Consider the following 72,089-nt stretch of genomic DNA (forward strand, 5'->3'; position numbering starts at 1 on the left):
AGTTCACAAAAATCATATGTTTAAACATTTTTTATGGTTTATTAATGGTGGTTTTTAAAGCAATGGTTGAGGTTTTGAATGCATAATATTGAGTATTGTTTTCTCATGCCTTAAATTATGATTATACATGTTTTGATATTGGTTTTTCACATGTGGGTGCTTGAAAATTATGATTTAAACTAAGGAGTCATGATTAACCCTAACCTGATGGTTTTTAGCTAGAATAACGCTTTGACTATGGTATGCCCTCAATCTATTTGTGAAAATGTCAATGAGAAAAATTGTGTCACATATGAATTATGTTTTAAACTGTGGCATTGGCCTATGAATACTAATGATTGGTAAATGGTTTAAGAAAGTCTTGATGACCATAAATTGATTTCAATTATAACCTTGGGGGTTTAATTGACTAAATGGGTTCGAGTCCCTAAATATTAAGTTGAATTGAGGTCTTTACTTAGACAATGGGTTTGAGTCCCAAAGTAGACTAATAATGATTATGGCATGTTGTACGCTTGCAAGTGGGTTTGGTATTATGATACCAACGGGATGCCTTTGGTAAGTAAATAGATTAATGGTTGTGCATATGTGTAAAGAATGTTTTAAATTGGACTTTAAAGCAGGATATGTAGCTAGGTTGTGAAAGTGGAGTCCGAAGTACTAACATTTGAAATCGTTCTAGCTAGTGCAAGTCTCTATATGATCGGGAGGTTCGAGTCCCCCGAATGGATATATGAATATTAGGTTTGAGTCCCCCATATCGTAAACAGTGGTGCTTAAGTCACCTTTATTATTTCAGAAGGTTTTAGTCCCCCATAATGGCATATACTTCTATGGATATTCTCTGGTTCCTGTGGCTATATGCAGTAGGTCCCTTCCATCTAGGGGAGAGCTGGCTCCATATAGCTTATGTGTGCCATGTTATATGACGGTTAAGCTACACAGCCCGGGTTAATGTTTTGAAAGTTCATGCTAAGACTTGCTCTGTATCCTGGCACTATATACATATGTATGTATAGATGTGATTACATATGATGATATGACTATGTTCTGAATGATGGTATCATTTTATTCCTATATCCCTAAGTTACACAGATATATATATATATGTGTATATATATATATATGTATGTATGTATAGATATGATTACATATGATGATATTACTTCATTTTGAATAATGACATTATTTTATTCCTCTATCCCTGAGTTACATGCTAGCGTTCTAACCATCTCCAAACATTGTATCCTCATGCGATATAGGGACCAAAGCTTCTTCTACTTTATCTGCGCAGTGATCAAACATTCAAGTGGTTTGTGAGTTAACATTGAAGTGGTGAGATTCCATACTTTGGAAGGTTTCATTTCATAGTCTGTATATTCCATGTCTTAGAATTGTTCAAACTTTGGTTTTGGCTATTTTCGGGGGCATGTCCCGATATTTTATTGACTTTGAATTTGTTGAGGCTTTGTTGGATTACTATGCACTTTGATGGTCATAAGCACTATTTTCGCGACTAGGGGGTAGCCTCGGGTAATGAAAAAACTTGGTATCAGAGCCTAAGGTTTTAAAGTGTCCTAGAAATTCTGAAAACACATTGAGTAGAGTCTTGTGCGTTGGTGTGAAGAACTCCACATTTATGGACAAGAGTCTATGAGAAGTTTAACGAAAAATTTCTCTTCTTTCAGTGTTTATGTTGTGCAAAAAAGCACGAGATCTATTTAAACTCTCTTTCTAACTCATCTATTTATCTATTTTCAGACAATGCCTCAAAAAATAAACAATGAAAGAAGGAACAAGAATTATCCCGACCACTGCTTGTTTAAAAAGATCCCCTAAATGAACATGTCACTTATGTCGAATTCAGGGCCACTTTCAAGACTCTAGCCCATTCAGTAGAAGCTCAGAATAACCAGCGAGCTTTTACCCTAGCAAATCCAGTGGCAAATATAGCTACAACTAGGATTAGGGATTTTACTCGAATGAATCTCCCTCTATTTTTGGGATCCAAGTTTAAGGAGAATCCATAGAAGTTTTTGGATATAGTTTAGAAGGTGACTGATATCATGGGCATCACCTCTTGTGTGAGTGCAGAGTTGGCTGCATATCAGCTGCAGGATGTAGTGCATATTTGGTTTAAGAAGTAGAAGGAGGATAGAGGTGTTGAGGTAGGGCCTATAGAGTGGGAGGAATTTGCCATAACTTTCTTAGATAGGTTTTCCTCCTTAGGGTTGAGGAAAGCTACGGTATAGGATTTTATTAATTTGAAACAAGGTAATATGAGTATGAATGAGTACTTGCTTAAGTTCACCTAGTTAACGAGGTATGCTCATTTGATGGTGGCTGATAATAGGTGTAGAATGAGTAACTTTGTATATGGTGTATCTAATAGTGTGGTCAAGGAGTGTAGAACAACAATGTTGATTATGGATATGGACTTATCTATACTTATGGTTCAAGCTCGTTAGACTGTAGAAGAGAAGCTTAAAGAGAAAGAGAGACTGAATAAGAGGGCCAGGATAGGCAGTTTTAACTTTTCACAGTTAACGTTAAAGGGGGTAAACTTTCTCAGTTCTGTCAGAAATTTTTAGTCCTATCTCTGTATTCAGCTAGGATACCTGTGCCAAAGTTCATAAATGATAGTTGGGATAGAGCGCCAGGCTCTAAGTCCCAAGGTAGCGTGAACAGCGGTCGTACTAATCCACTTTGTTGGAAATATGGTAGGAATCATCATGGTAAATACAAGGTTGGCAGTGATGTGTGTTTTGGATGTGGTATGCCAGGACACAAGATGAGGGAGTGCCCTGTAGGTATATGGAAGGGTAGGAATGATCGCGATCAGGTCAGACTAACTCTTTAGTATCACCAGCAGGTCATCTGACCCATCAGGGCACTACTTTCAGTGCCACCAACGGGAAATGCCAAAATAAATTGAATGCACTCCAGTCCCAACATGATTAAGAAAGTTCTCCTGATGTGGTTACGCATACATTACAGGTCTTTCATCTTCATGTTTATGTTTTGTTAGATCCTGGAGCTTCATTTTCTTTTGTAACCCCTTACATAACTGTCAATTTATGTGCCAGACCCAAAATATTAGCAGAGCCTTTCTCAGTGTCTACCCCAGTGGGTAAATCTATTATAGATGGACGGGTATACCGAAATCGTTCGATTACAGTATCTCAGAAAATCACTTCAGTTGATCTTCTAGAATTAGAGATGACTAATTTTGATATCATTCTTGGCATGGATTGGATCCATTTATGCTATGCCTTAGTGGATTGCAGTAGGGTTTTTCATTTTCAATTTCCTAATGAACCAGTTGTTGAATGGAAGGGTAGTAGTTTAATACTTAGGGGTCAAATTATTTCATATCTTAGAGAATGAAAGATGATATCTAAGGGGTGTATTTACCATCTTGTTGAAGTCAAAGATTCTAGTTTTGAGACTCTAATACTTGAGTCAGTCTAAGTAGTAAGGGAATTTCTAGATGTCTTTCCCAAATTTCTTTCCGGAGTTCCTCTCGAGAGGGAAATTGACTTCAAAATAGATATCCTTCCAGATACCCAACCAAGTTCCTCTCGAGAGGGAAATTGACTTTAAAATAGATCTCCTTCTAGATGCCCAACCTATCTCTATTCTACCCTATAGAATGGCACCAGCTAAGATTAAGAAGTTGAAAGATCTTTTATACAAGGGATTCATCAGGCTTAGTATTTCCCCATGAGGCATCCAGATCTGTTGGTACGTAAGAAAGATGGTTCTCTCAGGATGTGCATTGATTACCATAATTTGAACTAAGTCACCAGGAAGAATATGTACCCACTCCCCATAATTAATGACTTGTTCGACCAACTTCAGGTGGCCAATTATTTCTGTAAGATAGACCTCAGATCCGGCAATCATTAGCTCAGAGTCGAGAATGTGACATTTTGAAGACAGCCTTCAAAACTTGACATGGTCACTTTGAATTTTTATTTATGTCTTTTAGACTAATTAATGCCCCTACAACTTTCATGGACTTGATGAATAGAGTGTTTAAGTAGTACTTGGACATGTTTGTCATAGTTTTCATTGACGATATTCTTGTCTACTCCCGTAGTGAAAATGGTCATTCAGACCATCTAAGAATTATATTGCAGACTCTTAGAGCTCACCAGTTGTTTACTAAATCCAGTAAGTGCAATTTTTCGCTAAGATTAGTAGCTTTCCTTGGCCATATTATTTCTGGTGATGACGTTAGAGTTGACCCTCAGAAGACTAAAGTTTTAAAAAACTGGACCAGACCTATCTCTCGATTGAATATCAGGAGTTTCTTGGGTTTGGCTGGCTATTACAAATGGTTTGTTAAAGGGTTTACTTCTATTGCATCCCTCATATTTTGATTGAATCGGAAGAAAGTCAAATTTAAGTGGTCAGATTCCTGGGAGAAGAGTTTTCAGAAGTTGAAGACTCAACTCACTTCAGCCCAGTCCTGACTTTGACAGATAGTTTAGATGGGTTCGTAATTTATTGTTATACGTCCAGAGTTGGCCTTGGTTGTGTATTGATGCAAAGAGGTAAGGTCATAGCCTACTCCTCTAGACAACTTAAACCTTATGAAAAGAATTATCCTACCCATGATCTTGAGTTGACAACTGTTGTTTTTGTCTTAAAAACTTGCAGGCATTATCTTTATGGGGTTTATGTTGATATGTTCACAAATCACAGACCATTGCAGTATATTGATGTTGGGTGTATTTATACGTCTAAGCACCATAACTTACCCATGTTTTAGCTAAGTTTTGAGGATAAAATACATAATTCTTGTACTTTGTCTATTTTTAGTTAAGTGAGCTGACCTATGTGATTAGCATGCTTTTCAGGTACTAAAGAAGAAGATTACGACACTTTGGGGACCTGTGGATAGCAAAAGAAACTTCATATAAAGGGAAAGCAGCTTTTGGATTGAATGTGATATATGGGAACTTTTTCCCGGGCAAACTCAATATTTTTAAATAGTTAAGGATGCAGTAGCAATTTATTAGAGAAGGATGTTATTAAAAGCCTAATGGCTGAATTTTTAGAGATTATTCATTATTCTGTATTATTTCAAAAAGGAGAAAAAGTGGCTTAGCTTGAGGATAAAGAGAGAAAAACGTTTTTCTCACTTATTTTTGCTATTCATCTTCTCTACCAAGATCGTTCTAAGTTTTGGTATGATGAATATTTCTATTGTGATTTCCATTTTATTCATGAGTAGCTAAGTTTATTTGTTAGGGTTATGGAAACCTTGTAGTATACTCTCTATTGTTATGGTTTTTGAATTTATGATGTGTTAATTCACTTATATCATTACTCTCTTCGTTATTGTTGAATTCTCGTGGTTGCAAACATTGGGAATGTGCCATTATAGCAATAACTTGTTCGATAGAAAAGTTACTATTTGGAAAAGAGAGTAGTGACAAGAAAATAGGGTTTCCAACCTCTATTTTACACGTTAATGCCTTAGCAAGATTAACTACTTAGAGAGTTCGTATGATTGGTTGTACACTTTGGATTCGAGAAAACTAAGTTGAATAAATCCTTGATGGTTGAGAAACACTTGGATTTAGAATTAGAATACATCTCTCTATAAGTGCATGCATGTATAAATCCTTATTACTCATAGTTAATAGAGAAGTAAAAGCTACAAGGTGGACATAACCCTAACTTGTCATTCTCTGTGATCAAATATTTATACACATATTGCTTCATTGTTATATTGTAACTATCATTTCAAATTTAAACCAAAACCTCCCATTCAGGAACCTCTGACCAACAGTCCAGTAACAACTACAATACTTAGTAACACAGTATTCCCTGTGGGATTCGACACCCAACCTGGTTGGGTTCTATATTTGACAGCGACCGCTTACTCTTTCATAAGAGAGGTGTAATTTAGGCGTATCATATATGTTATCATAGAAAGATTTAAATCTTTGTTAGAGAAGGTGGCTAGAGTTATTAAAAGATTATGATATGAGTGTGTTGTATCATCCAAGCAAGGCCAATGTTTTGGTAGATGCCCTTAGTAGATTGTCCATGGGTAGTATCGCTCATGTTGAGGAGGATAAGAAGAAGTTAGTATGGGAGGTTCACCAACTTACTAGATTAGGTGTTTGATTGGTTGATTCAGCTGAGGGGAGTATATGGGTTTAGAATAGTTCAAAATCTTCATTGGTTGCTGAAGTGAAGGAGTATCAAGACAAGGATCCCAGTCTATTTAAGTTGAACGAATCAGTTAGTGACCAAAAAGTAAAGGTTTTCTCCCAAGGGGAAATGTCGTGTTGCGTTGCTAGGGCAGTTATGTGTTTTATGTGTTGATGATTTGAGATAATGAATTCTTATAGAAAAGCATGGTGTGCATTACTCTATATACCCAAGAGCCACTAAGATGTATCAAGATTTGTGGAAAGTCTATTAGTGGAGTGGTATGAAGAGAGATATTGCGGAGTTTATAGCTAAGTGTTCTAATTGTCAGTAGGTTAAAGTTGAGCGCCAAAGCCCTAGTGGCACATTGAAGGAGTTCAGCATTCCCACTTGGAAGTGGGAAGTGATGATCATGAATTTGTGATGAGGTTACTGCGTATGCGTCTTTAGCATGATTCGATATGGGTCAATATGGGTCATTATGGACAAAATGACCAAATCAACTCATTTTTTTCTGGTTCATAATTCGTACTCAGCTGAGGATTATGCTAGGCTTTACCATAGGGAGTTTGTTAAGTTGCATAGAGTTCCATTGTCTATCATTTTAGATAGAGGTACTCAGTTTACCTCTCACTTTTGGAGAGCTTTTTAGAAGGGTCTTGGTACCAAGAAGATCTGATGTTCATACAAACTTTTCTGTCCCATCTAGGGATAATTTGGACGGAGTTCGTCCAACTTTTGGGGTCTAGACCTTGTCAAGGGTCACTGTATTAGACTAACCTCATGGGGTTCCACTTGTCCCCACTGATTCTACTTCTGAGGGTGGCACTCATACGCAGTCGCCTCCCGAGGAGGTTAGTAATACTGAGTTCCATTACTCCATTACCCTATTGACTTAGTTGGTGACATCTCAGTCACAACAGTCGAGTTCTGCTATTGCTGCTGTATGTTCATTTAAGGCTTCTAGAGTTGGCTAATTTATAAGGTTTCATCCTTCAATATTTACTGGAACAAAGGTTAAGGAGGATCCTCAAAGCTTCATTGATTAGATAGAGAAGATCTCCTGGGTTATGCATGCTTCAGGGGTTAAAGGTATAGAGTTTATGGCCTACCAATTGAAAGATGTGGGGTGCTGGTGGTACAAAAAGTAAGAACAGTCGAGAGGTGAGGATGTTGGTTCTGCCTTATGGGTTGATTTCTCTAGTGCATTTCTGGACCGCTTCTTTCCTTAGGATTTGAGGGAAGATAAGGTGGAAGAATTTGTTAACTTAAAGCAAATAAGGATGAAAGTCAATGAGTATGCATTGAAATTCCATTAGTTGTCTCGGTATTCTTTGAAATCGTTATCTAATATGAGTGCCCGGAAGAGAAAGTTCACTTTGGGATTATCTCGTTTGTTGATTCTTAAGAGTAAGGCTACCTTGGTGATCAAGGACATGGACATCTCTTTATTGGTTGTGTATATGCAATATGTTTAAGAGGAGAAAATGAGAAAGGTTGAGATTGGTTAGAGGTAGAATAAGAGGTCTCAGTTTTCAGAAAAAATAGAGGCCAACAACAGAGTGGGAAGTGACCTAAGAGGAAGAGTTTGTGAATACCCCATAAAAGTCTTAGCTCATTTCAGCTCTCAGTTGTATGCATAAGGGGCCTAAGACTTGAAATTCCACTAAGTGTTGAGGACTTAGTCACTTTCAATTCCACAAATTTCATGGACTTAATGAACAGAGTGTTCAAGTAGTACTTGGACATGTTTGTCATAGTTTTCATTAACGATATTTTTGTCTACTCCCCTAGTGAAAATGGTCATGCAGAATATCTAAGAATTATGTTGCAGACCCTTAGAGCTCACCAGTTGTTCGTCAAATTCAGTAAGTGCAATTTTTGGCTAAGATTAGTATTTTTTCTTGGCCATATTATTTTCGATGATAATGTAAGAGTTAACCCTCAGAATACCGAAGTAGTGAAAAACTAGCCCAGACCCATCTCTCCACCAGATATTAGGAGTTTCTTAGGTTCATCTGTCTATTACAGATGGTTTGTTAAAGGTTTTTCTTCTATTACATCTCCTATTTTTTGATTGAATCAAAAGAAAGTCAAATTTCAGTGGTCAAATTCTTGTGAGAAGAGTTTTCAAAAGTTGAAGACTCGACTCAGTTCAGCCCCAGTCCTGACTTTGCCAGATGGTTTAGATGGGTTTGTAGTTTATTGTGATGTGTTCAGAGTTGGTCTTGGTTGTGTATTGATGTAGAGACATAAGGTCATATCCTATGCCTCTAGATAGCTTAAACCCTATGAAAAGAATTATCCTACCCATGATCTTGAGTTTGCTATTGCTTCTTTTTCCTTAAAAATTTAGAGGCATTATCTTTATGGGGTTCATTTTGATGTGTTGACAAATCATAAATTTTTGTAGTATATGTTCTCACAGAATGATTTAAATTTTTGTCAGAGAAGGTGGCTGGAGTTATTAAAAGATTATGATATGAGTGTGCTGTATCATTCAAGCAAGGCCAATATTCTGGTAGATGACCTTAGTAGATTTTCCATAGGTAGTGTTTCTTATGTTGAGGAGGATAAGAAGAAGTTAGTAAGGGAGGTTCACCAACTTGCTAGATTAGGTGTTAGATTGGTTGATTCAGCTAAGGAGAGTATATGGGTTTAGAATGGTTTGGAATCTTCATTGATTGCCAAAGTAAAAGAGAATCAAGACAGGGATCCGAGTCCAATTAAGTTGAAGGAATTAGTTAGAGACCAGAAAGTAAAGGTTTTCTCCCAAGAGGGAGATGGTGTGTTGCGTTGCTAGGGCATTTATATGTTTTGTGTGTTGATGATTTGAGACAGCAAATTCTTGTAGAAAAGCATGGTGTGCGTTACTCTATACACCTAAAAGCTACTAAGATGTATCGCGATTTGTGGAAAGTCTATTGGTGGAGTGGTATAAAGAGAGATATTACAGAGTTTGATCTAAGTCTTCTAATTTTCAACAGGTTAAAGTTGAGCACCAAAGCCCTAGTGGCATATTCCAGGAGTTCAACAATTCCACTTGGAAGTGGGAAGTGGTGAACATGGATTTGTGATGGGGTTACTGCGTACGCATTTCTAACATGATTCAATGTGGGTCAACATGGGTCATTGTGGACAAAATAACCAAATCATCTCATTACTTGCCGGTTCATACTTTGTATCAACTGAGGATTATGCCTGGCTTTACCTTAGGGAGTTTGTTAAGTTGCATAGAGTTTTATTATCTATCATTTCAGATAGAGGTACTCAGTTTACCTCTCACCTTTAGAGAGCTTTTCAGAAGGGTCTTGGTACCCAAGTTCATCTCTATATAACTTTTCATCATCAAACATATGGTCAGGCAGAAGGGACCCTTAAGACCTTTGAGGACATATTGAGGGCTTGTGTCATTGACTTTAAAGGTAGTTGGGATGATCACATACCTTTGATTGAGTTTGCCTATAATTATAGTTATCACTCCTGTATTTAGATATCTCCATTTGAGGATCTCTATAGAAGGAGATATAGATCTTATTTTAGTTGGTTTTAAGTAGGTAAGACTATGGTGATAGGGAAAAATTTAGTATTTGAGGCGATGGAGAAGGTTTAGTTGATTCAAGAGAGGCTAAAGATAGCCTAAAGCCATCAGAAATCTTATGTAGATGTGAGAGGAAAAGATCTTGAGTTTGAGGTTGGTTATTTAGTCTATTTGAAAATTTTACCTATGAAAGAAGTAAAGAGATTTGGCAAGAAGGGAAAGCTCAGTCCCCGCTATGTTGTCCTTATAAGATCTTGAGTCATTTTTGAAAGGTAGTTTATGAACTTGAGTTGCCTGCAGATTTGGTGTCGGTATATTCGGTGTATTATGTTTCTTTGTTAAAGAATTGCATTGGTGATTCAGCTGTAGTTGTTCCTTTAGAAGATATGGATGTTAAGGATAGCCTTTCATATGAAGAGGTCCTAGTGGAGATCTTTGATCATCAGATTTGTAGACCAAGAAACAAAGAAGTTCCCTTAGTCAAAGTTCTATGGAAGAATTAGTCTGTTAGTGGAGCTACTTGAGAAGTGGAAGCAGAAGCAGATATGAATACCAAGTATCCTCATCTTTTCTCCGTAAACTCAGGTTCTGCTTAAGGTAATGATTTTCTTCAGATTGACTCTCTTCTGTTCTTAGTTTTAGCTATGTAATCCTTCTTATATCATTGCATAGTTTCAGTTCAGTTCATGTATCATGTTTCAGACTTAGTTATGTAATCATATTTCTAGTCATGCATGTTTAGTATATGATTTCTATTCCTTCATTACTCTCAGCTAAACAAATCTCATTCGAGGATGAATGTTTCCAAGAGGAAGATATTGTAATACCACGTAAAATTCTTAGCTCATTTCAGCTCTTAGTTTCATGCATAAGGGGTCCAAGACTTGAAATTTCACTAAGTGTTGAGGACTTAGTCACTTTTAATAATCCTGGACTTTTTAGATTTTTAAATCAACCTTCCCAACCCTAAAATGTTAGTTCTTAAGTCGATACATGTTTAGGGAGGTCAAAAGTACATATCGGGTGAGTTTTGGAAATTTTTAGACAAATGTAGAGGCATGTTAGGAAAATGAAAACACTAGCACCACCGGGATAGGCCTATGGCACACAGTCTAGTCTATCAGACTGGAGCCTGCGGTGCGAGACTTATCCCACTGGTCTAGAGCCTGCATCTCCTGGTCCCCCTTTTGTCCAGTTTTTACTCTTAAGAATTTAAGGGTATTTGGGTCATTTTCCCTTTACCCAATGCATCCATACTACGAATTTCAACTCCCAAAAGGGGGATTATATGCCCCTTTCACTCTAATTGGCTCTCAAGAAATCCTTCTTCTTCCCCAAGAACAAACCCAATCTTTCATCATAAGAATCAAGAGTTCAAGCTCTTAAGTTCAAGCAATCTTTAGGATTTTAGTCATCAAGATATGTGTGATGTTCATCCATGTGTATATTTCACCCAAGGAGTCCAAGAACACTTTTTGGTTTTTAAATTATGAGTCTTACATGTTTAAGTTGAATTATCTCCATGAATCTCTTGTTAATTCAATTTCAAGTGATGATTATAAGTGCTTTCAAGTGGAATGAGTCATATCAAGTTTTGAATGTTGCAATTCTCATGTCATATTTAATTGATTTTGGATAAATCCCTAAGTTGTTCATTTAACCATATAATCTTATTGTTTCCTTATGTCTAAAACATTCCTATGCTCAAGTTATGATTATTACATGTTTGGTGAAATGCCATGTTGGGTCTTTGAACCATGATCACATATTACAGTATTTCTAAGTTCAATACCGAATATTTATAATTCTTTGGTGTTGGTGATAATGTAATACCCCGTACTTCTACCTAGCTTAAAATTAACCCAAAAATGTTAAAGTCTTACTTTAAAAGATGAATCCACTTTTATACATATGGATTTTTCAAGATTTTGAATTTTTACTGTGTGGGAAATTGAATAAGCTTTCCATCAATACCAAATTCTCCCAAATCTGATACCCAGGCGAAGAGTTATAGCCATTTTAGTAAGACACTGTGCCACCTGACCCATCAACGCATCGCGGAGCATTCCAAAATGGCTATCATCAAATCCAGTGAGACTCCGTGATTATGGTGCATCGTGCCAAGGATCAAATTCAGAATTGTCCCTTTCCAGTGTCTCAACGCGATACCACCACATCGCGGTGAGCTTCCATGTCCCATCCAGTATTGCAACATTATTTCACCGCGTTACTCCATGATGAAATTTCTCAGTAATCATTTTCCATGCCAAGTTATGGCAGGTTCCCAAATCAAGTTTTCAATGATGAAAAATAAAACTTTGTAAGGGAAATTGGGCCTTTTTACATGACCCATATCAGCCTTTAACCACGAAATTATGCCCTAAAAACCCCATTATATCATTTTTCCTCACTTTCTCTCAAGAACAAAATCCTTCTCTCTCAAGAAGCAAAAACCCTATCTCAAGAAATCAAGGGCAATTCCAAGAATCTCTTCAAGAACCTCAAGAACTTAGATTTCCAGGTATGTCAAGTGTTCATTCATGGATTCCTTTTATCCATGAAGCCCAAGTATCCAATTTTAGATTTTGAATTGTGATATTTATGTTGTAGATTGATTATGTTCATGTAGTTATTGATGTATGATTCCCAAGTTGGAATCTTTTTATGTTGTTCATGCAACTATGCTAGTATGGGGTTGAAATTCATGAAATTGAATTGAATTATGGAATCATGTTGTATTAATTTGATATCATGCCTAAGCCCTAAGTTATGCATCCTAGGCGTTTGATAAAATTCCTAAGAGAATAATACTTATGCATTATGACTCAATAGAACCTTAATGATGAATTTATGTTACCCTTATGTTCAAATATGACCTCCATACGATTGTTGTGCATTGTAGTTGTTTGCTGGAATGTTAATATGGCATGTTTATAAGCATTCCTATCCATGTACAAAATCATGAATGATAAATGCTTCATGAAATCCCTCAATGGTAGTATTGTGAAATGTTGACAATAGTCATGTGTTCAAAAAGTGTCATGTCTTTTTTGTTTCATGTTATCGAGTCCTGGGGATAATTGTACCCAACAATTTAGCTATGTTCCTAGAGCCAGTGTTAGTTTTTAAGATAATCTCAGTCAAGCCATACTCAGTAGAATTCAATCAGACTCATGCCTCAGGAAAACTCAAAAATCCTAGTAATCTCAGAAATCTCAGTAACTCAGTAATCTCAGTAGTATTCCATCAGTCAATGGAACTCATTGAACATAATCCAGTTTAGTCTAGTTAATTATGTTTTAGTGTCTATTTAGATAGGAGTAGGAATTAGCACCAAGTGAACCCAAGGATGAGGGCACACACGGTCAGTTGAGGGTGTGATCCTTAGAAGCAATCCTTGCATTCCAGAACTATGTAGCCAGCATAGGTTGAGACATTAACACTAAAAATTGAGGGTTGATGAGATGGATTAACACTTCCAGATGAGGGTCCCACCATTCTCCTTTGGGGACACTGCCAGATAAGGGTCACTTATAACTTGTCTTTACCAGTGGTGCGATATTGATACCCTTTTAATTGGAATTATAGATTAGAGCCTAACGTAGCTATAATAGTTTATTAGGTTCATGTCAGTTAGATGAATACCACCCACAGTTATAGTCTCAGTCTCAGTCTCAGTAATAGAACTCAGATAGTTTTATAGATTTTATGACTGTCAAATACAGTCACTCTGCTCAGTATAAAACTCAAGTAGTTCAATCAGAATCAAGACTATCAGCAAAAATCACCTAGTATCAATTATATCAGTTATTAAAAATCCATGTTATCAGTATATTCAGTGTTCAGAATCCCTATGTTTCAGTTGCAATTATGTTTTCATGCATGTATACTCATGCAGTCATGTTCATGTTCATGTTATTAGTCAGTTATAGTTCATGCATATGGACCCCAGGCATTTAGCCTACCTCACTTGCGTACCAGTACATTCTCATGTATTGATGTATACTTTTGTTTTGTGCTATGGTGTTTTATACCATAGGTTTCGATGCTCAGGTCCCCGATCGCACTTAGGAGCTTAGGTTTCAGTCAGCAACAGTAGATTAGCAGTGAGTCCTCATCATTTGAGGATGTTTTATCATTTTAGTATTTTAGTACTAGGTTTATTTCAGCAGTTAGAGTTAGTTGGGGACATGTCTCATCAATTTCTTATTCAGAAAATTAGAGGCTTTTTTCAGACTATAGCATGTTCAGACAATTATTTTAGTTGTTTTGGTAGTGATGTACCATATCCCTAGATGTTATGTTTTATCAGATTTTTGAACCTTATGGCCTTTCAGCTTTCTTTTTTACATTTATACAGTATATTATGCAGTGAGTGCTCAATTACAGATATCAATCATGGGTTAGCTTGTGGTCCTTCGAGGTCATGAGCACCGTGTGGCATTCCGGGTACCAGATTTGGGGTATTACAGTTTTGAACACCTGATACCTAGTTGATTTACATTATTTCAGTATCTCAAAAATAATTTCAGCATAACCATTAGTATTATCATTCAGACAGTTGTTATAAACAGACCATGATAAGCAATGTCAGTTGTATGTTTAGTTGAACTTAATTCTATTCATTCCAGTATCAGTGTCATTCAATTGGAAGTAATACTTATCATTAAATTAACATAGGGATGACATCTCTCCCATCAGTTAGGCATGAGATGTTAGTAGCAGTCCCTAAGTTCCAGACTTATGGTGCCACCATAGATTAAGAGGGGTCTCCCATTAGTTAGGCATGACACCTTTGTCCTTTGGGACATCAGGCTTATGGATCCGCATTATCATCCAGTGTTTGTACCCTTGGAAAGGTACAAAAATCCTTCCAACTGGGGTTACATGTTAGGCCCTGATAGCAAATTTAGAGCATGTCAGTTATAGCTAGCTCACACAGTCTCAGTGCAGTACTCAGTGTGTGTTCAGTTCAGGTTTTCTTAACTAAGTGTATAGACTTTTAGATATTCAATTTTACAGCTTCCAATCTCTTAGATTACGTATTATCTCAATAACATAATCGATACACACTTAGTCTTGAGTTCTCAAATTTTACATATTTATTCATTCGTGCACAGTTACCCATGTATTTCATCCTGTCCTAATCTTATATACCAGTACATTCAGAGTATTGATTACATACTCTTCCTTACGCTATGATGTCTTATATCATAGGTTTGGATGCACAGTTTCCCGACCACATTTAGACAGCTCAGCGTAATCCAACAGTTGTAGTGGTGAGTCCTAATCCATTAAGGACATATTATGATTATTTAATTATTTTAGTATTTCATTTTATTTAGTCAGTCGGAGTTAGTTAGGGGTCTATCCCATCGATTCCTCAGTCAGTTTAGAGGCTTTCAGACATTCAGACAATCAGTTGGATAGTCAGTTTGTTGCTTCATTATTACTAGATGTTTTGATTAAATAGTTAGTTTATAGTATCTTATCAATTGGTCAGACATACTTTGATGCATTTTCCAGTATTTAGATTTTAGTACCATGTCAGTTTATTTTTTGCTTATGTATTTTATTACTATTTATTCAGTGCTTACAATAGGTATCAGTTCATGAGTTAGCTTGTGTCCCTCGTAGTTGTAACATAATTTTTTTGACTAGGGGGTAGCCTCTGGTTGTGACAGTGTTGGGGGAGTCCTAACTCCAATTCCACGACTAGTTCCCCTACTCAAAGTCGTTGGAAGATAGATGTTTATAGGGTGGTGATGCTTGGAGGGAGTAGGGTTCCCAATCTCAGTCTAGTGGGGACCAATCAGTATCATCCTACCCTTCTTGCAGATTCTGCGGTTAGCATCATCTTGGTCAGTGTGAGAAGGAGAGGAATCGATGTTTATTTATGGTTTGATTGGATATTTATAGTGGGATTTTTCCTCTAGAGTTGATTCTGGGGATAATAGGGTCCCTATTGCTACCTCATCAACTCTTGCACCGAAGGGTTCTATTTTTGCTTCTGCTTTTATTTCTGGCTCTGACACTGGACGAAATCATTTGTATGCACTTGCTACTCATCAGGAGTCTGAGGCATCTATGGATGTTGTTACTGGTATGTTGAAACTTTTTTCCCGTGATGTGTACTATTTACTTGATCTAGGGTCCTCTCTCTTATATGACACTATTTATGGTTGTGCATTTTGGTTTTTGTCCTGAGTGTCTCTTGGACCCTTTTTCTATTTCTACCCCAGTGGGAGATTATGTAGTTGTCAGAAAAGTTTATTGGAGGTGTGTGGTATCTGTTAGTAGTATGGAAACTCTAGTAGACTTGATAGAATTGTTGACTTTGATGTTATTTTGGAAATGGACTGGCTATACTCATACTATGCATCTTTAGACTATTAAACCTGTAAGGTTATGTTTAAATTCGCAAATGAGCCAGTTATCGAGTGGGAAGGTGGTTCCTTATCTCTTAAGGGAAATTTCATGTCATATGTTAGATCCCGAAAGTTGATCTCTAAAGGATGTCTTTATCATCTGGTCTAGGTTAAAGGTTCTAACTTGGAAGGTCCTTTTTTGCATTCTGTTCCTGTGGTAAATGAGTTCCTTGAGGTCTTCCCTAATGACCTTTCTGTTGTTCCTCCTGATAGGGGCATTGATTTTGGTAGAGATCCTATTTTTAGATACTCATCCTATTTCTATTCCCCTGTATAGAACAGCTCTAGCTGAGTTGAAATAGCTTAAAGAGCAACTAAAAGACCTCTTAGATAAGGGCTTCATCCATCCTAGTGTGTCCCCGTAGGGTGCATTAGTGTTATTTGTGCGTAAGAATGATGGGTCCTTTTTGATGTATATTGATTACCGACAATTAAATAAGCTAACAGTAAATAATAAGTACCCTCTTTTAAGAATTAATGATCACTTTGATCAGCTTCGGGGTGTCAAATTCTTCTCTAAGATTTATTTTTGATTTGGGTAACATTAGTTAAAGATTAGGGAGGTGGATATCCCTAAGACATCTTCTTGTTCGTGATATGGGCATTTTAAGTTCTTGGTGATGTCTTTTGGCTTGACCAATTCCCCCACAACATTCATGAATTCTATGAATAGGGTTTTCGATTAGTTTTTGGATCTATTTGTGATTGTCTTCGTTGATGACATTTTGGTGTACTCTAAGAGAAAGGAGGATCATGCCGATCACCTTCGTCTTATGTTGAAGACTTTAAAAGATCAGCAATTGTATGCTAAGTTCTCTAAATGTGAATTCTAGTTAAATGCCATAAAGTTTTTGGGTTATGTCATGTCTAGTGAAGAAATTATGATGGATCCTTTAAAATTTGTTGTAGTTAAGAAGTGGCCTAGACCCATGACTCCAACCAATATTTAAAGCTTTTTGGATTCAGTTGGGTATTATAGGAGATTTGTGGAGATCTTTTATTCTATTACTGCTCCATTGACTAAGCTGACTCATAAGAAGGTGAAGTTCTTGTGGTCAGATTCTTGCAAGGGTAGCTTTGAGAAGGTAAAATATAAGATAACTTCAGCTTTAGTCTTGACTCTACTTAAGGGTACAGAGGGATTTATGGTCTATTGTAATGCGTCCCGGGTTGGTTTAGGTTGTGTTTCAATAGAGCATGTTAAGGTTGTTGCTTATGCCTCTAGATAGTTAAAGGTTCATGAGAAGAACTATCTCACTTATTACTTGGAGTTGTTAGTCGTGGTATTCGCATTGAAAATTTGGAGTCACTATCTTTATGGGGTTTATGTTAATATCTTTTCTGATCATAAGAGCCTACAGTATGTATTCACTCAGAAAGAGCTTAATCTAAGGCAAAGGAGGTAGCTTGAGTTACTAAAGAGGATTATGATATGATCTTCATTGCTATCTAGGTAAGGGTAATGTGGTTGCTGATTGTCTTAAAAGGTTGTCCATGCGTAGATTATCATATATGGATGATGATAAATGAGAATTGGTGAAGGATATTCACTATTTAGCTAACCTTGGAGTCCATCTATTGGAATCTAACAATGGTGGTGTGTTTGTACAACAGGTAGTACAATCATCTCTTGGTTCAAAAATAAAAAAGAAATAGGTAATGGATCTTCTCTTGATAAAAATCAAGGATGATATGGGTAAGCAAAAGGTGATGACCTTCAAGATTGGAGATGATGGTATCTTGAGGTACCAAGGGAGGTTATTTGTTCCTGATGTTAATGGATTGCGAGCTAGGATTTTGGCTGAGGCCCATGAATTATGGCATACGGTTCATCCTGGTTCAACAAATATGTATCATGAACTTAAGCAGATAGATTAGTGGAACAGCATAAAATGGGATGTAGATGACTTTGAGGTGGAGCACATAAGTCCCAGTGGGATACTTTAAGAGATTGAAATACTAGTGTTAAAATGAGAGATAATTAATATGGATTTTGTTACCGACCTTCCGCGGTCGCAGAATTAGTGTGACTCTATTTGGGTCATCATGGATAGGATGACTAAGTCCGCTTATTTCATGCCAGTGAAAACTACTTATTCTGTCGAGGATTCTGCAAAGTTATTCCTTCAGAAAGTTGTAAAGTTGCAGAGTGCGCCTGTCTCAATTATTTTGCGTAGTGGTACTCAGTTCTCATCGAATTTCTAAAACTTTTTCAACATGGTCTGGGACTAAAGTGAGTCTTAGTATGGCTTTTTACTTGCAATCATATGGTCAAGCCAAAAGGACTATTCAAACTTTGAAAAATATGCTACGAGTCTGTGTGATTGACTATGGTGGCAGTTAGTTCGGCCACTTGCCTTTGATTGAATTTCTTATAATAATAGTTACCATTCTAGCAATAGTATGGCCCCGTTTGAGGTATTTTATGGTAAGAGGTGTAGGTCCCTTATTGGGTGGTTCGAAGTTAGTGAAGTAGAAATGTTTGGCCTGGATTTGGGTCACCAAGCTATGAAGAAGGTGAAGGTAATTTGGGATAGGCTTAAAATCACCCAAAGTCTCCAAAAGTCCTATACATACATAAGGAAAAGTGATTTGGAGTTTAAGGTTAGAGATTCGGTGTTCTTGAAGGTGTCTCCCATGAAGGGGTAATATGGTTTGGAAAGAAAGGGGAGCTTAGTCCCTGGTATGTTAGCCCATATGTGGTTTCTAGAAGGGTTGGTAATGTTGCATATGAATTGGAGTTGTCCTCTAGTATGAGTTCCATCCATCCGATATTCCATGTGTTTATGTTGCGGAAATGCATACGTGATCCTTCGTTGGTTTTTACCTTAGATAACATTAGCATTTTGGATTTATTGTCCTATAAGGAAGTCCCGGTGAGGGTCTTGGGTTGGTAAGTTCATTGGTTACAAACAAAAAATGTGGCTTCGGTGAAGGTCCTATGATGCAACCAAAAGTCTGAGGAAGCTACTTGGGAAGCCAAAGAGGACATGAAGTCCAAGTATCCGTTCCTATTTTTGATTCCAAAAAATGGTTCTTGAGGTATGTGTTATTCTTAATATCTTGTTTCCTATCTTTATTAGTGATAGATTTTGAATTCCTTGGTTTCCTTGGTCCTTTGTTTTTGTCTTAAAGGTAAGATTAGAGATGTTTGGGGTTAATCGTGCTTGTATTTACTCATCCCATTATTCAAGGATGAATAATCCGAGGGGGAGACTGAAATATCCCAAACTCTGTCCCTTAACAAATTTCTTGAGTCTTGAACCTTCAGGTCATTATACGACTTGCACCATGACTCGTATGGTGTGGATAATAGTATAGGACCCTAGTCATATATTGGTCAGTGTCATATTGGCCATGTTTTGTTCAAGGTATGAGAAGATTCCATATGAGTTGTATGTTCATAATACGAGAAGTATAGTGCCCAACCGTATATTGTCTAGTTCTAGCCTTGATGTTGTGCTTAGGGTATGACTTGGAGGGTACTAGTCATATGTTGATGGTACAAGTTAGGCTAAGAGTGTTATGAGGCTAAGAGTGGTATGTTGGACAGAATATGGTGTCCAACTTTCTGATCAAGTTACGAGTTGAGGGTACCACTCATATGATATAGAAATGATTTGTGGGGTCTAATCGTACCCTCCAACATTTTTTTACAGCTTTTAAGATGAGGGTATTTTGGATATTTTCCACCCCAAGCCCTTAATACCCCATGACTTATAAACTACTTGGTCCTTTGTTATACACTTTAGAAGCTTGAAACACCCTCCAAACACTCTTTAAAAAAACCTCTCTAGAAGATTTGGCTAGGGTTTCTTCAAGGTGGTCATCTAGAGGCTAAAGGATCGAAATCTCTCTGTGAATCTTTATAACTCAGGCATGCGACTCTTCCTTCATTGTCAGTTCACAAAAATCATGTGTTTTAAACATTGTTTATGGTTCATTAATGGTGCCTTTGAAAGTCGTGGATGAGGGTTTGAATGCATAATGTTGAGTATTGTTTTCTCATGCCTTAAATTATGATTATACATGTTTTGATAATGGTTTTGCACATGTAGGTTCTTGGAAATTATGATTTAAACTATGGAGTCATGGTTAACCCTAACTTGGAGGTTTTTAGCTTGAATAATGGTTTGATTATGGTATGCTCTCAACCTGTTTCTGAAAATGTCAATGAGAAGAATTTTTTCACATATGAATTATGTTTTGAACTGTGGCATTGGCATATGTATATTGATGATTATTAAATGGTTTATGAAGGTTTTGATGACCATAAATTGATTTAAATCATAATCTTGGGGGTTTAATTAACTAAATGGGTTCGAGTCCCTAAATGTTGAATATTGAGGTCTTTGTTTAGACAATGGATTCAAGTCCCAAAGTTTACTAATAATAATTGTGGCATGTTGTACACTTGCAAGTGGGGTTGATATGACGATATCAACAACATGCCTTTTATATGTAATTAGATTAATGGTTATGCATATGTGTAAAGAATGTTTTAAATTGGGTTTTAAAGTAGGATGTGTAGGTGGGCTGTGAAAGTGGAGTCCAAAGGACTAACACTAGAAACTGTACTAGCCGGTGCGGGTGTCTATATGACTAGGAGGTTCAAGTCCCCCAAATGGATATATGAATGGGAGGTTTAAGTCCCCCATATTGTATACATTGGTGCTTAAGTCACCTTGATTATGTTGGGAGGTTTGAGTCCCCCATAATGGCATATACAATATGGATATTCTCTGGTTAGTGCGGCTATATGCACTGTGGCTCTTCCAGCTAGAGGAGAGCTGGGCCCATATAGCCCGTGGGTGCCTTATTATTTGACGCTTATTCTGCACATTCCAGGTTAATGTTTTAAAAGTTCATGTTAAGCTTTGCTCCCTATCCTGACACTATATATATATATATAAATATATGTATGTATGTATATATATGTATACATGTATTTTATATGATGATATGGCTTGGTTTTGAATGATGGCATTATTTTATTCCTCCATATCTGAGTACATGCTAGCGTTCCAATCGCTAACTGTCTCTAGACACTGAATCCCCATGTGATACAGGGATCAGAGCTTCTTCTACTTTACCTGTGCAGTGATCAGGTGTTCGAGTGGTTTATGAGTTGACATTGAAGTGGTGAGCTTCTATACTTTAGAAGGCTTCATTTCATAGTCTTTATATTCCATGTCTTAGACTTGTTTAGCATTGGTTTTGATTATTTTCGGGGGCATGTCCCGATATTTTATTAACTTTGGATTTGTAGAGGCTTTGTTGGATTACTGTGGACTTGGGTGTGTTGTTTTGGTGATTTGGTTTAGACATTTCATAAGTTAAGATTATTCTTATTTTGCACTATATTGTTATATTCTTTGAGTTCATCCGACTCTGAGGTGTGTTGTGTTGGATTTATTGGATGAAGGAGGCAATCTTCGGTCCACATAGGACTTGGGATGCTCGTCACGGCCAGGACCTGATTTGGGTTGTGACACTAGGCTGAGTAAAAGCTAGCCATTTGCCCTATTGTGACCACTCAAGTAGCGTCTGTCCCGTAGTACCCAATAGAATAGTATCGGCTTCCTAGCGTGTCTGTCCTCTAGTAACTCTGTGAGTCACCCTATCTACAGCATCTCTAAGTCGTGCAATCGAGTACTCCTCCACCAAACTACTGGACTCGGGGGACTTATCCCATATCCACGATGTCTCATCCTTCTTCTTCTTAGCAGATTTTTGTGCCATGTATACCTGAAAAACTAGTCGTTAGTTTCCAACAAAAATGAGGGAAAGTTGAAGAAAAAATCAAAATTCAAAATGTTCGAATTTTTCCTCAATTTTCACACCCCTATAACTTATTTGGAGTCTCAACAAGTCCAATGTGCACACACAAATCAAGAATCATGATTTTTAATGTAAACAAACATGCTCAACCTGTGGTATTACTCTGCTCATTCAAGTTCAACTTCTAGTTGGGGCCTAACCTTAGAATTCAATTCAAATAAAGGCCCTACATCAAGATTGTAGGCTACTTCAAGGCTCCTACATACAATCATGATATATTCTATATATTTTGCATGGGAATACAAATAATAACTTGTTTATTCAACAAATAAATCAATACATAACCATTAGGAGCTTATTTTTATTGTGCTGGGACAAGTTGGTACCTCAAACAAGTTTCAATTTAGCTGTTTTTTTCATGCGGGATTAGCTTATGATTTAAGAGGGAAGTTTGAATTTAAAGAGAAAGTTGAAGTTCTGAGGATTTGAATGACTTAGAATAAGGCTAAATGTGTTTAAATAAGGATGGGGGCTGATTTAGACTGATGTAGGTCTTAAATATACCTTGGTGGGCCTAAAATTTTATTTAAAATTTGGGCCCACAAGTAAAGAAATTTTGGCTCCCACAAGTGCTAGCCACATGCGGCCAACCATGTGGTGTATGTGCCACATGCAACCCATATATGCAGGTCGCATGTGGGTCACATTTTTTTTAGCCCATGTTCCTACATTCGAGACTTGGTATTTTAATGGTTTCCCAACTACTTATGGTCCCGTAACTTATGTTTATAGTCCCAAAAGTATGGTTATCTTCCAAAGTCCACAACTTTTTATTCTAATCCTAAAAATTTCATCTTTGGAATTATTGCTCAACTTACTTGGCATATGTGGGACTTGTGACCATGATGGGTTGGTCACATGGTCCCCTTACCTGGAAATTGATGAATGTAGCAATTTTACCATATTCTGGGTAAGTCCATCATTTAAAAACCTAGAAAATAAAAACAACAAAAAAGTAAATGCTAAAATAGTGGGTTGCCTCCCACCCGATGCTTGATTTAACGACGTGGCTGTGTTGGTTACTCAGAATTCACAAACAATCCCATAGGTTCCCTCCCATGCAATACTTGATTTAACATCACGGAACGATTTGGGTACCTTGGTTACTCAAAATTTATCAAGATACCTATAAGAATTTCCTCCAGGGTCATCAATACAACCAATCACCGATACCACCGTTATTTTGGTTTTCTGGTTTATTGATTTTTGGAAGTTTAATATGGCCTTCTCACCGTTCACTCTTAATTTTAGCTCTGTTTTCTCCATGTCAACCATCGCTCTACTTGTGGCCATAAATAGTCTCCCCAATATGATGGGCATCTTGGTGTCAACCTCACAGTGCACAATGACAAGTTTAGTCGGATATATGAAGTTATCAACTCTCACAATCACATAGAAAAAATTCCCACTAGTTTTTCACCATCCATTTAGCCATCAATAGCCGCATTGAAGTCGGTTTAGGAGGGTTTAAGCCTAATTGCTAGAATACAACCAGCAAGATCAAGTTTTTGTTGCCTCCTAAGTCATATAAGGCTTTGGCAAATCAGGATGACTCAAGTGCATGGTATAGTAAATACTCCGGGATCACCCTTTTTCTTGGCCAGTGACCTAGTAGTGACTGCACTACAATGGTACAAACCATTAACATCCTCAATCGTAGCTCCTTTATTCTTTGTGACCAATTGCTTCATAACTTGGCATATCTAAGTATCTGCTTCAATGCCTCAAGAAGAGGAATACTCAAGCTCAACTCATTCAATATCTTAATGAATTTCTTGAATTTTCCTTCCTCCCTTTCTACTTCAGTCGCTAAGGAAAAGGTAGAGGTGGTCTTGGAATCTGTCTTATTTCCTGCTCAACAACCATACCCTTACATCTTTCCTTAATAACTGTATCATCAATACTTATTTTTTTTCTGAATCAACAAAAAAACGTATTATTGAAAATAGCCTTATTATGTCTTGCCACTTCTGCAGTAGGTAATGGGGGATCCATAGTAGTCATACCACTCCTTTTGGTAATGGAAAGAAAATGGAAATCATTTTTTGGATTTTGTACAGTGTTGCTTAAAAGGGTACCTGGTTGCCTCTGGTTCAGAGTTGCTGACATCTGCCTGGATTGTTATTCCAAATACTTGATAGCAGTGGCATACGATTCAACCTTCTGGGTCAATCTTGAAATGTCGGCCTTAATCTTCTTAAGGTTGATCTCTTGATTTTCTTGACCCATAACTAGCTTAGTCTGTATCTCTTCTATTCTTGATTCTGCATCTCTGCCAGGTGGAATGAATTGATCTCCCTTCTCTCTCTATAGTTATCCTTCTTCTTCTAGTCATCATCTCACTCCATACTATGGTCTTTATATCTGTCATAATATTTATGATCTTGGTTCCCTTTCCCTTGGTCCCGAAAACCCGCCAACTGACGGTCCAGATAGTTTGCTTCCTCCTCTAATTCCAACTCATAAGCTTTGAAAGCTAAACCCTGTGCTCCTACTGTCTTCACTTTCTCAAAACTTGTTACTGTAAACTACTTTACCAGTGGCCCAAGATCAGTTCTTAGCAATGTAATCTCTTGTGATATTGGATCATCAGCTACTTTTGGGTCACAGGAGGCACCAATGACATATGTGTTAGATCCCCTCTCAGTCTCTCGAGTTTTCCACCCTCAGTTAGTAAGCGAGATCTGATCTAGAAACTTTGAAGTTGCCTCCCAGTGTAGTGTCATAAAAGCTCCTCCAAAGATGGTGTCTGCCACGGATCTGGAACAGATGCTCAAGGCTCTGTAAAATGTCTCCAACAAGCTCATCCTTGATATCTGATGGTTGGTCACCATACTCAGCTTCTTCTTAAACCTGAACCATACCACATACATAGATTCTGACTGTAGCTACCTGAAATTATAGATCTCATCCTTAAGCTACAACATTCTAGATAGAGGAAAGAACTGATTCAAGGATTTCCTATGCAACTTATTTTATGTAGTGATAGATCCTCTTGGCAGTTCCCTTAACCATAAATATGTTTCCCCTATAAGTAAAAAGGGGAACAACCTCAGACTAAGCACTTTCTTATTCACCCCTATATTAGTATATGAACCGCAGATCCTAATTAAATTAGTAAGGTACATATTAGCTTTATCTATAGGAAAACTCACAAATACACCTTTCATATTTAAGAGCTAGATCATTGCGCTTGTTATGTCAAACTTAACGCCTGGAAGTAAAACATAAGGAATAATGGCACTAGTCTCTATCGGTTCAACGTATCCTATATCTTCATCATCATCTTTTTATAGTTGCACATACTGATATAATAGGATCACTTGAGGTTAGCCTCTTCTGACTCTATTCTGATTTTCATCGCATACTTCTCAGCGGTCTGCTTTCTGTATCTACTCAACTAACTCTGCCTCCTGATCTAGCTTCTTCTACTTCCCTCCTCCCATTTTTAGCTTGATCTAAAATCTCTCCAATCTGTGGATCAACAATGTTATATACTCCTTTGAGAGGAGGGGAGGCACACCATCACAAACTCCCTTAGGAATATCATCTCTTTTCTGTTCCATAATTCTACTAGGTGGTCATAGGATCCTCTATGGATTCGTAAGGTAAAGGATTTCCTCTACACTATATGCTAGGTATACACCAGTGTATACCCAACTATGAACAAAAACAAAAAACCCAAAAACTGCAACAACTTCAATTCACAAATCAATACTGTTTTCCCCGACAATGATGCCAAAATTTGATAATGCCCAAGATACACCTTCACTCTGAAGGTTATGCGGTCGTTGTCAAATTTAGTAACCCAACAATGGTTGGGTTCAAATCCTAAGGGAATACGTGGAATCATGGCTCTCAGTTGTTGTAATCAATGGGAAGAAATGGAAAAGTAAATAGGGATTTTGAGTAGCAATATCAAACAAGTGGTGAATATGAATTTCAGTTGTAATAAGTCATAAGTGAAAACTAGGATTATCGTTCTTTATTTAACCAACTCAACTCCTTAGTTTCTCAACTCCGTAGTCTTATCATGCTTTATTTAACCAACTCAATACCTTGCATGTAGAATCGATAAGTTAAGTACCATCTATATTCTTTTGGAAGAGCATACAGATTTCATCCTTTACCTTTTGAGTCTTAGGATGTCGTCTTACTAACCCCTATCCCGATCCCAGTTAACTATTACCTTTGAGTCTCTAGTCATTAGATTAAAGCTAACCATCTTACTTAGATAATGACTATAACATGGATCAACAACTAACTATCAAATTACTGTTGTCATTATGTTTTCCTAGTCACTACTCCTATTTTGGAGTAAGTAGCAATAATTTAGGTAGTATCATAACGTTTACAATCGCTAAGATAACTATTAAAGTGAAGATAATACAATGCATACATAGGTATTGGTTCATAACAACAATAGCACTTCCCCTTCTTCATTAATCTGCCAGGGTTTTCATATCCCTAGCTAAGGGTTTTTAGCTTCTAATGCTTGTGAGGTAATCAACAACATTTATGATTGAAAGCTTAATATGAAATCACGATAATCACAAGTAAAAACCCAAAATCGTAACTGAATTAATCAACCAAAATCAATACAAGAGAATTCCAAGACTAAAATTGAATCTCAAAATTAAAATATGTTTGTGAGTATCAAGAGCGCATAACTTCTACTAAAAACACAAAAGGGGTATTTATAGTACATGAGAAAGCCCTAAAACGAAAGCTCGAGTAAAAATGGATAAAAAAGGATTGATGGCTATATGTGGCCTCCACATGCGGCCTGGCCTTGGCTGCATGTGGTACGTGCAGCCTGAGTCTCGGCACATGTGGTGACCATATGAGCCCAGACCAAAAACTCCTATAGATTAGCTCTTAGGATTTTGGACTTCTGACATATTGTTTATCCACATGCGATCCATATGTTTTACATATGGTCCACATGTTGACTTAGCAAGTGCCAAAAGTTATATTTAAGCTCCTTCCACTCTCTAAATCTTTAATTCTCTACTTCAAGCACTTACCTTAGTCTTACAGACCACATATGCTACATGTGGTCCACATGTATACATAGGTAATGCAGTCCTTTCAACACTTGCAACCAAACTTTAATTCTTCAACTTCATCACATGCTTTGGTCACGAATAATCCAAAAAGTGTCATGAATATCCATAATTGATTAAATAAGTCACCAAAAACACCTTCTTTCATATTTTTCACGAACTTAGTATCCAAAACTTAGTTTCCTGCAAAACAACGCAAAATGCACATATCTAACAAAACAACATTAAAAAATTGCATATTTTCCTTATTTTAAGCGTTAAAAGTGCTATATTTATGTTAAATATCATGCAACAAGTGGAGGGTGCATAAATAAATTGGATATAGATGGGAGAGAGGTAGAATAAGAAGTTTAATAAATACAAAGTAGGGTGCAGGTCAGCAGAATAATAGAGTGATAGTAGGCAGTGATCTAAGAAGAAAGGGAAATTCATATTCGTCTGCTAGTGCTCCTTATCCTAAGTCTTCAGGAAATTATCATTTTCACGCTAGTAGTAGTCCTATGGAACAGGGTACCTAGTCTCCGATCAGTGTAGCTCAGTCTGCCTCAATTTATTCTCCTTTCCGCTTTTACGGACAACTTCACCATGGATATTGTGAAGAGGATATGAACTTGTGTTTTAATTGTGGTCAACCCAGTTATCTAAAGTGAAATTATCCTATAGATAAATTTTCCACTGTAGCTAATAAGGTCCAGATCGCAACTTCTTTGGCTCCGACCCCTAAGGGCCCCACCTTAGGTACCGATAATGGCTAAAATTGCCTCTATGCACTTGCTACTCATTAGGAATTTGAGTCATCCCTAGATGTTTTCACTGGTATATTATAGCTCATCTCTCGTGATGTTTATTATTTTCTTGATTCGGGTTCTACCCTATCTTACGTGACCCCTTATGTGGTTGTGCACTTTGGTTTTGGTCCTGAAAGTATTTTTGATACTATTTTTGTGTCTACTCTGGTGGGTGAGTCTATTGTTGCTCGAAAGATATTTAGGGGTTGTGTGGTGTCCATTCTTCTTAGGGAGACATTGCTGAATTTGATAGAACTTGATATGGTGAATTTTGATGTAATCTTAGGGATGTATTGGCTTCATTCATGTTATGCTTCTTTGGACTGTAGGACCCAAAAGGTCACTTTTTATTGTCCTAATGAATCATTTATTGAAGTGGAGGAGAGTTTTGTTGTAACTAAAGTGAAGTTTATCTCTTACCTTAAAGATCAGAAATTGATCTTCAAAGGGTGTTTGTATCATCTAGTTTGGGTTAAAGATTCAAACTCTGAGAGTCCCTCTTTGCAATCTATCCCTGTGGATAATAAGTTTCTTATAGTTTTTCCCGATGACTTTCCCTGAATTCTTCTCGATAAGGAAATAGACTTTGGGATTGACCTTCTACTGGATGCCCATCCCATTTTCATTCCTCCTAATAGGATGGCTCCGACTGAACTAATGGAACTAAATAATAAGTTGATGGATCTTATTAATAAGGGATGTATTCATCCCAGTGTTACCCCATGGGGTGCTCCTATGCTTTTTGTGTGCAATAAGGATGGGTCCCTTCATATATGTATAAATTATCATCAATTGAATAAGGTCACAATGAAAACTAAGTATCCCTCACCTATAATTGATGAACTTTTCGATCAGTTTCAGGGTGATAAGTATTTCTCTTAGATTGATTTCCATTCAGGCTATCACCAACTAAAAATTAGGGAGGTAGATATTCCCAAGACTGCCTTCGAAACTTGGTATGGTCACTATGAGTTTTTGGTTATGTCATTTGGATTGACTAATGCTCTGACTACTTTTATGGATCTTATGAATCAAGTGTTTAGGAAGTTTCTAGATTTTTTTTTGCTATAGTCTTCATCGATGATATCTTTGTGTACTCTAAAAGTAAGGAAGATCATGGTAATCACCTCTGAATTATGTTGCAGACTTGTAAGGACTAGAAACTATATGCAAAGTTTTATAAGTGTGAATTTGGCTTAGTGTTGTGACTTTTCTCGGGCATGGTGGATCCATAGAAAGTTGATCCAGTTAATAAGTGCCCTAAACCCATGACTCCAACAAATACTAGGAGATTCTTGGGCTTTGTAGGTTACTATAAGAGGTTTATGGAGAGTTTCTCATCTATTGTTTCTCCACTGATGAAGTTAACTCAGAAAAAAGGTTAAGTTTTTGTGGTTCGATGCTTGTGAGGGTAACTTTGAGAAGTTGAATGATAAGTTGAATTTTGTGCCTTTTTTAACCCTACTCAAGGGTACTGAAGGGTTTATTATGTATTTTGATACGTCCCATATAATACTGGGTTGTGTGTTGATGCATCATAATAAGGTTGTATCCTATGATTTCAGATAGCTTAAGGTTCATGAGAGAAATTACCTGAGTCATGATCTAGAGTTGGCGACTGTGGTTTTTCCCTTGAAAATTTAGCGCCATTACTTGTATGGGGTGCATATGGATATTTATTCAGATTATAAGAGTTTGCAGTATGTGTTTATACAGAAGGAACTGAATCTCAAGCAAAGGCAGTGGTTCAAACTGCTCAAGAATTATGACATGAGTTTGCACTACTATCCAGGCAAAGCTAATGTTATTGCTAATACTCTTATTAGGTTATCCATGGGGAGCTTATCTCATTTTAAGAAGGATAAAGGAGGATTGGTAAGGGATATTCATAGGCAGCTAACTTGGGAGTTTGCCTCTTGGACTCTAAGGATGAAAGGGTAATCATTCAGAAAGTGGTTAAGTTGTCTTTTGGTGATGAGGTCAAGGGTAAATAGGTTTTACATCCTCTACTTATGCAAATTAAAGATGATGTGGGTTAGCACAAGGTTATGACTTTCGGGATTGGGAAAGATGGCAACTTGAGGTATCAAGGAAGGTTGTGTGTTCCTAATATATATGGGATATGAGAAAGGATTTTGGCTGAGGCTTATAAGTCCATATATATATTTCATTCAAGTTTGACCAATCTTTATCAAAGACTTGAAGAAAATCTACTGGTGGAATAATATAAAGCGAGATATGACAGATTTTGTTACTAAGTGTATGGTTTGTCAGCAAGTCAAGGTATAACATTTGAGGCCTGGTGGCATGTCTCAAATGATTGAATTACCTATGTGGAAGTAGGTGATGATTAATATAAATTTCATAACTGGTCTTCTGTGGTCTAAAAGTCTGTATGATTCTATTTGTGTTATTGTGGATAGGATGACTAAATCTGCTCACTTCTTGCTTGTGAGGACTAACTACTCAAGAGAGGATTATGTTAAGTTGTTCATTCAAGAGATAGTTAAGTTGCATGGGGAATCAGTGTCCATCATTTTAGACCGAGGTATGTAGTTTTCTTCTCACTTCTGGCATTTTTTCACAAAGGTTTGGGTACTCAGGTGAACCTTAGCACTGCTTTCCACCCTCAAATAGATGGGAAAGATGAATGCACCATTCGTACTTTGGAGGATATGTTAAGGGCCTATGTGATTGAATTTAAGGGTAGTTGGGTTGATCATTTGCCTCTTATTCAGTTCGCTTAAAACAACAGTTATCATTCCAACATCCAGATAACTTCTTTTGAGGCTCTTTATGGGAAAAGGTGCAGGTCTCCTATTGAATGATTTGAGGTGGGAGATACCAGATTATTTATCCCTAACTTGATTCACCAACTCATAGAGAAGGTGAGAGTGATTAGAGAAAGACTTAATACTTCTCAAAGTCGCAAAAAGTCTTATGCAGATGTGATACAAAGGGAGTTCGAGTTTGAAGTTGGCTATTGGGTATTCTTAAATATTTCTCCTATGAAAGAAGTCATGAGATTTAGGAAGATGGAGAAGTTCAGTCCTTGTTATATTGGTTTGTATCATATTTTTAGGAGAATTGAGAATGTTTCTTATAAATTGAAACTACCAGCGAGTTTGGCTTTAATTTATTCCGTCCATGCTTAAGAAGTGTATGGGTGACCCTTCTTTCATAGTTCCTATTGAGGATATGGGTGTTAAGGATTCCTTGTGTTATAAGGAATTCTTGGTTGAGATATTAGATAGGCAAGTTCATAGATTGAGGACAAAGGATATATCTTCATTCAAGGTTCTTCGGAGAAATTAAAAGGTTGAAGAAGCAACTTGGGAATTTGAAGAAGATATGAAAGTCAAGTACCCGTTCTTGTTCACCGTGTAGTATGAAAATGCTTAAGGTATGAATTTTATTTCCCTCTTATCACATCTCGAATTTTTCCTTGGATTCTACTGTGTTCTTTCTAGTATTATGTTAAAAATATCCTAACTTCTCATTTGGGGATGAATAATCTAGGGGGGGATAATGTAAGATCCCATAAAATTTCAATCATTTTATTTCTGACCCTCCCACGTGCGTAATGTTAATTTTGAGTTGAATTGTGATAAGGGATGTTGAAGGGGTATTTTGGGAAATTTTTAGAATTTTTAGAAGGGGTTCGGGGCTATTTTAGGACCACGGGCTAGGGAGGGTCCGCAATAGTGGCGTGCTACGCCACTTAGCTTCCATGATAAGCGCATGACATATTGGCTAACCTCTGCAATTGTGGCATGCCACACTGCTATGTTAAATTGGTCCCCTTTTTTCACTTGGGGTGAAGTGATTTTGGTCCTTTTACCCTTAAACGACTTATAAACACCCAATTGGATTTTTTCCTTCACTTATCAAGATAAAAAAAACCACACTTTTCATCTTTAACTCTCAAACTAATAAAATTGAACGGTTTTACAAGTAATTCACTCTTTAGTCTCCAAACTTTGAATTCTCTTCAATTTCTTTAATATTCCAGGCATGTTTCTCTTTCCCTAACTTAAATTTTTCATTATGGCATTAATTTATTGGATAGTCATGTGATTTGAATTGATGGGTTTAAAATTGGGTTGATGGTTTTTGGTTTTTATTGTTGAATTACTTTTCCCATATTTTAAATGTGATATTCATGCTTGTATTTATGGGGTTTGGAACTAAATTATTACATTGATATAATGTTTTCAAATTGGTGATTTGGGTTACACAAACTGGATGAATTTTGGCTTGGTAATGGCATTAACATCACCCCACTTTGCAATCTTGATTTTCAATATGGATATTTGCATAGTTTAACTTACCTTTAAAGCCATTGCATTGCATTGAAGGATAAATGGATAAAATGGTTTTGGAATGCCCTTGGTGGCCAAGGTTTTTTTATTTTAAAAGAAACTTAAGAGTCTAATGGTTAAATGGACTGGTTTGGCATAACTGGAATATCTTGCAAGCATATTGGTATGAAAATACCAAGTTGGAAAATGCCTTAATAAAAAACTCCTTGGTTAATGGTTAGTTTATGTGCAAACTGTTTTAATTTGGGATAAAATGGAATTATGTAGCTCACCATGAAGGTGTAATGTAATACCCCATGTCTAAAAACTATTGTACAACATACGACTTATCTCATTAAGTCGTATAAACAATATACGAGTTGTATGTTCGAGTCGTACCTATGGCAGTGTAGAGCAGTTGAAGTCTGTTGTGGATACGAGTTGACCCTAGAAATATTCAAGGTATGGTACGAGTCATATGAAGGGAAGTCGTAAGGATAATAACCTAGGTTCCCTAAGTTTATGACCAGCTTACGAGTGGTGGCTACAAGTTGTATAACTTGTTACGAGTAGTAAGATACGACTCGTATCCTGACTAGTAAAGGATTCAAGAATCAGGCCTCATGTTTTGATAGCTTTATAAGTTACTTGGACATATAATTAGTCCTCAAATAGCTCCTAGCTCATGTACAAGTCTAAATATCCCTTCGCAATTAAGTTATTATGAAGAATATAACTATAGTCATATTCAAATGACCCTAACTTATGTTCTACTAAGAATTTTTGAGCTAAAGACCCACCAATAGATCGTTAATTGATTTATTTTTCTAACGATACAAATTTTGCCTTAATTCGTTATCGGGGTGAAAAGTTATGGTTAAATTACTGAAGCATTGTCAAAGTTGTCAATGGTTACGACTCACTGATACGACTCATAAACAGACCATACGAGTTGTCAGGAGGAGTCATACCCATAATAGTAGGGGTAAAAATTTGGGTTGCTGGTGATTACTCAAGGTACGACCTATAACCAGAACTTATGAGTCATACCCAAACTTGTCGGGACGGCTTTCAGGTGGTTTCTAAGGGTTTTTTTGTCTTTTTCCACTCTTTTAACCCTAAAAATACGTTGTTTCACACTCCAAACAATAGTTATCAAATGTAAAAACAATCCAAACCTATCATAACTTAGAAATCATCCATCACAGTTAAAGGGCAATTTCTTTCTTCCCAAAACCAAATAGGGTTCATCAAATTCAAGTTCAATACCAAGAAATTTATCCAAGACTTCAATATTCAGGTATGTGGGGTATTCATCAATGGGTTCCTTCCACCTATTGAGTCCTAAAATTTCCCTTTTTGTTCAAGAATGGATTTTTAATCTTATTTTATGAAATTATCTATGTTAAGTAGGAATTTAATCCATGTCACCTTAGAAATTTTAATTCAAGACATGTCAACATGTGTTTCCATGTAAACTAGTTTATTTCATGATTTAAATTTCAATTACTCATGTTTTATTCAAGTGATTCCATGTCAAACCTTCGAGTTATAAATTAAATCATGTGAATATGTTGTTTTCTCAAGTTTAATTCATCCCCATGATTAAGTTCATGTATTTAACTCAATTATTGAAATATCTTATGTTTTGGGTCTTTGAACTACGATTTTGTACCACTATGTTAAATGTTGTTATTGTATTTTTTGATCATTCAGTGTTGGTGATTTATGAACACCTATGTGTTTTACTTGATTATGATTCCAAGCAACAAGTCAGTCAGACCATGATTTTATTACTATGTTTAGATTACCATGTTCATGCTGAGTACTTATCAGTACAGTACCATGTCATGTTAAATGAATAATACTAATAGTGTCATTCAGTAAGGAATAACACTTCGCACCGAGTGAATGTAGGGATGGCGGCTCGCTCGTTAGTTAGGCATGATTCATTAATAGCAGTTACAAAGTTCCTAAACTACAACACCACCATAGATTATGGGGGGTCATCCGTAAGTTAAGCATGACACCTTCATCCTTAGGGACATTATCCTTGTGGATCTACATTGTCAGTCATGTGTTCGTACCCCTTGTCAGATAGCAGTACCCTTCCAACTAGGATATAGGTTCGACCCTGATAGCTCAAATTGAGGCATATCGGTTATAGCTATCTCCCACAATCTCGGATAATTGCTCAGAGTATGATAATTCAGGTTTGCATGACCAAGTATATAGATAACTATTTTTCAGTTATTTAGACATTGGTTATTCAGATTATTTCCGTAAATGATTATGCTTTGTTTTTCAATCTTAGTTTTACACGTTCATACACCTATGTTTTGTTGCCATATGTATTTTAGTTAGTACTTACCTCACATACCAATATATTCAAAGTACTAATCGCATACTTTTATCTTGCGCTATGTTGTCTTATAACATAGGTTTCGATGCATAGTTTCTGGATCACCCCTAGACATCTCAGCAATATTCCATAGCAGTATTGGTAAGTCCTCATCCATCGAGGATATGACATGTTATTCTTGTTATTTCAGTATTTTCTTATGTTCAGTTCTATTGGAGTTAGTTGGGGGCTTGTCCCATCAATTCCTTATGTTTAGAGTCTTTAAGACAGACACTCTAGTTTTCAGTGTTTATCAGATATTTTGGACATTTTGATTTATGTATTTTAGTATATAAATGGACTATACCTTATTAGTTTATCTTCCGCACATTTTATATTACTATCATTTTATTCAGTGCTCAAGTAGGTACCAGATCATGGGGTTTCTTGGGGTAGTATGCGGCCTTAAGCACCATGTTGTGACTAAGGGTTAGCCTCGGGTCATGACAAAACTTGGTACAAAGCCTAAGATTTTAAAGTGTCCTATGATTTTTGACAGCTGTGTTGAGTAGAGTATTGTGCATGGGTGTGAAATACGCCACACTTATGGACAAGAGGCTGTGAGACAATTTTAGGAAAGTTTCCCTTATTTCAGTGTTCATGTCATGTGAAAGTGAATGAGATCTATTGAATCTCTCTTTCTAACTCACCGTTCATTCTATTTATAGAAAAAGACTCCCAGAAAAAACAATGGAAGAAAGAATAGGGTTTAGCCCGTACCATCACCGATTGAGGAAGATCCCTTGAATGACCATGTTTCTCATAATGAGTTCAAGGCTGCTTTCACAGTGTGAGCCTATTCTGTAGCTGCTAAGAACAATCAGCAGGTTGTTGCCCCAGCTAATTCGATGATGAATATGGCTACAGCTAGGGTTTGAGACTTACACTAGATAAATTCCCCTATCTTTTTTAGATCTAAGTCTAAGAAAGATCCGTAGGAGTTTTTGGATGAAGTGTAAAAAGTGATAGAAATCATTGGTGTAACTATAAGTGAGAGTGTAAAATTGGCTGCTTACTAGTTCCAAGGAGTAGCTCATACCTGGTTCAAGTAGTAGAAGGAGGACAGGGGTATTGATGTAGGACCTATGGAGTGGGAGGAGTTTGCCGTAGATTTCTTAGATAGGTTCTTCCCACTAGAGTTGACGGAGGTTAAAGTTTAAGAGTTCATAAATTTAAAGTAGGGTAGTATGAGTGTGAAAGAGTACTCGGTCAAGTTCATGCAGTTGGTGAGGTATGCTCTAACTATGGTGGTTGACTCTAGGTCTAGGATGAGTAAGTTCCTATCTGGTGTATCTGATATCCTGGTCAAGGAGTGTAAGACAGCTATGTTGAATAAGGAGATGGACTTGTCTAGACTAATGGTTCATGCTCAGCATATTTAGGAAAAGAAATTTAAGGAGAAAGAAAGAGAGAATAGGAGGGCCAGAATAGGTAGTTTTAACTTTTCTCAGCTAAAGTTAAAAGGAGGCAACCGTTCTCATTTGTGCCAAAAATTTTCATCCCCGTCCATCTTCAGCCAGTGCCAAAGTTTAGGAAGGACAGTTAGGATAGAGCATCCAGCTCTAAGTCCCAGGATAGTGTAAGAAGTGGTCATAGAGCTCGTCGTGATTGGTGTTTTAGGTATGGCAAGTCAGGACATAGGGTAATGGAGTGCCCTATGGGCATTTTAAGGGGTAGAAATGATCGCCAGTAGAGCCAATCCAATCTTTTATTAGCTCCAGTAGGTCACCCAACTCAGCAGGGTGCCACTTCCAGTGCAACCACTGGGCAGCGTCATAATAGACTATATGCTCTCCAGACTCGACATGATTAGGAAATTTCTCCTAATATGGTTACAAGTACGTTACAGGTCTTTCATCTCCATATGTATGCATTGTTATACCCCGAAACTTTACTTTCCTTTATGACTTCTTATATTGCTGCAGGCTTTGGTGTTAGTCCCAAAACTTAGTAGAGACTTTCTTAGTGTCTACCCTAGTAGGTAAGTCGATTATAGCCTGATGAATATACAGAAATTACCCGGTCATATTGTCTTAGAAAGTCACTATAGTTGATCTTGTAGAGTTAGAGATGACTTATTTTGATGTCATTCTCAGCATGGATTGACTCCACTCATGCTATGCCTCAGTTGACTGTAGAAATAGAATTGTTCAGTTCCAGTTTCATAATAAACCAATTATTTAATGGAAGGGTAGACTTCAGTGCTTAAAGGTCCGCTTTTTCATATCTTAAGGCGAGAAAGATGATATCCAAAGGGTGTATTTACCATCTCATTCGAGTCAAGGACTCAAATTTTGAAACTCTGAGTCTTTAGTCAGTTCCGATAGTAAATAAATTTTCAGATATTTTTTCTGAAGATCTTTCTGGAGTTCCTCCCAAAAGGGAAATCGACTTTGAAATAAATCTCCTTTTAGACACCCAGCCTATCTCTATAACACCTTATAGAAAGGCTCCAACTGAGCTTAAGAAATTGAAAGAAAAATTGAAGGATCTGTTAGATAAAGGTTTCATCAGGCCTAGTATTTTTCCATGGGGGTGCTCCAGTTTTATTCGTGAGCAAGAAAGATGGTTCTCTTAGAATGTGCATTGACTTCCAGCAGTTAAATAAAGTTACAATCAAGAATAAATTTCCATTCCCCAGGATTGATAACTTATTTGACCAGCTTCAGGGTGTAAGTTATCTCTCTCAGAGAGACCTCAAATCCGGCTATCATCAGCTTAGAGTCAGAGAATGTGACATTTTGAAGACAACCTACACAACTTATATGGTCACTTTAAATTCCTAGTTATGTCTTTTAGACTAATTAATGCCCCTACTAATTTCATGCATTGATGAATAGGGTGTTTAAGCAGTACATGGATATGTTCTTGATAGTCTTCATTGATGATATCCTTCTCTATTACCATAGTAAAAACGATCATGCAGACCATTTGAGGTATGTATTGCAAACCCTTAAGGATCACTAGTTATTCGCTAAGTTTAGCAAGTGAAAATTTTGGCTGAGATCAGTAGCTTTCCTTGGTTATATTATTTCTGGTGATGACATTCGAGTTGATCCTTAAAATACCCAAATAGTGAGAAACTTGCCTAGACCCATCTCTCCATCAGACATCAGGAGTTTCTTGGGTTTAGTTGGTTATTATAGGCTGTTTGTCGAAGGGTTTTCTTCTATTGCTTCTCCCATGTCTAGACTAACCCAGAAGAAAGTCAAATTTTAGTAGGTCCTGCAAGAGTATTCCGGAGTTGAAAACTCAACTCACGTCTACTCCAATCTTGACTTTGCCAGATGGCATGGATAGGTTCATAGTGTATTCTAATGCTTCTAGAGTTGGTCTTAGTTATGTATTAATGTAGAGAGGTAAGGTCATAGCCTATATCTCTAGATAGCTTAAACCCTATGGAAAAAATTATCCAACCCATGATCTTGAGTTGGCAGCTGTTGTTTTTGCCTTAAAGATTTAGAGGTATTACCTTTATAGGGTTCATGTTGATATGTTCACGGATCATAAGAGTTTACAGTATGTGTTCATGCAAAAAGAACCGAATCTTCATTAAAGAAGGTGGCTTAAATTATTGAAAGACTATCATATAAGTGTATTGTATCATCCGCGCAAGGTTAATGTAGTAGTAGCTTCCCTTAGTAGATTATCTATGGGTAGGCGTTGCGCATGTTAAGGATGATAACAAGGAGTTAGTTCGTGATGTGCATCATTTTTCTAGTTTAGGAGTTTGGTTAGTTAATTCGATCGAAGGTAGTATATGGGTTCAGTCTTCATTGATTGCTGAATTAAAAAAAAAGCAAGATAGGGATCCTAGTTTGGTTCAGTTGAAGGTGGTAGTTAGAGATCAGAAGGTGGAGGTTTTTTCCTTGGGGGATGGTGTGCTTCATTATCAGGGTAGGTTATATTCTCCATGTGTTGATTCTTTGAGATAGAAAATATTAGCAGAAGCACATGGTGTGCGATATTCTATTCACCCCAGAGCCACTAAGATGTACCGTGACTTACGGGAAATCTACTAGTGAAGTGGTATGAAGAAAGAAATTTCATAGTTTATGGCTAACTGTTTTAATTGTCAGCAGGTTAAGGTTGAGCACCAAAGTCCTAGTGGTAAACTTTAGGAGTCTAGCATCCTCACTTATAAGTGGGAGGTGATGAACATAGATTTTTTGATAGGGTTTCCTTATACGTGTCGTCGGCGTGATTTGATTTGGGTCACTGTAGATAAAATGACCAAGTCAACCTATTTCCTTCCAGTTCATACTTCATATTCGACCGAGGATTATTCAAGACTCTATCTTATAGAGTTGTTGAAATTAAACGGGGTTCCATTGTCTATTATTTTAGATAGAGGTACATAGTTTACCTCTCACTTTGGGAAGGCTTTTCAAATGGGTCTTGGTTTCCAAGTTCATCTTAGTACAAATTTTCATCCTCAAAATAATGGTCAGGCATAGAGGACCATTCGGACTTTAGAGGACATGTTGGGGGCCTATGTTATTGATTTAAGGGTAGTTGGGATGACCACTTACCTTTGATTGAGTTTGCCTACAATAATAGTTATCACTCCAATATTCATATGTCTTCTTTTGAGGATCTCTATAGGAGGAGATATAGATCTCCCATTGGTTGGTTTGAAGTAGGTGAGGCTGCTTTGATAGGGCTAGATCTGTGTTTGAGGCGATGGATAAAATTCAGTTAATTCGAGAGAGGTTGAAGAAAACCCAAATTCATTAAAAATCTTATGTAGATGTGAGGAGAAGGGATCTTGAGTTTGAGGTTAATGACTTAGTTTATTTGAAAATTCCCCAATGAAAGGGATGAAGGGATTTGGGAAGAAAAGGAAGCTCAGTCCCTACTATGTTGGCCCATATAAAATTTTGAGTTGTTTTTGAAAGGTAGCTTATGAGTTATAGTTGCATGCAGAATTGGCATCAGTGCATACAATGTTTCATGTCTCTTTGTTAAAGAAATGCATTGGCGACCCAGCTTCAGTCATGCCCTTAGAGAGTGTGGATATCAAAGATAGTATCTTCTACAAAGAAATTCCAGTTGAGATCCTTGACTGTCAGATTCATAGGTTGAGAAATAAAGAAGTACCCTTTGTAAAGGTTCTATGGAGAAATTGATCCGTTGAGGGAGCTACTTAAGAAGCAAAAGTTGATATGCAAGCCAAGTATCCCCATCCTTTTTCTATAAATTATGATTCAGCTAGAGGTAATGGTTTCCCTTAATTGATTTTCTCATTTTGTATCTCAGCTATATAACCATCCTCATGTCATAGCATGCATTCACGAATTCAGTTCAGTCCACGCATCATGTTTCAGATTTAGTTATTTAATGACGATTCAGCTCATGGGTATTTAGTGAACGATCTCAGCTTTCCTAGTACCTCGAATCAAACAGTGTCATTCGAGGATGAATGATCCCAAGGGGGAGATATTGTAATACCCCATGTCTAAAAGCTACTGTACAACGTACAACTTATCTCTTTAAGTCCTATAAACAACATACGAGTCGTATGTTGGAGTCGTAATTATGGTAGTGTGGAGTAGTTGAAGTCTGTTGGGGATATGAAATGACCCTAGAAGTCATCAAGTCATAGTACGAGTCATATGAAGGGGAGTTGTAAGGGCAAAAACCTAGGTTCCCTAAGTTTCTGTCCAACTTATGAGTGATGGCTACAAGTCATAAGATATGACTTATATCCTGACCAGTAAATATCCAAGAATTAAGCATCATGTTTTTATAGTTTTTTAAGTTACTTTGACATATATTTAGTTCTCAAATAGCTCCTAGCTCATGAAAAAGTCGAAATATCCCTTAGCGATTAAGTTCTTATGAAGACTATAACTATAATCATATTCAAACGATCATAACTTTTGTTATACTATGAGCTTCTGATCTAAAGACCCAATAGTAGATAGATAATTGAATTATCTATCCAATCATATTAATTTTTCCATAATTTGATATCAGGGTGAAAATATATGGCTAAATTACTAAAGAACTATCAAAGTTGTCGGGGGTTACGGCTTACTGATACAACTCGTAAGAAGACCATACGAGTCGTCATGAGGAGTCATACCAACAATAGTAGGGGTCAAAATTTGAGTTCCTGGTGATGACTCAAGGTACGACCCATACCTAGAACTTACTAGTCGTACCCAAACTCGTCGGGACAATTTCCAGACGGTTTCTAAGGGTTATTTTGGTCTTTTTACAATTCATTTAACCCCAAAACAACATCATTTTACCCTCCAAACAATTGTAATCAAGTGCAATAATTACCCTAACCTATCATAACACATAAATCATCCATAACAGTGCAAAAGGGGCGATTTCTTTCTTCCCAAAACCAACTAGGGTTCATCAAATTCAAGTTCAATACCAAGAAATTTATCCAAGGATTCAATATTTAGGCATGTGGGGTTTTCATCAATTTGTTTCTTCCACCCATTGAGTCCCAAAAATTCCCTTTTTGTTCAGGTATGGATTTTTAATCTTCTTTTATGAAATTATCCATGTAAATCGTAAATTTAATCTATGTTACCTTAGAAATTTGAACTCAAACCATGTCAACAAGTGTTTCCATTTAAACTAGTTTATTTCATGATTTAAATTCCAATTACTCGTCTTCTATTCAAGTGATTCCATGTCAAACCTTTGAGTTATGTATTAAATCATGTGAATATGTTGTTTTCTCAAGTTTAACCCATCCTCATGTTCAAGTTCATGTATTTCACTCAATTATTATAATGTCTTATGTTTTGGGTCTTTGAACTATGATTTTGTACCATTGTTTTAAACATTGTTATCATATTCTGTGATCTTTCAGTGCTGGCGGGTTAAGAACACTCGATACCTTTATGTTTTACATAATTCCGTTTCCAAGTAATAAGTCAGTCAAACCATGATTTTATTGCTATGTTTAGATTACCATGTTCATGATGAGAACTTAACAGTATAATACCATATCATGTTAAACAAATAATAATACCAGTGTCATTTAGTTGGGAGTAACACTTAGCACCGAGTGAACACAGGGATTGCGGTTCCCATGTTAGTTAGGCATGAGTCATTAGTAGCACTCCATAAGTTTCAGACCTATGGCACCACTGTAAATTATGAGAGGTCCCCAATCAGTTATATATGACACTCTCATATTTTGAGACATCAGCCTTATGGATCCACAACATCAGTTATGTGTTGGTACCCCTTGGAAGGTACAAACATCCTTCCAACTGGGGTTACAAGTTGGATGTCGATAGCTCAAATTGGGGTATATCGCTTATAGCTAGCTCCCATTATCTCGGTTCAATTTTTAGAGTATGACAGTTCAGGTTTACATGACCAAGTATACAAATAACATTTATTCAGTTATTTAGACATAGGTTATCCAGTTATTCAAATCATTTCAGTACATGATTATGCTTGGTCTTGCAATCTCAGTTTTACACATTCATGCACCTATGTTCGGTTACCATATGTGTTTTAGTTAGTCCTTACCTCACGTACCAGTACATTTAAAGTACTGATCGCATACTTTTATTTTATGCTATGTTGTCTTATAACATAGGTTTAGATGCACAGTTTCCCACAGTAGTATTGGTGAGTCATCATCCATCAAGGAGGTGACATATTATTCCTGTTATTTTGATATTTCTTTATGTTTAGTTCATTTGGATTTATTTGGGGGTTTGTCCCATCAACTCCATAGGTTTAGAGGCTTTCAGATAGACAGTCTATTTTCCAGTGTTTATCAGATATTTTAGACATATCATTTTAAGTATTTCAAATCGATATTACCTTATCAGTTTATCTTAAAAGAAATTTTATATTACTATTATTTTATTTAGTGCTCATAGCAGGCCCAGATTATGGGTTAGCTTGGGGTCGTATGTGGGCTTAAGCATCGTGTCGTGACTATGGGATAGCCTCGGGTTGTGACATATAGTGCTGGGGGCCCAATACTAGAAACCTCATTTGCCGACGTGGAGAGATCTATTTGACCATGTGTTTGGAACATATTATATTTTGGATGGCTATTGACTTGGTGTCTTTAGCCTTTCCTCAATACGTGCGGTTAACATGCATTGGGCCCTTTCGGTAGGGGAATTTGGACCCATATAGCCCATGGGTGCCTTTAGGATAGAGTGATCTATATAGTTCAGGCTAATGGTTTAAACTATCATGTAAATGGACCCTTGTCCTTATCCAAACATCCTACACACACACACACACATATATATATAAATGTTGTGTATGTGGTTTTGACTAGTTTTTGATAAATGTACTATTTTATCCCTTCCCCTCATGTTACTTGCCAGTGCTCGCCTCACTGACCATCCTCAGATGCTACATTATTTCATGATGTAGGCTCGGAGGACTTTTCTGTTACTTTGGTACAATGTTAGGTGGTTTGGTATGTCTATTGGTTTGCTATGAAGTGGTGAGCCTCTATCTTTTGGAAGGCCCGGTCATTTCATTGGTTTCATTATTTGGAAGGCCTGGTCATTTCATTGGTTTCATTATTGCCTTACTATTTCTTTATAGATTTCTTTTGTTATAGTTTGGGACGTGTCCCAACTTAATTGGTATTCTTGGTTTAGAGGCTTCGTGGACAATATTGGGATGTTATGATTTTTTGTTTTGACTCTCACATGCTTATTTGACTTGTCTATCTCTCTTATCATTTTGGATTGTCTTCTGTTGTTTAAATTATGTGCTCTTGAGTTAAGGTTAAGGGGGTTGTCTCGTACCCATGGTGGGCTTGAGATTACCCATCATGGCCAGGCACAATTTCAGGTCATGACATAGTGAGGCTACCGTGATTAGACTCGTGCCGCACGGGGTGGGGCACGTATTTGGGTGTGTACCACACCTCTTTATTTCATTATTAGAACATTTTTTCAACATTATTTTAAGGGTGCTTGGTCTTTTTATACTATTAAACATTCCTTATTCACCCAAAATGTTTCTAAGTCCCTAAAAATGATTTTTATTCACTCTAATCACATTATATTTTCCCCTAAACACTAAGAGGAGAATCAATTAGGGTTCAAGCTCAAAGGATAAACGTTCAAGCTTTTCTTAAGATTCTTCCATCAAAAATATATGAAGTGACCTTATTCATATGATAGTTAAAACTATGATTATCTAAACGCTTAATTAAGTGAATTTTATAGGTTTAATCTACATTTAAGAGCATGTCCTAATTCCTCATTTATGTATACAACCATGGATTTACTTAGAGATATGGGCTATTTTATGATTAACAAAAATATTGAATTTAGGATTTTTTTTCCTTCACTAATATATCCATTACTTATGCAAATAGTCTGAAGAATATGACTCAATTATAATTTGCTCTTGTTTTCATTGTGATTATTTGAATACTTGAAAGAGATGATTTCACCTTAAATCTTTTGAGAAATCTTGAATGATAGACATCTTTGCTCAAACCCTTACATTGGTTTTGAAGAGTATCATTATTTAATTTTGCATTACTGTATCATGGTCAATGATTTATTGGACGAAAGAGATTAAACAGAAGATATGAGATAACTTATGTGACTTGCTCGTCTTGGTATGACGATACCAAAATACAAATTGCCATTTTGAAATATAATGAGTTATGAGGAAGATTAATATTCTAAAGAGACTAAGATATGGTCTTAAAGAGAGTTAGATGGTTAATTGTGAAGGCATGAATTGAAAAGCTTATAGCCCAAAATCGTGTTTTTTAGACGTGGGATTGATTATGTCCTAAGATTTGGATAATCATTCTCTACTTGCTTCATGCTTTGGTATACTAGAATGTAGAAGATCCAATCCTAGCAGAAAACTTGGATTGGGGGTTTGAAGTCAGACCCACATAATCCGTGGTGTTATAAAAATGTTGAGAGTACCATCTAGCTCAAAACTAAAGAAATTAGAATAGAATCTAAGTAGACAAATTTAATTGAAGTATTTATTTATATCTTGATGATTTAAGTTCAGCTATATAATGCACTTATCCAAAGATCATACTATCATTATCATCATCATCATCGTCATTATTATTATTATTATTATTATTATTATTATTATTATCATCATCATCATCATCATCATCATCATTTTGGCCGTTCTACATGCCAATACATTTCACGTATTGATCATCCTCGGGAAGCTGAATCATTTCATGATGTAGGTTTGAAGGCACATTCTCATGGTTCGATGCAACATTAGGGTCATCCAAAAAATATTAGAGTTGGTGAGCCCTCCGTCTTTTAGAAGGTGGTTTATTTTAGATATTTAGTGTTTTTAGTTTTATAGTATCACTGGGGCCTCGTCTCAGCCTAAACAGTTTCATATGATTAGAGTCTTTGTAGATAGGCTTTTGACAGACATTTTGCTATTATTTATATTCAGAGTCTGGGATTACTATTTTATTTATCTTGAAAGACTTTATTTGATTTCATTGTATTTCCGCACTTCAGTTAAAACTTTGCTTATGATAGAATGCTAAGGGGTCTTCTCGGTCCTTCATTAGTCCGAGATGCCCATTGTGGCTAGGGCCTCAACTTATTTCATGATAGTTATATAACTTTTCTCCCCCTTCAACATCAATCAAAAAGTTAAATGCATAAACAAAAAGAGAAATTAGTATGATAATCAATCATAAGTTGTAAAATCAAGTATTTTTGAACTTATGCTCATATACAAACCAGGGATAGCAAAATATTAGTCATAAAAGATCCAAGTAACACAAAGTATTAAGAGGTAGGGGTAGGGGTAGGGGTAGGAGGAGGAGGAGGAACAAGTATGCTAAGGTATGAGTAGTTATATCATTCAAATTCAGCGTAAGATTAAGCTCTCCTAATTCATTATAAATTTTATGATTGAAGCATCTCTTTATCCTTCAAATCTTCCCTATGGTTTGATCATTACTCGTATTCTAGAGGCAAGCAATATCTCTTTTGATGACATTCCTTCATTCTCTGTCAAATAATGCTATAATACCAAGGTTTTTGTCAACATGGGTTATGTTCTCAATTATAACATTTGGGTTCCAAAGACAAAAAATTACCTTCTTAGCACTCCTCCTTCTCCTAAGGTCAGTCCTTCCTCTTCTAGTGAAGTTGGTCCATGCTCTATGTCCCTGATTGTAATCAAGTGCATCACTAATCATGATATGAAGTTGGATACCCTAAAATATATTTTTTTAGAATCTCACTTTCAGATGGACAAAATTTAGACCACTAGTAAGGAGTAAAGTATAGATGTTTCTTGAATTAAACTCAAGCTAGATCAAGTAATCAAAGAAGATGTGAAAATTGTTGCACAAACTTAGACATCCATAGATATGCTTTCAACCACTGTTGTAGGTAAATAAAGTATCACGCTCTGAAAGAGTATACAGAGAGCCTACATGAGTGAGGAGTGTAGTGGCTACAGTATGGGCAACAACACGAGCCTCAAAACAGAGATTTTTAGGACCAAAGACTAAGGGAAGAGGATCAGGGGATTCTAGAGCAACAGATTTCTTTGCTTTCTCAAATGGAATATCAAAATCAATAGGCCAGGGTGTCTTGGAGAAAGCAGAAAAACTAGTGTAGTGAATACCAAAGATAGATTCAAACATACCATAGTGAAGAAAGTGCATTTACCCAAAACCAAGGTCTCCAGTACATCAGAATGAATAGAATGAATATTGGCATAAAATAGATAAATAAGGGATTCATAAGCAATTTTGGAAGTAGCGGAGAAGATATTTGTTCATCCTTGAACTTCAAAAAATGACTTGATAGGATAATATAGGGATTGTGAGATATCTAGATCCATAATTTGACCATGCACCATAGACCATTCCTTGAGAGAGTGAAAAAGGTTTTATTAGAGAGTCTCTAAAAATTAGTTTTGATGTTTAAAGAACTATAGAAGTAGAACTTCAACTTTTTTCTTAGAACTTTCAAACTTATCATGAATAGAGAAATGCTTGTACAAAAGAGAATGAGTAGAATGTGAAGAGTCTCAAGGAGGGTTTTGGTCAAAAGGGTCGGAATCAAGAGGAACGAGAAAGGAAGCTTTTTATTTCCCTTTGAAGCGAGAACTTTTGTGGTTACCCATGGAGGAATTTATAGGGGTTTCAGCTATGGATATGGGGAGAAGAGAGGATTACTGATTCAAGAAGAAAGAATGATAGAGAAACAAGAGAAATAGAGAAATATAGGAGAGAGAGAGGAAAGTTGAAGAAACAAATAGAAGAAGGGAAAAGGCATCATACACAACACTTGTCAGCGAAAAAGGAGGATGAATAGGGCAAGTACATTAATCAGCCAATGATCAAATGAAATAAAAAGAAGTAATAAAGGCAAGTATGTCAATCAAAATCAACTACTAATTATGACTATTTCTACATTTGATCACAGACATTGGATAAGCAAGAAAATAATTTCATAAATATTCTGAAATAATACCAAAAGATTTTTAGAGAAAATAAAATCTTTCTTTCAACAAAGGTTTAGTATAAATATCCGCTAATTAAAATTCAGTACTGATAAAGAGTTGTGTCAATTTTCATCTTGTAAAATCACGAGCAGTTAAAAATTATTCAATCAATCATACCATTCTTAAGGAGCTTATTTTATGCCATAGAGAGCTTTTAAAAGTTTGAACACATGGTAAGGAAATTTTGAATTTTTAAAACCTAGGGATTACTTTATAGAGCATTGTTCATCGATAAAAAAGTTTAAGAAATTACTTTTGACATCCATTTAAAACAATTTGAAACCTTTATGAGAGGCATCTGAAAGTGAGATTCTAATAGATTTTAACCTTATCGCGGGAGTTAAGGTTTCATTATAGTCAACTCTTTCTTGTTGTGAATAGCCTTGAGCGACTAGATGATCTTTATTTCAAATTACCTTACCTGATTCATCCATCTCAAGTTCCATTTTCATTATTTTTACCCAACTTTCAACCTCCAAGGCTTCTTTGAGTTGAGATATAAGTGCAATATTTGCACTTTTCTTATGAGAAGCTCTTGTTTTCATTACAATGTTGATATATCAAATGATGAATTTCTTTGGATATTTAGGTTCACCTCTTCATTTGTTTGAAATAGTTTTTATTGCAAATTGATCATTTGAAGTAATTGCTTAAAGCTACAGTGTCAGTTGACTTGGATAAAGAGCTGACTTTTGTGGATGAAACTTTAGCTATTTTTACTATTCATCCTCATTATCTACAATACTAATATTCTCAATAATTAATTAGAATCATCAAATATAATATGTACAAATTCTTCAACGCATAGAGTGGATTTATTGAAGACTCTATAAGATCTATTGGAGTTAGAGTATCTCATAAAATACCTTCACCACTTCTTGGGTTGAATTTACAAATATTTTTCTTACTATTGCTATGAACAAAATATTTGCACCTAAAGAATTAAAAATACCCAATGTTAGGTCTCTTATTGGCTAGTTTATCAATCAATCTCATGCTTACATGTCCAAGCTTCCTGTACTAAACCCATGGATCTTCTATCATGGAGGCTAAGCAGATGTGCTCTTCTATCCTTTTGATAGAGTCTAGGACATACATCCCTATGTCTATTTCCAAAAAAAAGTTGTTTTCCAAGATTTTTAATTATACAACCATCCTTTTTAAATTTTACTTCCAGACTAGCATCACATAGATAACTTATACTCAACTAATTGTACTTGAAGCTTTTGATAAGACAAACATTCGTAATATTATATATTTCATTAAAAGATATAGTACGAACACCTGTATTTCTACCTTTGGAATTATCTCCAAAACTGATATCACCTTTATCAAAGTGAAGAACAGATTTATATAGGCTTTTGTTCCTAGTCATATGATTTGAACACACACTATCAAGATACCATTTCCCTTTAGGCTTTGAGTGGTGTTCTTGTAAAACAAAAATATGACTTATTTTTTGTATCCAATAATTCTTAGGTCCCTTGGGGTTAGTACTTAGATTAGCAGAATCTGGTTTGGGTCTCCAAATCCATTTGCCAGAATTTTTAGAACAAAATATGCAGCTATAATATTTCTGACCAGGTTTACCATAGTGATAACATGAAAAATGAGAGTATTTTTAGTGATTGGAAAACTATGATATGTATTATGACTATGACTAGATATTATGTTTGATTTATTGGATTTAGTTGACCTTTGAGACCCTTCACAGCTATAATATTTGTTATCATAGATGGATCCATCATTGCTAGACCTTCTCTGTCAGCTGACTTGAAAGTGTTAGTCGGCTGATTGGATCTGAAAATACTATGAGTGGAAAATTTTTCAGAACAATTGATAAATATTTATTCACCAATTTCTTCTTATAGAAAGCCCTTTTCAATTTCACAAACTTCAAGTTTAATTCTTCGATCTCTTCTTTCTCTTAATAAAACTCTTATTTCTTCACAAACTTTATTTGAATCAGATATGGCATGATGTAAAGACTTTGCAAATTTATACATTCATTACAGAATTTAGTTCTTATCTGATTAAATTATCCAATATCCATGAAGCAGAAATCTACAATGGAATCATTTTCATTTTTAGAGTGGTCTTTATCTCCCACTACTAGAAATTACCCCTATGGTAATGGACTTTTTGGCAACGGCTAACAAAGCATTGCAATAGGTGGTCTACTGCAATAGTTTCAAGCATTTCCAAAAATAATTATTTTTTAGCTATAATTTAACACTATGATCATCACTTTTGACGATTAAGCGTTGCAATAGATAAATGTATAACAATAATTGTTGTAACCGTTGTCATAACGTCACCTATAGCAACGCTTAATGGGTACAAAAATATCTATTGCATCACTTTATTTTATTACCTCCATTTTCAAAAAAAAAATCATGAAGTCCTACAAAAAAAAATCATTTTAACAAAATATTCTCTTAAACCTATAATCTTAAACAATATTCGGTGAGCTGCTACAATATTGATCTCGTGGAGACGACCGTGGAGATGCTACAATATCTGTGGTTAGGTGAGCTGCCGATGGTGAGCTTGCTTCTACGTCGTGAGCTGCCGGTGCCAGCGGTATTCTCTGTGGGAAAAGAAAAAGAAGGAAAACAATATATTTGCAATTAGGCGAGCTGTATCAACGTGATAGATACACAACATATCTGTGATTAGGTGAGCCGCATCAATGTGATAGATAAACCATATTTGCGATTAGGGCTAATTTTGCACTTTAATTTCTCTTAAATTTTCACTTCAAATGACTCAATTTGGAGATTTTAAGGTTAGTGTATTATTCTACGACTTTGACCTATTTTTTTGGGGATTTTGGGTTTTACTTTATGTCTTCTGAATTATGTGATAATTTTAAGCTTGTTTTTTTTACTTTATGTCTCTTGAATTATGTGATGATAAATGATTAGATATTGAAAAGAAAATAATTAAAGGGTGACCAATGTCAATTGGATTATTAGAAGAAACCTGCATGTGCCAATATTGTTGTGAAGTGAATATTGTACATTTTTTTTATGTTCCTAGTTTTGTTTATCCTTGTGTAACTTGAAATATGATTTTCACCTCACTTCACATTCAATGTAAGAGGCTATTTTAATTGTCCCATCTTTAAGTGTCATAGGAACATCCTCTCCAATACTGCTAATTGATTAATTATCGATTATCCATAGGCATTTGATGTTTTCTCTTAGAACCCCCTGAATGTTGAGAGTAAATACATAAAGACTTATCCCCATTTGTGTATGTAGTTTTTAGTAGATTACAAGGTAAAGAAAAACTATATAAAGACTTATCCTTACTACAAGAATGGCATAGTTGAATTCATTTTACTTCAGAAAGTTTGCATCAGGATTCTGCTGGTACACTACTTGTGTAGAAGGATCCAAAGTTTTCTTAATAGCACTTAAAATAGTGGTTTATGTCAAATATAAAAATCCATCATTTCTCTCCATAATGCTAGCTACTAGAGTTTAATTTCTACACACTGACTGTAGTGAATGTTTTCATAGTACCAGGTTCTATGTATGTGTGTGGTTAGTTCTACTTGAAATTTGCTAAAGTTTGTGAACGAATACCAAATGGATTACACTGAATGTGTTGTTGTTGTTTTACATAAACATGTAAAATTGTTATTTGGGATCATACTAAGGTGTTTGCTATAAGCTGAAATTGTTATTTGGGATCATGCTAATGTAAAATTGTTATTTGGGATCATGCTGCATGCTAATGTGTTTGGTATAAGCTGAAAAATATCCTGCCCATGCCAATAGCTACATGTTCAATAAAAATATCCTGCCATGCCAATAATTGCTTGTGGCTTAATGGAAATAATAGAAGGCCACTTATATTTTTTACAACAAATGATTTAATGGGAAAATTCCTCCTCTAATAAAGAGGGAAAATAAGAGGAGAGAGTTTTGTAGGTGATACTGTGAGGATTTTCGTTCGTTCTAATTAGCATACTTGACCAACTATCTGGATGATTAACCTGTGGTTTGGACATGTTAATGTGGCTGCAGGAGTTACTGGATGAAAAGAAATGAAGAAAAATGATTATCTCACTGTACTTGTATTCATGCATATTGTGATACTCCTGGCTGAGTATATGTGTCTAAATGTCATTCTATTTGATATGTAGGTAGAACAAATTTCTCTCAGATATCAACTTGTTTGATTAGGTCTTCAACTCTTTATTGGTTTGTAAATAAGCAAGTCATTCTTTTCATTCTATACAAGGAACTGCTTTGACTAGGCTGGGTGTCTTGCTGAGAAACCATATACTCTTATAATGAATAGATTCAACATTTTCTTGGTCATTAGCAATGATATGCCACTATGGTTGATAATATAAACCTAGTTGCTTCTATGTTTTTATGCAGGTAGTTTCCCAGTAAAGAGTAAAATATGTCAAAGTTTAGGTAAAAGATGGAAGGGCATGCCATTGACTGCTCTGAAATGGTTTGAGTTGCATAGACTTTGGCATATTTGGATATGTCCAAGCCAGGAATTAGAAAGAACATTAATTTTAAATATGAAGTTTATAAGAACTTGCATGGATCTCCATCCTTAGTAGGACAAACCCATTTAGGGGTGGTGTAGGATGGGTTAAAGCTGCATGAGAAGCGGATGAGATTCTATCTTAGCTCCATAAAATTATTGCTTATTTGGGTTTAATACACTGGTTGCCTTTTAATCGATTATAAAATGTGGGTTTTATTCCTGTTGATGATTTATTGGGGAAAGTGACAAGATAATTTGGTGGTTAATTTAACTGGTTTTTATTAATTTATATATTAGTATTGATTTAGTTATTTATTTTTGTGTTGAAAAGCTAAGCCGAGGAAGCAGAGTTCATGTTCATTGCAATTAAGCTGAGTTGAGGAAGCAGAGTTCTTGTTCATTCTAGTTTATGCATTCAATCACCCCTAATCCTTTTTCTCTCTTTTTTCTATATACAAGTCTCATGCTATTAAGGGTGTTTTGTTGGTATATATCTATGTTTGAGTGTTTGTTTATGCATTATGCTAAGTCTATTAGGAGCACGAATTTTCCACTCAATGGATTTAAAGGCATCAATCTTCATTTGTATCACCTCAAGTTCAAGCGTCTTCTAATGATTGTCAGGTCATTACAAGCATGACAAAGTGTCATCTTCTTGAGATTTGGTGAGAAGAAATCTTGATTTGGAAAACTATAAACCAAACTAGATCGCTTAGATCTACAGAAAGTTCCAACACACTACTGTAATCCCTTTAAGCACCTGTTTAGGCTATAAGAACATAGTGGACCAGTAGGTATGAAGATTTAATAATACTGTATTAATAGAATCACTCTCCCTGCATATGATAGGCTTTTTGATCCCCAACTCCTTATCCTTTCTACCATCTTGTCCATTATTATTGCATAGTCTAGTTTTGGTAGTTTCTTAGCTGAGATGGGGACTCTTAAATATTTAAATGGATACCCGCTATAGATATCCTGTAAGTTCACATAAATTAGCTATATATCGAGGCATTATATTGGCATAATAGATGTGGGATTTTTACACCATTTATTTGCAGACTTGTTGCCTGAGAAAATCTTTTAAAAGTTGTCAACAAGTGTAGTATTGACCTAAATTCCCCTTTACAGAATTGTAACACATCATTTTCGAAACACAAGTGTGTAAGTTGCAAGTTTTTACATTATGGATGATACTTAAACCCCTCCATGATTGTAGCCATAGAAATTAACTTTGTAAAATATTGCATACAAGTGACAAAGATAAGGGGTGATATAGGATCTCCTTGTCTAAACCTTCTTTTCCCCTTAACATTTCCATTTAATCCTCTATCTAATGCAAGTGTAAATTGGGTATTTGTTAAGCACTCCATAACCCACTTGAGGAACTGGTGTGGGAAGTTAAGTACATGTAATATTTCTCTAACAATTTTCCATTCAACTGTATCATGTTTTTTCTTGAGATCTACCTTCATTAAGCAACTTTTATAAGGCTGCTTCCTATTGTACAATCTCACTAAATCTTAGCAAATTAAGACATTCTGTGCAATACTTCTTCCTCGTACAAATTCACTATGATTCCCTGAGATTATTTTAGGTCGCACCAAGCTTAGCTTATTGCATAACACCTTCAAATGACCTTGTAGATTGTATTGCAAATTGTCTTTGTTATTGTAACTTATTAATTTTACTTATTTTTTGTTAGGACATTCAGAACGATTTGAAGAGGCTTATTTAAACTTAGGTTTAGCTTAGCACAAGGGCCATAACTAGGTAAGAAATTCTTATCATCAACCAACACATAATTCTGATATGTGTTATTTCTGTGTTATATTCTTCTTTACTGAATGTATTCTTTGTTATAACCGTTTCTTTGATTGTCACAATGCTTGTCCCTTTGATACGTGTTACAGATTTTTTTTCCTTGTACCAGCACGCTACTTTGTTAAGCTTATATAGAGACTTATATTGGAGAATTTTTTTATTCTGGATGGCAACATTATCAGAGTAGAGTTTGTCATATGTTCAATATGATAACAACATCATGTAAACTTTAAACAATATAATTTTACGTCCAACATTAATAAATGCACAAATAGTGAAGTAATTTCCCATGATGAAAGTTCTAGTTATGCTACTTGGGTTCATTGATGTTGTTATTGTTGGTTCATATTTTGGAAGAGTCCAAGCAACCTAGATAAGAGATATCGTTAAGTTTGCAATCTTAAAAACCTAATAATTTTGTTCTTCTATTCAGTGAAGTGTTCTTAGTATGGATTGCTTATGTCTGTTAAACTTGTTCAAATTTTTGTGCAAGTTTCTTGTTTTTCCTATTTCACGTGGTTGACAATGTTCATATTTAGCTTAGCATGAATCATAATTTTGGTGATTTCATTGTGTTAAGTAGGATTTTAGTGGATAGTGAAGATAAAAGTTAGATGAATTGTTTAATATGGTCTGATGAGTTTGAGCGTGTGGTGAAATATTTTCTTGAAAAGGCATTTGAATGAGCTTCTTAAGGAAATGAGATATTATGTCTTTGTAGAGACTGCAAGAATCAATATTGGCATTATAGAGATGTGGTGGAGGATTACTTGCTTTCTAGTGGGTTTCTTTCTAATTACACCAAATGGACTTTCCATGGAGAAAGTGCTTCCTCGAGAAAGACACATCATCCAATCAGTGATGATGAAGATTCTAATATGCGTGATGATATTGATGGACTACTTTACAATATGTTTAGAAATATAGATGCTGAATCGAGGCATGGAGGAGTTAGAAAGGGATTACCTGAAGATGCAACTAAATTTTTTAAATTATTGGAGGAAGGGAAACAATAATTATATTTGGGGTGTGAGAATTTTAGTAAGCTGAGTTTCACCATTCTACTTCTTTAGAGGTAGAGGTATGGACTGCATACATCTTACCCTCCCCAGACCTCACTATGTAGGAATTCACTGGGTTTGTTGTTGTTGTTGTTGAGTTTCACCATTCGGTTGTTCTTGTTTAAATCATTGCATGGGTTGAGTAATGCAGCATTTTCAGATCTCTTAGTGTTAATAAAAGAGGTCTTTCTATTTGATCAGGTACCAGAGTGTTTCAATAAGGCCAGAAATATGATAAGAGATTTGGGTCTTGATTATTAAAAAATACATGCATGCCTAATGATTGCATGTTATTTTGGAAGAACAATGTGAAAGTCGAGATTTGCTTTGTATGTGCAACTTCTAAATGGAAGAGAGTTGGTGGTACCTCAACTAACGCAAGCTCTAAAATTCCTGCAAAGGTTTTAAGATACTTTTCCTTAAATCCTAGGCTTCAGAGGATGTTCATGTGTCCTGAAATAGCTATTGCAATGAAATGTCATGCTAATGAATGACCGAATGATGAAAATCTAAGGCATCTCACTGATGTCCAAGCATAGAAGGGTTCTGATCATTTGTAAATATACTTCTCTAGAGATCCTCGTAATGTTAGGTTAGGTCTCTCAAGTGATGGTTTCAATCCATTTCAAATCATGAGTATTTCTCATAACACGTGGCCTGTTATGCGGATGAACTATAATTTATCACCATGGATTTGCATGAAACCGGAGTATCTTATGTTGTCAATGATCATTCCAGTACCATCTTCTCTTGGAAATGATATAGATATGTATTTGCAGTATAGCGCTTGGAAGAGTGCGGAGCTCCAGTTAACATACAATATGTTAGAAATTCCTAGACTTTTTTAGTAAAATTCTTGGAGTGTTGTAAAGTGAATATTAGACTAAAAGTAATCATGCTATTGTTCATTAATACTATTATTCCTTAGTATAAACCTTCAAAGCTTGGTTTTGTTCTGGAATTGCTCTAGAGTAACAATCCTTAAGTCCTCACAAGTAACCATAGTTTTTTTTTACTAAATGGTGGTGTTCGGGTTGTCGACTGTGCTGGCATTAGAAAATTTGGTTCCAGAAGTTATTGTTCCAATCTACCTTCTCAAAAAATTTGTTGTTCCAATCTTTTACTGCTAAGAATGTTACCATATAGAAGGTTAATTAGCAAAAAATGAAACATGCAATCACCATATATGTCTTTGTTGAAAATTGACTATTTTCTTGGATTGCTCTTACTTCATATTACACAGAATTATTTAGATATACTAATTAATTTCTAGATATTTTTAACACTTCTAAATTCTTGCAATAATACACTTCTGAATATCCGAGGAACCCATAACTAACTAGATAGTCTAGCAATGAAAGGTTTTAAGTTTTTCTTTGTTATTTTAATCAGCTTGACATTACATTTTTGCTCTTGTTCTTACAAAGACTTAAAGAATCATGAATCAACAAGGGTGTTCGATAAATTATTAGAAAGCTAAAAACTTTCATTCAAATGGACTACTAGCAACTCTACAAAACAAAAAAATACTAGAATACAAGAAGAAGAAGAAGAATACAGGATACATAAATGCAAAGGAAAAGAATCAAAAGAAGAAGGAGAAGTCAAACAATGTTCCACCTCTATCTCAAGTACCAGAACAAGTGCAACATGTGCCAACTATATCTCAGGTATCAGAACAAGTGCAACAGGTGTCTCCGGATTCCACCTCTCTTGCAGCACCAATAGAAGAGCAAGTATGATAAGAATTTCTAGACTCCACCATTCGTGCATCACAACCCATAGTTGAACGAGTGCAGTAAGATCAGTTACAACTTCCTAATTTACAAGAAAATGAAAAATCTGGAGAAGGCAAGAATGTATATATTTTAGTTTATAATATTCCAAAAATTGTCTGTATTTCAATAATTTTATTGTTGATATTATTGTAGGCCCTTCAACTAATAAAAGAAAAAGAGGCTCTACACAAATGCAAGCAGTGCATAGACGGACTGACCGTTAACTGATAGTGCTAAATAAGTTAAACCAGCCTATTGGTCCAACTAAAGCAGTGGTCATAGAATTTTCCAGCTTTCTTGGCACATTAGCAAGGAATGGGACATTTTGTCCTCTTAATCTCACTTGGAAAAAGTTGAAGACACATGATGATATATGGAGCTATATTCAGGCTCTAAGTTCTCACTATTTTGATTTATACTTGAATATTTTTCACAGTTTTTATGCTAACCCAATTTAACCAAATTATAGAAGAAATATGGCATTCCCAACAACGGGAAAGATTAGGCTATGAGATCAATTGATGTTTTGTTTAGAGGGTATAAGTCCATACTCAAAAAATATCACTTTTATGTGTATATTAATGATGAAATTTGAAGGGCAAAAAGTCCTAGAACTATTTCAGAACCTATATTTGAGAATCTCCTTAAGTATTGGAATTTCAAAGAAGCTGAGGTATGATATCAATATGGACAATTGTTATATTATTGTTGGCATGTATTTATCATTGAATTCATCACGCTTTATCTTTGTTTTTATGTTGTTCTTTCTTTTTATATAAGGCATCAAATTCTGTGTGTTCAAACCTTCACTGCCTTAATCTTTTTATTAAAAACTTATTCATAAATTTTTTCTTGCAGGATACATCTAATACTAACAAACAAAATAGGAAAAAGTTTAAGTATCCACACACTATGGGAAAAATAAGTTTTGCTCTAATCTGCGAGGTTTAGTGTTTTCTCATATTGTTACTATGAACTTGTTGACTTTACTTGATAATATTTTAATGATGACTTGTATGTAACTAGGAAAAAATGAAGGAAAATTCTGGTGCTTTTTCAAATAATGAATTCTTTAATATTGATCAACTAAATCAAGATCATTGTTTCCTTAAATATTGAATCAACTAAATTTACTTGCTCTTGAATCTGATGTATAAGTTAAAATGGAGAGAGTAGAGACTCAAGAGCGAGATGTTACAATGAACATCATTGCACAACTTTAGCGTCTAAATCCAAGATTAACACTTGACCCTAATATACTAGGATTCAATGTTCATTTGTTGGGAGAAGTGGTTGCCAATTAACCAATAAGCAGTACATCTATAGGTAGTAACAATCAAGGTTAGTCTTCGTTTCTTGATCTATTGGTAGCAACAATCTGTTGGTAGAACTTCTCTTGCTTTTTGTGTGTGTCTGGTGCTGATTAGTTGGTGAAAGTTTGATATTAGTAGTTTGGTATTGTTGCCTGGTATTAGTAATTTTGTATTATGGCCTGGTATTAGTTTGGTATTAGTAGTTTAGTTTGGTATTGTGGCTTGGTATTAGTTTGGTATTAGTAGTTTAGTTTGGTATTAGTAGTTTGGTATTGTGGCCTGGTTAGAATCTGTTCATGCATTCCTTTGGATATAAATCCATTTATCATAAGCTCGTAATATAGCTCAAATGAACCTAACATGAACCTGCATGATCCATTGATATACACCGAGAACTCACCTATTTTCAAGTTCAACTCATAGCCTATCACCCCTTTAGGAAGAATGCCAATTGGTAAGTCATAGTGTTGAACCTCATCATAAACAGATGTCTTCTTAGTGGCTGAAACAATAGTAGAAAGATTGCAAACAGTCTTTATTTCACTAAACTAGCATGCTGAATCAGAGTCTATACGTGATAGAAATATTGTAAACATCAATCTAGCCCCAATGATTTTCCATCTTGCAAAAACTTTTGGAAATAGCTATTTTGGTCATGATGGTAAATTCTGGCCTTGGAAATGGATTTGTTGTTATATTTCTTGGAGTATCTCGCCTTCCATAGTTCCCAACAAATAGTGTCTAGTGTAATTCTATTAAAAAGTTTGCACACTACATTATAGGTGCTTGATTTGCACCAATTTGAAAGAATTTGATTGATATTGTTACTATCAAAATTGTAAGACCCCATAAATTTTCAAACCTAACTCAGTCCTTTATAGCATTAAAAGAGGCCCTAGACTTAGAAAATTTTAAGCTAAGCATTAACATTTAGTCATATTTCGGCCTCAATATTCCCATGAACTTATTTTCAAACCTTACAATCTTAAAATGTCAATTTTTAGGTTTATTAATGATCAGGAATGCTAGTACGTGTTCTCGAATGAGTTTCAAATTTTTTGAACATCATTTGAGGTATGTTTGGAAGTCCAAAATAGTGGATCGACGTGATCTCGATGCGTTGCGTTGTCCATCGCGTCGACTAGAACTGTTCATTAGACTTCAATGCAAATTACAGTGAGCCAACATGATATCAATGCATCACATTGGCTATCGCATCGACCATCAATGTGGGACGGCTCCCAGCGGTCACTGGGCGCAGTTTCTGCTTGTTAAAAATCCGCGTCCAAATGGGTATTTAGGTCATTTTTCCACTTTTATGCAGACCTAAAACACGAGATTAAACATTCCAAAAGGTAAAATCACTCACTTTCTCTCTAACTTCTTTCAAGAACAAACCCTAGGGCTTTCAATTTCAAGTTCAAGCTTCAAGAACACACCATTAATCTTCACAAATTTATTTACCAAGGTATGTTAGGTGTTTATTCTTGGGTTTCTTTTACCCATGAAGTCCAAGAACCCTTTTTAAAACTAAAAGTTTATGATTTCATGATTTACATATTGAAATTGGATTCTGTTCATGCGTGATTAATGTTTAGAGTTTAATTCCATGATTTATTACAAGTTTTATGAAAACTAGATAATTGTGGGTTGATTTATATAATCTTTATGTTGAACTGTTGAACTACAAGTTGAATATAGTAACCATGCTATTATTACATGTTTATTGCTTTATGAAATAACCATGCTCCCCAAGTGTTTGTTAAAATGCCTATGTGAATTGACTAGTGAAAGCATGTCATGTTATTATGTGATTCCATTCATGCACAAGCTTATGTATATCAAGTGTTTGACAAAATATCTAAATAAATGCATTGTTAGTAAGCAATTATTATTATGCTTTTAAGGTTATGCTATTCCTTACTTTTCATGCTATCGAGTCCTAGGGGTATTCAATACCCGAAAATCTAGTTGTTGACCTAGAGCTACAGTAGTTACAGAATAGTCTCAGAAATATCATGATCAGTAGTATTCAGTTAGTACAGAACTCAATGTATTCAATAACATAACAAAACTGAGTGAACTCAGTCCAGTTCAGTCAGTTAACACGATCAGTAATAGTTTAGTCCAGCCTAGTATAGTTTAGAAATTTGTTTAGTGTCTATTCAGTTTGAAGTAGGATTCAGCACCAAGTAAACCCAAGGATGGGGGCTCACCTGCCAGTAGAGGGTGTGATCCTTAGAAGCAATCCTTGTATTCGGAAACTACGTAGCCATCGTAGGTTAAGACATCAACCTTCCAGTTGAGGGTTGATGAGGTGTCTTACCTACCAGTTGACGGTACCACCGTTCTCATTTAGAGCACCTGCCAGAAGAGGGTGACTCATTAATTTGTCTTTATCCATGAAACGGTACTGACACCCTTCCAGCTGGGGTTACAGGTTGGACCCCAATCAGTTCAGAGAGGGGCATGCCGATTAGATGATTACCTCCACAATTTAAGTTTTAGTCTCAGTATAAAACTCAGTTCAGTTCTACAGAACTAGGACTGTCAAACAAAGTCACCCAGCTCAGTATAAAACTCAGTTCAGTTCTACAGAATCAGGACGTCAAAAATAGTCACCCAGCTAACAGTAATACAGTTATCAGTAAACTCAGATATCAGCCATTCAGTTATCAAAACTCAGTACCCAGTGTTAATATAACCTCAGTTACAGTATATGTAGTTATGTGCATAGTATTGCAAAATTAGTAATTACAGCAGTTCCTATATACATGTACTCTTATTCAATTATATTCATGTTACTCAGTCAGTTATTGTTCATGTATATGAACCCATGCATTCAGCCTTACCTCACTTAGTATACCAGTATATTCAAAGTACTGATGTATACCTTTCTTTTGTGCTATGAAGTTTTCTATCATAGGTTCAGACACACAAGCTTCTGATCGTATGTAGCAACCCAGCTTATCAACATGAGACTCAATGATGAGTCCTCATAGTTTGAGGATAGAGTTGTTATTTCAGTATATTTTCAATAGTTGGAGTTAGTTGGGGCTTGTCCCATCAACTCCACCTTCAGACAGAGGCTTTTTTACTAGATTATTTCAGACAGATGCTCAGTTTTCAGTATTTATTTATCAATATTTGATTCCATTTATGAACCTTATGGTAGATTTAGCCTAACTTCTATATTATTACAGTGTTATTATTCAGCGATTGAAGTAGGTACCAGTCATGGGTTAGCTTGTGGTCCTTTGGGATTATGAGCACCATGTGATGTCCGAGGTGCAGACTCGGGGCGTCATGAAAATCTACTCCAAGAGGTCTTGAGATCATATCAAAAATCTATTTAGCCATGTATATAGTGGCAAATAAGTGATTATAATATTCCTATCTTGTGACCTTGCAACAAACATAGTTAATATTAGTATCAATATTGAATTTAGATAGAGAATTTCCTTTATGGCCAAATAGAATTTTTTAATTAAAACACCATCATGTTACTCACTATTACAACCTACAAAAAACATCTAGTGCAGATAAAATAAATGCTCCTACACTAGCAACCAACTCAATAAAAATTAAAACATACTACTTACAATGTGTTTATACTGCTCAGTATCCTATCTATTCATGCTCTATCTTTAATTTCTTCTTCTTCTATAAGTTCTATATAACTCTATCCATGCATTCTAGTTGAATGTGATTGCATATCAGTAGTGGTCTTGGGATCCGATGATTCCAAATAGATAAGTTCCTAGCCATCCATATATGATAAATGCAAGCTACTAATATTGCCTATATCGGGCTTCTACTAGTTTGTCCAATGCATTTCCTTGCCATCGTTTTCTGTAAGCCTTTGTTGTCCAAATTTTGTACCTTAATCCTTACCCAATCTATCAAAATAGACAGACATCTTTTGGAAATTTCACATTGGAAAAAGATATGACCAGTTGTCTCCTTAGCTACTCCACATAAAAGGTAGTTCTTCTTTTGTCTTGCTCTCATTTTCTTGGGTCTATCTCTTATAAGTAACCTATTTTTCATGGCTGATAAAGTAGTTCTTAGGACCACTGACAATGTTCCAAATAGTCCTCTTGTAATTCCATTTTAGGTTATCTCGCCTTCTCCAGGTATACTCTTGTTTCACAATGTATTTGCATGTAGCTTGAATCCAAGCATTCCCACTATACCCATCCTATATTTTATCCCTAACCCTGCATATTTTCTTCATGTACCCTGCATATGTGCTCAGGTCTCATTGTGATCATATTTACAGAATAATCCTCCCAATGTGAACTCAAAAAAGGCTTAAAGAAGAACTCCAATGAGGCATTGACCCATAATATCATGTTGCGGTATGATTCTAATCTTTTTATGTTGTCATTTAAGTGCTAATTGATATTATTTATTCTCTTTTTATAGGTGTCCAAAATGAAGAAAAAGATGAAGAAAGTGATGAAGACACTGATCTTACCTGAGAAAATTTTTGGGTTTGTGGATAAATGCTCTAATATCAATAGTTTTGTGTTGAATTTCTTAAAACTTATCGTGACTCAAAATTTCTAATATGTAAAAACTTAACTAATCATTTGGACTTGATTACATTTTGCTTTTGGGTTTAAATTACTATCTTGTTACATTAATACGAGTGACTATTATATAAATCGTTTTAATTTAGTAACATATGGCAATAATCATTGCAATAGATCAATAAACCATTTCAATAGGTAGTCAAAAAGTATTGCAACAGAATAACAAAAGCATCACAATAGATGCTCTTGCAACGGTTTAATGTCGTTGCAATAGAATGTATTACAACGATTAGTAACCATTGCAATAGATGAAAATTGAAGTCCCAATAAGTAATGAAATAGTTGTAATAGGTACTCAAAAAGAGTTACAATAGAATAATAAAAGCATCGTAATAGATGCTATTGCAACGGTTTAATATCGTTACAATAGAATCTATTGCAATGGTTAGTAACCATTGCAATAGATAAAAATAGGCGTCTCAATAAGTCAAAAAATAACTGTCTCCATAGTTTGACCTATGGCAACGGTTTCAGACAACCGTCTAGCTTGACATGTGGCGACGGTTCAGATAACTGTCGAATAAACCATTGTCATAGACCTATCATAATGCCCACATATAGGATGCTTGTTAAACCGTTGTGGTAGAGCTATGGCAATGATTTTGTTGTCTATGGAAATGATTTTGCAATTGTTACCATAGGAGTAATTTCTCATAGTGTCCCCAATTACTGGAGGCTTTTCGACCTTCTTTGTAGATTCCTCTTCTAGATTCCGCATAATCATAGGCAGTGTGACCATATTTACCACAATTATAGAAATTACCTTCATTATTATTGTACTGAGAAAGTTGCTTTCCCTTTGGTTTCCCTCTTTTTATTTCTAGATCTCATTTAATTATCAACAACTATCTCGGTGATAAGAGTAAGTTTATCCTCATCTAAGGCATCATCTTCTTCTTCACCTGTAGATTTGAAAGCTAGAGTCTTCTTCTTCTCATCTTGTTGTTGATCTTTTTTGTTTGGATAATCCTTTTTAGAGGCAATGAGATCTCCTCTTACTTCATCATAAGTCATTTTGTTCAAATTTATACTTTCAAGGGCCACAACTTTGGAAAGTTATTGAGGAGGCAAGTTTTGAGAATTGTAGTTATCTAATTTTGCTATAGAATAAGTTTTTCCTATTTATTTGAGTTCACCAATAATATTACCAAATCTGGCAAATGTTTCTACATTGGATTCACCCTCCTTCATCTTAAAAATTTCATACTTATAAACCAATAGGTTTATAAGAGTTTGCTTGACTTTCTCAATTCCTTCATATGTCACTTCTAGTTTATCTCACATTTCCTTTGTAGTTTCATAACAAGAGATCTATTCATATTCCTCACTGATAATTGCATTGTACAACATATTCTTTGACTTTGAGTTAATTTAAATGACTTCTATTTGTTCATCTGTATTGTCCTCCAAGATTGAATTTTTTCTAGTTGGTGTTTGACTATCATCTGATTGTTTTCCATCCTTTCTTATAGAAACAAGTGGAAGATCACAAAGCTTAATTACTCTCTATACTTTTACATCATTGGATTTTAAGAAATTTTTCATCCTTATCTTCTGGTGAGATAAATACTTACCATTGAAGTAATGAGGTGTGGGTTGAGATGTACATTCTGAGAATAGTGCTCCATCAATAGTTTGGGCCATGATCTTTTCTCACTTTGTGTTTAGGAAAATGTATGTGAGTTAAGGCTCTTATACCAATTGGAAGTAATAAAAATAGGGTGAATTACTACTTTGTTGATTTATCAGTCGACTACTATCCTAGTCAATCAATAAATGAGATAGTGTAGTAAAAGCAATAAGGTATTGGAAAGTAAATTGTTGAAAGTAAAAGTGACACCAAATCTTATAGACTGGTTGGGACCCATAATAGGTCTTTACTTCAGTACTCTTGATTTCAAGGGATTCTACTAGGTCTTCTTTTTGTGAATCAAATATTACAAGGACTGAGTAAAGTTTTTTGGTATTTACTCACACTCTTCTTTTCTTTTCTTACTTGATATAAAGCCTCACAAACTTTCTTTTCTCTCTTTTGCATTACACACTAAATTTTAAGAGAATACAATGCTTACAAAAAGAAGAGCAAAGAGCTAGAGAAGGTTGAGACAAGTATATATCTCTTTCTTAATCTTCTGTCCAATAAATAGTAGAGATTAGACTACTAGCCATTTGGAACATCTGAAATAGAAAGACTACCGAAGAGATTTGATCCATAGAAATTGAATGTAAAGTATCCTCTTTCCAAGAATAAGTTTGGACCATTAAAAAGTTTCTTTATAAACCTAGAATCACACTGCTAAGCATAAAATAGGGATTCTTGAGATCTTCGAATAGGCGTTCTTTCGTTGTGCAAAAGATACTGAAGTAATGAGAAGGTCTTGTACCTTGATTCCTTTTAGACACCTTTGGAGAATATCATTTTATTTAATTGATGCTCCTTCCTTTTGTAATCATCCTAAGATGCCTTCTTCCCTTTTCATAATACCTATTATTTGACACAAATTGAAATTAGACACAATTAATATTATGCTTATACACAAAAAATTCAAAATGATCCAATCACCGAATTGTTGAGAATAAAGTTTTTCTATCCCTCAAAATTTGATAATAGTGAGAGAATTATTCCTATATTTATGATATACAAATTGATACATAAGCAAACATAAATATGATGAGAAAAATATTTACAATTTAACAAGTTATTCAATGCGGTATATAGTTTTAGACCAAATTTTTCATAAATTATGTCGGGTTAGCAAAACTTGAAAGGGAATAGTAGGATTATATGTAATAGAAAATTTAAGGTCGATTAGACTTTATTTATAGAAAAAATTCATTTAAAATAATCAAAGTATGTAACCTCATAATTTCTAATTTAAGTTTTTCCTCAATTTTTTACAATTAAAAACACATCTCAAACTTTAAATAAGGGCAAAATTACCATATTTTGAATAGGTCATGTAACGACCATTCAGGTCATTTTTTGTATTTTCTGCTTATTTTCACCATTAGAGATTTTTCATAGCTATCTAAAGTCATTCATAACTTACTGAAACTGATAGTTCAATTACTGGGTAGTTTGTTTGGTTTAAGGACCAATATCTCATTTAGAAGTCGCCGCTGGTTTCGAAAGGTTGTTCAGTGAAACTTTAGTTAAACGACCTCGAATGCAAATTTCAACTGTACCAACATATCTAGAATATCATTTTTTAGGCTATAAAGACCCTTGGTTCGGGTCCCAAGACACTCGAGTTCATTTCTACCAATTCATCGGAGAGTAAGAAAATTGGTAGACATGGGTATGGGGACAACAATTGATCTAATCATCCTTGGTTGGAAAATCCAACCTAATCAATGCATCTGAGACATCAAACTTTATAGGATTACATAGTTCGTTTGTAAAAAAGGAGTGTTTTTGACCTCGTGGGCCCATTTTAACCGCGACCAAGGAACTATAAATAGAACCCTTTGTCATGAAATTAATCATTCACTTCCTTTTTAGCCCTATAATCCATAGAATGACAGATTAACTTCAAATTGATTCTTGAGGGTGAGTTAGAAGCTTGATTAACATATATTTTCATGATTAACAACGGATTAAAGGTATGAATCCATCATTTTTGAAGCTTTAGTTTCTTTAATTTTGACAAAACCCCCAAATTACTTGAGGGCTTGATTTTAGACCAAATATTCTTGGTTTTCACCTTGAGGGTTATGATTTCCTAGTGGTGTATGACCATTAGGTTGGTCTCGAAAATATATTTTATATATGTGGAACCCACTTGGGGTTTTTGGTGTCGTTTTTGAATTCAAAGTACAATGGTGCGATGTAGGTATCAAAAATCTTATAATGATGTATAGATTGTATTTTTAATATTTTGGCACCTTGAAGAAGTTTCTCATAAAGGAAAAGCAAAGGTTTAGCAGTTCGTGGGCTTTCTTTGGATTTGAGGTAGGTTAGGCTTACTCCTTGTTAGATTGAGCTATTTTTAATATAAATGTGATATATTATTAGATTGGGATGGGTTTTAAGTATTTGATTGATGAAATGCAAGACTTGGGTTAGTTGGACCAATTAAGCTATATGAATTTTAAAAGTTGGAAAGCTTGACTTGTTTCCTATTATATTAGGTGGAATAGACTTCATTACTCATGTTTAGCATAAGAATGCCTTAGAATACTCAAACTTAGATATAATACTCTAGTTGATCACACTTTGAGTAAATTTTCCTTAGTTGCTTATACTAGGGACGGATGTCTTGGTTCCATTGGACTTAGTAAAGGTCCTTGAGTAGAATATCTACCTTAGGTCTTATAGTGGCTTGCTATACGTCTAAGAGTTGATTTAGATACTTTAGCCTAGTCCGGGGTAGAAATTGACTTAGAATGCATTTTGGGGATTTAGATGTGGGCTTGTTGACCTACCGTAAGACAAGTCTTGTGATTAGTTTCCTTGAACCCTTACGCCTAGTAATTGACTAAAGAGTGCCTTTGATGATTCTTGGTACATGTTGGTTATGTGGAATAGCATTGAGGATGACGCCCAAGTAATTATGCCTTTTGTATGCCTTGTTGGATAAAGCTTATGTCAAGCTATTAATTATGTTATTACGATTATCTATTGTTTAGGCTAATAAACGTGCTATTAAATGAGCCCTTGTCTATAATATGACCTAAGTCATAAATGATATTATTGACCATGCTATGAATAAAATATGGATCATGAAATGTTTTAGTCATTGTTCATACTAATGATGAAATATCTTTAGGCCAATAGTAGGCCAATAAATATACTACTAATGGGCCATTGTTCATGATATTGCTTATGGTTATACCCAAGGTCTAAATGACTAAATTATGAATTTTATAATGATGAGTCCTTGACTATACTCTTGATTAATCCATTATTTAGGCTAGTATTGTGTCGTTAACTATATTATTGCCCAAGTTATGATCATGCTTAACAATTATACTAGTAAATTGTATTAAAAATCTTCCTTATTGTCTAAATTGGAAATGATGATGTTAATGGTTTTAGAATGCATGCTTATTGACTATGCATAAAGATACTCTATAAATTATGTTGGACTCATATTATGCTTTGTCTAGTAACCTAACTAGTGATTTTGTTAGAAAGCCTTCTTGTTGGTAATATTATGAGTCATGGTACTAAGGGTTCTAAAAGGTATATTTGTTGACTACATGAGAAGCTATGATACTAACCATGTTGAAACCATTAATGCTTTGTAATATTAATGCTATATATATATATATGTGTGTGTGTGTGTGTGTGTATTCACATATTTATGGATAAATTATCCTTGATGAAGAATGATGAGATATATTCACTTTATCCCTCATGGGGCTTGCACTTTTCTTTAATCCTCGTGGGGCTTGTCATTTACTTTATCCATCATGGGACTTGCACTTTACTTTAGCCCTCATAGGTCTTGTCATTTACTTTAGCCCTTGTGGGGCTTGTTCTTTATTATTGATATTGATTGCCTATTATGATGATAGGATGATACCCGGTAAGGTCAGAGGATATGCTGATGATATTGATACTCGATTCAAGTTTGGAGAATATGCTGATGATATTGATATTCGATTTGAGTATGAAGGATATGTTAATAATATCAATACCCAGTTTAAGTCTAGAGGATATATTGATAATATTGATACCCGATTCGAGTTTAGAGGATATGTTGATGATTTTCAAACCTGCGAATTCAGAGGATATGTTGACGATATTGATACCCAATTTGAGTTTGAAGAATATATTGATGATATTGATACCCGATTTGATTTTAAAGGATATTATGATGATATATTGATACCGGGCAATGTCGAAGGATGATATATTGATGCTAAAAAAGGACAGAGAATATTATGATGATATATTGATATCCAACATGACTAAAGGATATTATGATGATAAATTAATACACGGTTTGAGTCCAGAGGATATTATGATGACATGATACCCGATAAGGCTGGAGGATATGATTATTGATGTGCCTATGTGTGCCCCGCTTATATGTTTATTTATGTTCTTGTGTAGTTGGCTATAATATTGATATTAGAGGTGTTGGTTATAGTCTTCTAATGAGTTGAGATATAAAGTGGTATAGTTGTTGATTTAAGGATGAAAGATTTTTAGTGGAGGATATTACTTAAATGGCTAATAGTGACTAGTGGATTTGTGAACCTTAGTGGTAAAGAGGACTAGTGGCATTGATGACTATTAATAAGGTTGATTATTTCATTATGATGGTTAATGATAATGAGTTCAACGATGGTAATGATTAGTTGCTATTGATGACTAAGTTTATGATGTTGATTAATTGTTTAATGAGGATTTGTAAATTAATGATGCTAGTTAATAAGAGATGTTAGTTGAAAGATGAATAAGTGTACTCGTGTTGATTAGTGATTTTTTGCTAAATGGTGACTAGTGGGATTATGTTGGATATAAATGAATATTAGTTAATTGGAGAATACGGTCTAGTGGTGAATCTTAACTAGATGCTACTTTTGGATAGTGAGTAAATAATGGTTAGTCGTTGATCTATGAATAATGACTAAGTGATGAACAATGGATGGATAATAATTAGAGGTTATATGGCGAATAGTACGTAATTGGTTTAGTAATAAGCATTGGCTAGCTAATAAAGAGTGAATAGGGTGTGATGATGAGATGGGTGCCTATATGGTGGTATGGTTACGATTATGAGTATATTGGTTTGTGTTATTCAATTATGATTATTGGTGATTATTATGAATATTGGCAAATGGTTGTTTGGTGGAAATTGTGGAAAACTATTGATAATAAGAAAGTTGGTTATATATGTGTGTGTGTGTATATGTGTGGATATATATATATTTGCATTTTAATTCCTTACTTTATGCTCTCTTAGGTGTACTCTACGATGGTATGGGATGCCATGATGGGTTCTTTACTTGATGCACTAGTCGGTGTATGGGTGCTATTGTTTTACTTACGTTTGATTGTGATTGCACTTATATTGCTTTATGAATTCGAATCATTTATATCTTATGCTAGACGAAATTGGCATGCATTGATACATTATATTATATTGTTATTTATGATATTCCTTGCTTGTTATGTATGGTGATATTGGTATGTGTTGATGCCTTATGTTATTCTATTATTCTGAATTACTTACTTCTTATATATAGTGATGATGAAGATGATTCAGGTTTGATTATGTGCCTTGACTTAGTTATGATTATCTTGTACTTTATCATTCTTATATTATGATTTAGCTCAGTTGATCGATAATACATATGATACGCTCCAATTATACCTCTCTTATGAGAGAGTAAGCGGTTATTTTTAAATATATAACCCAACTAGGTTAGGGTTGTATCCCACAGGGAATATGGTGTTAAATTAAGTTATTCGTGAGTCAATTAACTGACAGTTAGTAGTTTCCGGTAAATGGGAGGGTTTTTGAGATTAAACAGGTAGTTATTTCTCACTTCAAGTTTATCACTTGTTACCAGTATTTCGATGTTTTAATTCAATGTTATGGAAGAAACCAGAATTATATTCAATATGGGTGTTGGTGCTTAACATACACTAGTAGAGATTCAAGATTCTTGTTACAGATAGTAATAATAGATCATCTGTACCGGAGCAATGCCTAAATGTCTCTCAACCTATTTAGGCATTCAATTACTTAATCCTTTTGAACTTAGGAAATTCATATTTATGAACCAGATTTTATCAGGTTAATTAACCTTGTTACAACAGTAATTATTAAATGGAATTTTAATGTTTCCAAGCCCTTGTAGATAATTTACTTCCCACTAGATTTGATTTCTTATTTCAAGCAAATCACTAGTTAGGCATAACCTATCGTTTGCAACCAATAGATAACGTGTACAACAGAGGAATCATCAAGAAGTCCCTAAAAGCTAACGAATCTTGACCCACTAATGACATTACAAGACCAAACCCATAGATCCCACAATTCGGGTTAAGGAAATTTAGCTACTCATGATGTAAAATGCAACAGTACAAATTGCATTCATAATTCGATGGATGATAACTTACAAACTAATGATTATCAATAGCTGTTTCTCCTTCACAATCACAGTAGAAATCCCAAGAAAAATATAATAATAATCTCCCAAAAAGGAATTGCAATGCTACAACCAAAAACTGGAGAGAAAACTCAAAATAGTCGTGAAGTTCAAGATGCCCTAGAAAATCCTCTACTTTGCCTTAATTACTCAGCCTAATTTTGGAAGTAAATCATAGATCACGGCTTTTTCCCTAGTACAGGTGACAAAAACATGTGATGGCTTATCAGATGTTGATGACTTATCAGACATGTCATCAACTCATCTTTCTATTTCACGTGTTGCTGCCTTCGGCTGATGACAACACCTGACGGCTTATCAGTATGTTGACGACATATTAGACAATGTCGTCAACTCTTTACTGCAACTCCTACACACTACCTTAGGATGATGATATTCCTGATGACTATTCACAAAGTTGACAACTTATCAGACAAGTCGTCAACTGTACTCTTCATGGCTGCTTACTCAAAATCTATCTTTTTTGACTCAGTCGTCATTGGTTTTCATACTTCTTAGCTCACCTATACTATCACAGAGAAAAATAATCAAAAACCACAAAAGTTGCTTAAGAATTTACAATTATTCTGAGTTAAAAGTCTTAATTGTGCTAGCATCAAGCTCGCACATCAAAATCCTCAACTTAAAATAATTGCTTGTCCTCAAGCAACTAACACATTATAGTGCCACGATGTTCAACCAAGAGAATGTTTACGTGCGATAGTCAATCATCAATCTCATTACAAAACATATTATCCTCTCCAAGTTTAAGTACTTTTAAACCCAACTGTGTATCTTAATGAAGATCAACAGTGTGACACAAGGGAACCAAGATATGGCATCGAACTAGCAACAATAACCATGAATATGTACAAGTTACACTTAACCAAATAAGTTAGCAACTCGCAATATAACCAATGTGCCCTCACAAAAAAGAAGTCCCTCCTCACTCATATAATAAATCTCGTATATAAATGTGGGGACAATCAAGAGACGTTCACTCTCAGAAAGAAGTTCCAGACAATGTATGCCAAATACCATAAGCTTGCCCTTATTTTTACTACCGAGGTTTTCAGACATGTGAGCTAGGATCACTATAGGTATTTTCTTTGGCTTGTAATGTAGGCTAGGGGATGGTATGATACTCGATGATATTTAAAGTGAATAAGCCTCCTTGGCACTTACACTAATTTTTGGGGTCTCACTTATTAACCTTTACCTAATCTTCTCCTTTCTTGATCACAACATATTTTGGATGGGTGAAAGAGGAATTTCAGCTTAAAATTGAGATCAAGGGATATTATTCGCACAGGAAAGGTTATTTAGGTGAAAAGTGCACTAACATCGACAACGGCATATGATCATTTCCTAACCACTATCTTATAACCAAGGTAAGACCAACCGGGCAAGTTCTGGATTTACACACAATGGGAATCAAGTAATGTCTCACACACATATAGCACCCAGGTACATCGCACACTACTACCTAGCTGGATCATGTAATTTATTAGCAATGATTATCATGTTACTAGTACTAATGCCATAACAAGATGTACAGTAGTCACACATGGATGCACATTATAAAATATACCATTGAAGAGGTGTTTAAAAATCAACAATGATGATTGCCATACGAACTCTCCTAGTTAAACATAACACTAAGCAAACCACCAACACAGCAAATAAATAGATACACCACCCCTAACAGAAAAGAGCATGTATTGTCCCCAATGAGAATCTAAAAAGAAACTGAAATCATAGGGGTTAGAACATACCTGTAGTGGCTCAAGCATGTGAATCATAGGTAGCTGATCTTGCTGCCTCATCTCCATTAGGAGCCTCTCTCCGTTTTGATA

This window comes from Capsicum annuum, chromosome 12 (genome assembly GCF_002878395.1).
Source record: "Capsicum annuum cultivar UCD-10X-F1 chromosome 12, UCD10Xv1.1, whole genome shotgun sequence".
NCBI lineage: Eukaryota > Viridiplantae > Streptophyta > Magnoliopsida > Solanales > Solanaceae > Capsicum > Capsicum annuum.